Raw genomic sequence first — 71,744 nt, 5'->3', positions numbered from 1 at the left:
ACCTTGTAAGATATTCTAAATAGTATCATATAAAATCTTGTGTAGTACAGCAAAAATTGTACCAAACAGCCACTTAGTTAAAGAGGGCAAATATTTGAAAGAGAGGCAGATAAAATTTAATTTGAAATTAAAGCATCTTAGGATAGGTAATTGATTAGGTATTTTATTAGTCATTACTCTCAAGACCTGTATGTTTGGTACTAGTCAGAAACACTATTTGATTAATGAGAATGGCTTATCTGCCTTCTATAGTGTGTTTTATCAACATTTTACAGGATAAGTAGGAAAGCTAGGAAGAGAATGTTTTACATTTTATACTTATTTATTTAGCAGTCTGCCCCATTCTCATTTTTTCACTGTTTTGTAGGAAGAGGAAGAGTTTTAATAGTTTTTGCCCCTCAGATGTTAGGCATCATGCTAAATGCCTTAGAGGGATAACCTGTAATCCTCACAACAGCTGAAACTACTGTTGAGGAAGTAAGAGCCTCAGAATTTAAGAAACTAGCCAAGGTCACCCAGCTGGCATGGGGCAAAGTTTAAACTTGGACTTGGTTCTGGCTGAATTGGGACCTTTCCCCCTATATTGTACTATCTTTTTGATTTGAGACATTAGCATTGTAGTATTTCAGTATGAAAACCTTACTTTCTTATTCGTTTCCATTTAATTGATACCAGAATAGGAGATAATGACTTTTGCCTCTCCCTTCATTAATTATTTTCATAAGTAATTTGAAAAAAAAAAGTCATTGTAGTGAAAATTTAACAAAGAATTTCTATGCCTAATTATTCTGAAACATAAACCATTTAATTTCCAACTCTCTGTATGTTGGCAGATACCATATCATTTATCTGTTTACTTTTGGAGGGGGCTGGCAGAGGCTCTTCCAATAGTCATTATTATCAACAGCTGGTGGATGCGCCTGCATCCCCTTCTAGCTCCACTTGAAAAAAATCCTTTCCTTTTTCTAGTAGGAAAGGAAATAGGAAAAGACTAAGGTGTCTGGTATTTTATTTCATTGGTATCTAGATATTAGCTTGAGAGTATGTGCTAATGCATTGTTGTTATTACAAAATATATTGCATATACATATGAGAAGAGAGGTTTAATCCTTTTTGGTATGTTTTTGCCTTAATGACATAACTTGACATTTGAATGTCTTCCTATTTTAATCCTAAACCCTTTGATTAGAATTTATAGGGTGATCCTGCTTATACCATTAATGAATCCATGAAGCAGTTCTTTTTCTTAAAAGATTTATGGTGTTTATTGATTCTAAAGAGCTCATATAGTTAATTTAAAAGTATGTAGTTAAGTTGATGAAGAGCATAGCTCTTATATGTCACGTTTTATTTTTTAAGCAATTAATTTGTAAAACATTTAACTCTACTTGTCATCTAAAAAGGAGTTATGTTTATAAGTCCCCTTTAAAGCCAATCAGCTATGCTAAAATTACCCTATTCTTCAGAAAGTGCTTATTTTCCATTACTCTTTGTCCTAGAAGTTGTGGTAACAGTTTAACTACAGTAAGGATGAAATTGTGAAGTAGGTGATCCTGACTCAGAACCTTCACCCTCCCCCCATTCCCATTAAATCTGATCTGCCTTATGCCTTATTCCCTCCAGGTCCTGTTCTCTGTCAGATAGACTGATAAATTCATGTTCATGTTACTTTTCCAAAGAGATGCTTGCCTTCCACTTATGAAAGCTGCCATTTACTGGCTGCATGACCTTGGGCAAGTTATCTAACCTCTCTGCCTCAGTTGCCCCCTGGAAAAGGAGAGAATGTTATCTAGTAGGGTTAATATGTAGATTAAAGGAGCTAATACATGTAAAATACTCAGAAAAGTGCCTGGCACATGATAATAGCTAACATTTACTAACAGTTTACTATTGATGTTACTCAAATATCACAGCAGTTCTTTTGGGTCTGGCAGGTCCTTTAGCACTCCCAAACCATATTGTATCGATGGTCACTTAGTTTCTGTCTGGGTTGTGGGTTCTGACCTGGTAGAATCTTTCCGTATTACTTGATTGATTTAACAGACATTGGGTACCTACAGTGTTTCATTATTCAAAGTACTAGGGCTATAAGGACCAAGACAGATAAATTCCAACCCTCATGCAATTTATATTTTGATGGGAGGGGATGGACAATAAGGTAAATATTAAATGTGAGAAATGGTGGTAAGTGCTATGGAGAAAAATTGGCTGAGGGAGAAAAAGAGTGCCCAGCTTAGGGGTTGTTTTATATAGGGCAAATCAGGCCTCTCTGCTAAGGAGACATTAATCAGACCTGCAGGAAGGGTGAAAGCCCTGTGAGAATCTGGAAGAAGAGTGTTCAGGGAAGCGGGAGCAGCTGATTCAAAGGCCCCGAAGTGTGAGTGTGCTTGAGGATTTCAGGGTACAGGTATGAGGCCAGTGTGGCTGGAGAAGAGGCACTGAACAGGGGAGTAGTACATTGGAGCATGAGTCAAGGGCTTGGACATCAATGTGGAATTAGAAAATAATTATCTCATCAAAGCGATGAAAGTAAAAAGATAACCATTGCCAAAGAGTTTTTGAATGATTGCTGGTACTCATGAGGATATGGTAAGATGGGGACTCTAACATTATCAACTACTAGTAGAAGTATCTTTTTGGAAAGCAATTGGCAATATACTGTTTATCAAGCCTTCAAAATGTACTTGTACTTTGACTTTGTCATTCCATAGCCAGGCATGCATTTTAAAGATGTCCAGCGTAGCATTTTATTAACAAAATACTATGAAAAACCTAAATTTTCTCGTCAATAATGAGGAAATGTATAAATTATGATATCTATGTAATGTAGTATCTGGATAATTATTAAAAATGATGCTTCCACAGACTATTTAATTACATGGGAAGATTCATAATAAAAGTTGAAAAGATAAGTAAATTAGGTTGTAACTACAGCATGACTTTCGTTTTTTGAGATATGGAAAGGTACAGAAAGAATGTTGGAAGGATATACATGGCAATGGAAGTAATCTGTCTCTGGTTCCTTTTTCTCCTATGTATGTACTCTCCTGTATTTTCACTGAATCTACATTAGAATTGCTTGAAAGTCTTAAAAAAAAAAAAAAAAAAAAGCAGGCTCCACTCACCAGAGGTTGTGAATCGAATAGGTGGAATAGAAGTGTAGGGACTTTCTGAAGAACTGCCTGGATCTTCTTGATATTCCGGTTTAGATTCATAGCATACATGAAGGAAAAGCATATTTTATATATGATTTTGAATTGTTTCTTTGGTTGTATTTAAATGCTTACCTACATGGTAAAGTGCTGTTATTTCCCAACTTAACACTTCGCGTTTTTACTTGTTTGTTTTAAGAACTGCTTTCTGAAGCCAGTTTCCAAGAAGCTCTTCAGGAAAGCATCCCTGACATCCAGGCGCAGGAGTGGGTGCCATTGTGGCTACTGCGGTACTCTGTCATTGTTAAAAGCAGAGGAATTATCAAATCCAAAGGCTACATTTTACAAGCTAAAAGAAGGGGTTCTTAACTAAGACTTAGGATCGTAACCTACTGACTTATATTTCCTTGAATATAAGATAAAATTGAGATGTATAAAAATCAGTTACTGCTTGTAAATGGTGTCATGGAGGCTGATATTCTTCAGTTATATTTGACAATGTGTTATCTGTCAAGTTTTGAATACTTTTCTTGCCTCCATATCAGTTTACTCATGTGTTTTCATTAAACTATCATTTTCTAATTGAAATTGCCTATAAAGAAAATACTTGCAATATATTTTTCCTTTATTTTTATGACTAATAGAAATCAAGAAAAATTGTTGTTAGATATATTTTGGGCTTAGGTATCAGAGTAATGTATATACATATTTTTTATTTCCAAAAATTAATTAATGGCTTCTTATTCTATAGAGTAAGCAATTTAATTACAATTATAAAAACTTAAATACTGGAAGATATTTTTTCTGTTATTGATAAGATGATTATATCCCAGAGTAGCTGGAGTGGCTTGGTTCTACTAGTAGGGTAGGTAAAATTCATTTCTTCAATACATGAATGAAAACTTAAACTTAACTGTCCTATCTGTAGTTTACCTATAATGATTTAACTTCTATTGTTGTGCCATATTTTCCTTGCTGTTATTTCCAAGACAAACCAAAGTAAATCTGAAAAAGACTAGAAGCTTTTAAATTATTATTTGGGGGTTTTATAAAAGCAACTGTCATCATCTCCAGATTCTTTTTAATACTTGATCCCTCCTTAATGTTTTGCTGTTCATTCAAGAATACTCAGTAAGTATTGAGTGTTTATCTAATGTGCTGGGCACTGTGGGCTCTGGGGAGAAGGGGGGTCACAGAGAGTCAGAATCAGTTGAGTAAAATATGTAACATTTGCTCCTCACTAATAACTGACTCGGAGGGACCAACAGCCAGAAAGGAGTGAAAAAAATCTTTAACTCAAGGGCAACATTGTCTATTGAGACAACTTTTTTTGAGACATGGTCTTAACTATATTAAAAAGCAAAATGATATAATCAAAACTTTTAAACTAGGAGTGTTATAGATTGTTTATTATAATTCTGCATTAGTTTAAGAACCAGAAAATAGCAAATAAATAAGGTGTGGCCTTTGATATAGACTACAGGTCTCCCTAGTTCTGTAAATTTGTATCTGTAACCCAAATAGTTAGAAAAGTTCTTCAAAAACTTCTTGTATGTCAATCAGTACTTTTAAACCGGGTGTCTTAATACATGGTTTATTTTAAAAAAAAAAAAAAAAAAAAGTACCATAGGGCGCCTGGTGGCTCAGTCAGTTTAGCATCTTCCTTTTGCTCAGGCCATGATCCCGGGGTCCTGAGAGTGAACCCTTCATCAGGCTCCCTACTCAGCAGTGAGTCTGCTTCTCTCTCTGCCCCTACCTCCTGCTTATGCTCTCTCTCACTCTCTCTCATGAATAAATAATAAAATCTTTAAAAAATAAACTAATATATAAAACTAATTTTTCCCAAGTTTTTTCAACTTAAAAGGAAAGTGTTCCATATTCAAAATAAATACACTAGGGGCACCTGGATGGTGCAGTTGGTTAAGTGCTGGAGTCTTAGTTTGGCTCAGGTCACGATCTCAGGGTCATGAGATCAAGCCCCACATAGGGCTCTGACTCTCAGTGCCAGAATCTGCTTGGGATTCTCCCTTTCCCTCTCCCTTTGCCCCAGTGCATGTGGGTGTGCGTGTGGCAGGTGGGGGGCTCTCTCTCCCTCTCTCAAATAAATAGATCTTTTTAAAAAAAAAAAAAAAAAAAAAAGTGAATACACCAGACTTTTCCTATCCTAAATAAGGTTTTGTAGTTTACTGTTTGGATAATTTGATCATTAAAATTATAACATGAATTCAGCTGACTTACTTGCTATAGAATTCATTTATATATAGCCTTATATAGCCTTTATATTAATTGTATGTAATGTTATTGAATGTATATAGTTAACTTTTTTATTTGGAAATGTGCAACATTTTTTCATACAACCTAAGTGTTTAAACAAATGCTCATTTTAACTTAAGCCTAAACAGTGAATTGGTCAAGATACTTTAAGAGGGAACTTTATGTCACATTTATTCCTTTTTAAAACCCTAGACTTATAAAAATGGGCTGTTCAAAGGGTTATTTTGAAAATGAAAAAAAAACAACTTATGTTACTAATTGGTCCATATCTCTCTTCTCTTGACAAAGGAACAAGATTATAGATTCATTTTGTGAAGGAGATCATGTGTGTATGGAATTTTAAAATGAGTTTTTTGTATGTTTTGTTTCTGTACCTTTAATTTCTGTTATTGAATAACCATTTTTTAAAAAATGATTTTTCAAGACTTGACAAATTTCCAAGCTGGTGTTCACATCTTTTTTTTTTTTTTTTTTTTGTAAACTATCAGAATATAGTGAATGCCTTTCAAATATTTGAGGACTTAATGTTTAAAAAGCCATAAAATAAAGAACAGTAATACTACCAAATAATCGCTTAAAGCTGAAAGCTAAGTTATCAATAGTGTATATATAACAGATATGTCTTCTGGGGAGAGGTGTATCCAGTGACTCAAGGTAGAAAGAATTTATATAATTGGGTTTTTTTCCAGTAAACATGAAAAGAAGCTACAGTCTATTACATTTCCAAAATACACTGGAGCCTTACATTAACACAATGTACTGTAACTTAGAATTTGTTCTGTAATGAGTCTATCTTATATTCTCATTCAAGAAACTGTAGTCACCAGAAGGACCAAGATGTCTTATAAGATATGTTCACATGGTGTAAATTTTGTAGACTATGTTGTGCCAGTATGCTAGAAGAGTATCCATTTAGAGATAGCCAGTGCTAGGTTGGATCACAAATAGCTAATAATTTTTCTGTTCTCAAAGAAGATCTTTTAAACAGCTATGTGTGGAATGGGAAATAAAGTTACTCTATTTTGAATGAATGATCAAACTTCTCCTTACCAGAGTCAACTAGTAACTCAGTTTTCAGTAATAGAAGGTCTAAGGTTCATTTAATTACATCTCATTTTTGAACAAATTTTCTTCCAACTTTTCCACCCAGCATTTTCGGTATTGGGGAAGTGAAATGATCAACAGCTCATCTCTCTGCTAATTGTACATTTAGGGAAATTTAATGAGAATTTCAACCATTTGTTTTCATAATCAAATATACCAACTTATGATTCTGAACATATTTTTATAAAAGTAACTTCCTAATATACCGGAACTTGTACCTATCATTTCCCCATAAATATGTTGTTGATGGGATATGTCCTATTTTTGAAAACTGTGTAACATAACTTTTGTTAATATTTTTTATAGTTTTCAGAATTAGAAGTACACTTAGGACAGGAAAATGTTTTCATTAGATAATTCTACTTTTATGTGTCTATAATGGTGTATTATAAATTACAGGCAAAATATACAGCATTAATAAATATTTATAATAGTCTTTAATTTCACCTATATTTTGAGTATTATGAATTACTTAATTAAAATAAAGTGTATATTGTTTGAGTTGTTTGAATAGTTGAAAGCATCCTGGAGTATTATATTGATTTTGACCTATTTGAATTCAAATTGAGTATGATTTGAAAATAAATTATGAATAATTTTTAAATATCCAAGCCATAAAGCTCTTCATGCATTCATTCAAAGATTTATCAAAAGCTTACTATATGCCAGCAACTGTAAGATATTGGCAGACAGACACAAATAATAAAGAACCTCTGTCTTCAAGGAGCATATGGTATATGTGGTAGAGGGAGAGAGATCTGTACATGAACAGGAGCAGTAGAAGCCATCTGTTAATGATCAAAGTGGGGAAAAGGGATTGGGGGCATATAGAAGGAAGTGGGGCTAGGGAATGTCTACTGCTAGGAGGCTCCCCTTGGAAAAAAATTAGCCTTAGAGTAGGATGAGACAATGAGTGGATATTCTGACAGAGACCTTTGTTTGCCTTGTTTGTAAATAGGCTTTTACTGAATATGGACAATTTATATGTAAACTTTAGAAATTCAGTGAAAACACTTTCTTAAAGAGCTTGCCCTATGGATAGAAAAGTACCACTTCTGTTGAGACAAGAGTGAGTAAGGTTGGAAACGTAATATTTTACCTTAAACAAAAAAAAAGAGAGGCTAAAACCGATCCAAATCCCCCAAATAGACTATGGCTGTTATAGTCTCACTACCAGAAAAGCCAAACAAAACTTTAATATGTGTCTCTCAACAGTAAATAAATGTATAAAATGTCATACAAGATTTTTATGTGTGTTGGTCCATTATTTTAAGAGGTTCATGTTTTACAATATCCATTACTTTGACTCAGCTCTGTTTTTCTTGTTTCTCTCCTCACTGTTGATTGTTACATCCTACCTACTCCATTTAAGTTTTCTTTTTTCTTAAGTGTGTCATTAGTAATTCTTTCACTGAAGGTCTTTGGCACAGTAAGCTTTCTGGGTCCTGTTTGCCTGAAAATGTCTTCATTTTGTTCTCAATCTTAAATGATCATTTGACATTGTCGAATTCTAAGTTTCCAAATACTTTGCCTGAGCAATTTGAAGGTAATATTCTATTGATTTCCAGCATATATACTCCTCCTGATGAAACTCTCAATTTCCTTCCCTAGATGGAAATGTCTTTTTTCTTTTTAGTTGAAAATATCTTCTTTGATGTGTATGAGATTAGAACAAAGCAGGAAAATTAAAACTGGCTGCAAAGCTTTTATTTATTTTTTTTTTTAAGATTTTATTTATTTATTTGACACAGAGAGACAGCAAGAGAAGGAACACAAGCAGGGGGATTGGGAGAGGGAGAGGCAGGCTTTCCACCAAGCAGCAAACCGGATGCGGGCCTCAATCCCAGGACTCTGGGCTCATGACGTGAGCCGAAGGCAGACGCTTAACGACTGAACCACCCAGGCATCCCATGCAAAGCTTTTTGATAAAAAACCATAAAAAGAAAACACTGATAACTGGATTTAATAAAAATTTAAATCATCTGGCCCTCAAAAGACACTTAAGAAAGTGAAAATATGGGGCGCCTGGGTGGCTCAGTCAGTTGAGTGGCTGCCTTTGGCTTGGGTCATGATCCCAGGATCCTGAGATCGAGCCCTCCATGGGCTCCCTGCTCAGTGGGGAGCCTGTGCCTCCCTTTCCCTCTGCCTGCCACTCTGCCTCCCTGTGTTTTCTCTCTACCCATCTGTCAAATAAATAAAATCTTTAAAAAAAAAAAAAAGTCCTTCCTTTAAAAAAATAAAGTGAAAATATAAGCCACAGATTGGTAAAAAAATAATAATAATAATACATATTTCTGATGAAAATTAAGGCATAATCAATTTTTTAAATTGCACTTCAAAGGCACTGTCAAGAAAGTGAAGAGATACCCCTACAGAATAAGAGAAAATATTTGTAAATTGTGTCTATAATAGTCTTGTATTCAGATTGCATAAAGAACTCTTATAACTTCTTAATAGGACAACCCAATAAAAAAATAGGCAAAAGATTAGAACAGATTTTTCTCCAACGAAAACTTGAATAGCCAATGAAACATTAAAAGTGTTTAACACCATTATCAGGGAAATGCAATTTAAAACCACAAGGAAACCACTGGAATACAAAATAGCTACAATTTTAAAAGACTGACAGCAAGTGTTGACAAGTATGTGGAGCAAGCAGGACTCTCATATTGCTGGTGAGGATGTAAAATGGTATGACAACTATGGAAAATACCTTAGCATTTCTTACAAAATCCAATATTCACTTATATGACCAAGCAATTATTCTCCTAGGTATTTACTCAAGAGAAAAATACTTGTCCAAAAAGGACATATATAAATGTATACAGCACTTTATTCATAGTAGCTGAACACTGGAACCCATCCAAATGCTATTAACAGTGGAATGGATAAATTATAATCATACAATGGATAATAAGCAATAAAAATTATATACAGTAACAGATGAATCTCAGACACATGCTGAGTAAAAGAAGCTAGACATGAAGGAGCAGACAAAATTATTTGATAATGACATTTATTGCTGTTTCTGTGTACCTTATGGTGTCACAAAAGGTTGCAGTCAAAGTGTCTGCTGGGACTACAGTCTCACCTATAAGCTTGACTGAGGTTGGTTTACTTCCAAGCTCGCTCATATAGTTGTTGGCTGGACTGAATTCCTTTTTGGCTATAGGCCAAGAGGCCTCCCTCATTTCCTAGACACATGGCCCTCCATAGGATGGCTCATAATATGTGACTAGCTTCCCACAGAATGAGCAGATAAGAGGGTGCAAGATGGAAGCCAGCTTTTTTGGCAACCTAATCATGAAAGAGATACTCATCGCTTTTGACATTCTTTATCACCTGGTCAAGCCCCCACTCTAGGGTTTGAAACAGTGATGGGATCACTGGGGACCATCTTACATGCCAAATTTTAATGTTTTACATGTAATAATGCAGAATAACTAAAAGTTTTATTTTTAGAAGGTTCATGAACTAAAACTCTCACCTTTCGTTAATGCCTGAAATTTCAGGGAGAGTCAACCCTTCGGTTTAAGGGTTTAATTAGTAAAATACTGGGGCGCCTGGGTGGCTCAGTGGGTTAAGCCGCTGCCTTCGGCTCAGGTCATGATCTCAGGGTCCTGGGATCGAGTCCCGCATTGGGCTCTCTGCTTGGCAGGGAGCCTGCTTCTCTCTCTCTCTCTCTCTCTGCCTGCCTCTCTGCCTGCTTGTGGTCTTTCTCTGTCAAATAAATAAATAAATAAAATCATTAAAAAAAAATAATAATTAGTAAAATACTGACTATCAAGGGAGAGTTTCCCTTTGGGCCTGAGTGATAACTCCTGTATTTTCATACTATATTTACCTAAAATTGGGTATTTGTCCTAAATCCATAATGGGTAAGGAGGGTGGCAAAAAGATAGAAACGGAAACAGGGCAGACCTGGTAAACCCACATAAAACAAAAACAGAACACATTGCAGTTTTGCCTATTATCAGCCAACCTGTTGATACTAGACCAGTTCAGTCTTCTCAGATTATGAATATGTACTGACATTTTAATTTTCGTATTTTGTTTCTTAATCTTGTTAGATTGTAATGTTTGGGAGTTTTGTTTAAAGTGGCCATGCTTGGGAGTGAATATTACACATTGATTTTCTAAAATTCTCCAATTTTCTATACCCACTCCTGTGATCTTAATTTCATTTCCATGCATTTGCTGATATGGAAGTTGCTATATAGTTAATGAGTTAATGCATATAACTCCAGTAGTTTCACTTTCCTTCCTCTACAGCAGTTCTACCTTCTTGTGAAATCTAGCCTGTTTTATGTTCTTCTTACATAGTCTCATTGCTACGTGGCCATACTAAAATTTCTTCGTTGAGGTGCCTGGGTGGCTCAATCAGTTAAGTATCTGCCTTTGGCTCAGATCATGATCTCAGAGTCCTGGGACTGAGTCCCACGTTAAGCAGGGAGCCTTTCTCCCTCCCCTCTGCCTCTCCTTGCTACTCATGCTCTCTCTCTCTCTTGCTCTCTCTCAAATATATAATCTTTAAAAAAAAAAAAAATTTCCTTCTTTTTGTTCCTTACCACATTCCCCACAAGGGTCAATCTAAACCTTTTCCATTCCTCTAAGCAGATGAAACTTCTATCTATGGAGAAGATTGAGGTTATCCATCCAAAAGCCCTTCTTTTCTTCCCCCCACTTTACTTTCCTTGCATTCACATTCTCTCCTTCATATATTAACTCTTCCCTCCTGACACAAAGGAGCATTCTTCTCTGGCTAACTCCATCTCTATTTTTTTATTCCATTCTTCAGTTAGATTTGGCTCAGCTGCAATAACAGAAAATCCCCCAAATAACAGGGACTTTAAAAACATGGGTGTGGGGGCGCCTGGGTGGCTCAGTGGGTTAAGCCACTGCCTTCGGCTCAGGTCATGATCTCGGGGTCCTGAGATGGAGTCCCGCATCGGGCTCCCTGCCGAGCAGGGAGCCTGCTTCCCTCTCTCTCTCTCTCTGCCTGCCTCTCCATCTACTTGTGATTTCTGTCAAATAAATAAAATCTTTTAAAAAATAAAAAATAAAAACATGGGTGTGATTTTTAATCACTAAATTCTACACCTGAAATTAATATTATACTGTATGTTAGCTAACTGGAATTTAAATAAAAACTTGAAGGGGGGTAAACAGGTGTTTAAGGTGAAACAGATCCAGAAGTGGGCTGTTGAGAATAGGGCAGCTCCATCAGTTGTCAGGGACTCATGTTTTCTTTCTCACTGCTCTGCCATCCTTAAAGTGTGGCCCCTCTCTTCATTGCACAAACTTGCTGCTTGTAACCTGAGAATACAGCTTTCCAGGGGAAAAAAATGAAGTTAAAGAAAGTAGGGAGGGGCGCCTGGGTGGCTCAGTGGGTTAAGCCTCTGCCTTTGGCTCAGGTCAGATCTCAGGGTACTGGGATGGAGTCCTGCATCTGGCTCTCTGCTCAGCAGGGAGCCTGCTTCCTCCTCTCTCTCTCTGCCTGCCTCTCTGCCTACTTCTGATCTCTGTCAAATAAGTAAATCTTAAAAAAAGCAAGCAAGCAAGCAGGGAGGACCTCCTCTTTCCCTATGTCCCTAAAGAGCTACACAACAATTTATACTAACTGGCCAAAATTTAGTCAGCCCCATTTGGCTGCAAGGGAAACTATGAAAGGACCTATTTAGTTGGATGGCCATGTGTCCAATGAAAAATCTGTTTTGTGACGATAAGAAAAAAAAAAATTGGTTTTCTGTTATATAGATTTGGTGAAGGAAGAACTCATCCTTTCTCACCTCTAAGAATATCCCTTTCCGCTCCCCTAAAGTATATTCTAATTCGCCATACTTCATCCTAAAAGAATACCAAACATCTCTTGATTCTGGTCATTCTCTTCACTGCAAGAATAACAACAAAATTTTATCGCTCTCCTTTAAAATTTAACATTTCTTGGGACGCCTGGATGGCTCAGTTGGTTAAGCAGCTGCCTTCAAAGGCACAGGTCATGATTCCAGGGATCCAGTCCCACATCGGGCTCCTTGCTTGGCAGGGAGCCTGCTTCTCCCTCTGCCTCTGCCTGCCACTCTGTCTGCCTGCGCTCACTCTCGCTCCTCTCTCTCTCTGACAAATAAATAAATAAATAAAATCTTTTTTTAAAAATAAAAATTAACATTTCTTTTCCGCTTATTTCTGATCCGTAACCATCACCTTTAGATAGCTTCCTTGTCTCTGAGTTTCTGTAACGTTTAACAAATACATCTTTACCCAAACCGAGTCTTTCGAGTTTATTAACAAAATAATAATATTTAATTTCACGAATAAGACAAGAGTACATCGTTACCCAAAAAAAAAAAAAAAAAAAAGTGTTATAAATAATGGAAACGCCTCCTTCAGTCACACCCATGACTACATTAAGACCAAATACATGAGAGAATGGTTAAAGTTGGAAAGAAGATGCTATTTTCCTATTGGTTTGTGTGAAACTGGGACGAGGGCCCTCCATCACTGCGGGCCCGCCGCCCTCACGACTCTCCCTCCCTGCCAGAGCCGGTGCATCTGACTTTCCAGGGCACTGGAGGGAAGACTAGAAACCGTGGCCTTGGGAATCCCAAAGGCCGGAGGCCGCAACGAGATTCTCGTTAGTTCCGGGATCCTCGCTGAAACTGCGAGCGAGACGCTTATTTGACGCATTTCCGGGGCGCCGGAACAGAGGCAGGCCGGGGTGGCCGCGAGCAGGGAGCATGGTGGTGACCAGGTCCGGGAGGCCTCAGGCCACGGTCCAAGCGTTGGCTGAAAACTCCCAGCGGAAGGTAGGAGATCGCAGGGCGGCCTCATTTCTGCCGCTGCTTCTTCACAGAGCGGCGCTTATTTAGGGTGGTAGGGCGGCGGGAAGGGCCCGAACTTGTTGCGCGCGCTGCGGTGTCGCACCCAGTGCTAACCCCGTAGCTTCCTCTTCGGTCCTCGCTACGGTTGTTTAAGACAGTCCTTAGCCTGAGGGCGCCTGGGGGACTCAGTGGGTTAAAGCCTCTGCCTTCGGCTCGGGTCATGATCCCGGGGTCCTGAGATCGAGACCCTCATTGGGCTCTCTGCTCGGCGGGGAGCCTGCTTTCCCTCTCACCTCCTCTCACCCCCCGCCTCTCTGCCTACTTGTCAAATAAATAAATAAAATCTTCAAAAAAAAACACAAAAACAAAAAAACAGCCCTTAACTTGGAACAGAGAGGTCAAGTAACTTGCTCTGGGTAGTTCTTTGTAATGGCAGATGCACAGCTGAGGCCTTCTAACCTGTTAAAACCGTACGAAGGAGGTTTAATTTCGGCTACCAAGTGTGAGTCTTAATTATAATTAGCAGGATTAGAGAGAAGGTTACCGTTGTCAGGTGGGGAGCTGGTAGTGGCCCCACAGCACTTTATTCTGGAGTGAGGAAGGCTGCAGTGATGCCTCCTGGTGACTATCAGTAGCTATAGACGTCTGTTGGCTCTGATTCTGCGACAGAGGGAATAAAACGTGAATTCATTTATGTATGTAAAGGTAAGGGCAGCGATTGATTCCGTTGGTGTGTTCCTAAACACATCTGTGCCTAGAGTTAATACTTCCTTTCTTATCTCTTCCCCTGACTGCGTCTCAGTATGTAGGTCCACCTAGCGTATTTGGTATGTGATACTTCCGGGCAGAAATTTTCTTTTCAGTTAGTTGTTTTGCTCCCTAAAATTATATCTATGTCTTGGGCGTGGCTAGTGGGGCAGGTCCTGCAAATGCACAGTCAGATCCAGTATCTTTTTTGTTTTTATTGTTAAAAATCATGAGTAATGGGTGGTTGTGAGGCAGGGCCTTGCAAATCTAGTGTTAGATCCAGTATTTAGTGTTCAAGTTTTGTTTTTTTCCTTTTAAATGGGTGCTGGTGAGTTGTTTAGTACCCTCTTAAAATGTGTTCATGAGAGGAGTGCCTTAATTTCAGTCCTGCCTAAATCACAGTGTGTTTATTCTGCTTACAGAATTCTGCTAAAAGAATTCATGCACATCCAAAAAGCAGAAAGGAATGTCTACCTGTTGACCCAACTACTACTGAATCACAAACCACTAGGAAACAAAGTCCAGTCTCTAGAACTCCTAAAACCAGAGAGAGAAAGAGTGGAACTACAGTCTCATTATCTGAAATGAACAAACCATCTGTTGATGGAGAGACCTCTGAAGCAGAGTCCAATTGTTCTTCTGTGTATGAGTGCCAGGATTCCATTTTAAGAGTAACTAGGAGGCGACAGATCTTAGTTCCATGTACCCCAGTGTCCAGTGTTCGAAAAAGGCTTAAAATAACTCCAGTAAATGAGTCTCATATTGAAGAAGACGATGGTGACTCTGAAGCTGAATCACATGTTTCAGGTATTTCTAGAATTGTGCCACCTGCAATAACTACAAATACCAGACGAAGTAAGGCTAAATCTGTAAGAGACCCAAGCCAAGAATTATATGAAGAAGCTATTTCTGATGCTGAGGCATCGTACTCAGACATTTCTTCATTGTCTGGAGTTGCAACTATGAGAACGAGAAGTATGCAGAAGAAATTACACACACAAACTGAGGAGAAAGATACTGATATTGCACCAGAAAATGAAAAGCGAATCATAAATACAACTATGAATTCAGAGGATTCAGATACCAGACAAACACCTTGTTTACCAGTGAGATCTCTTTCTCAGATAAATAAGCCAAATTTCTGTAAAAATGAAATGTGTAAAGACTTCGATGATGATTCCTTCCGCAAAAATTCAGAAAAAAAACGAACAGTGCAAAAACGCCAATGTTTTAATATAAGAGAGAAGGAAAAGGCCAATGTTGCACCTCTCAAAGAAATTACAAAGCAGAATTGTAAGAATTTAGATGAAGAACCCAAGGGAATAGTAGATGAGGAAAAAGAAGTAAGTAAGAAAAATTCTCAGTTGGAGAGCCTTTCTGAACCTCAGGACACTGGCATTCAGCTGTCTGTTTCTCAAAGGCATTCAACCCCCCGAAATAATAAGACCACGTCAGAGTCCTCAAATCTGAACTGTGAGGCTGTAATAAAATCATTAGCTCAAACATTTGCAGTGGTAGAAGTGGACAGATGGAATGAAGAGAGAAAGAGCACCATAAAAACAAGTGACTTGACAGAATTTGGTGATGGTGGTAGTGATGAAGAAGAGTGCACCGTTACAGGTATCAGCGAAGATAGGAATGAAGGAAGGGACGTAGATTCTGAGTGTGCAAACAGACTATTGAAGTCTGAGCTCCACACATCGCTGGACAAAGATGATTCTGTTCTGTTAGTTCTCAGCAGTGACGAAAGCCAGCAGTCTGAAGATAGTGAGAATGAAGAGGACACTGTGTGTTTTGTCGAAAATAATGGTCAAAAGGAGTCTTTACATGGAGAATCAGAAAATATGTCATGTGACCATGCATTGTTTGTAATTGACAAAACTCCTGGATTGAGTACTGATAAACATTTTTACTTGGATGGGGGAGACAAAGCAAGTGAAGTTGCCACTGAGGAAAAAAAAGAGGAGGAAGAGGATGAAAAAAGTGAAGAATCATCAGACCATGACACAAACAAAGATAGTGAGTTTAGTGATGAAGATGACTTCCTAAATAGCACAAAGTCTAAACTGTAAGTTTTGCCTTTATTTTTATTAAAAACTTTTAAGTTTAAAGTTTTAAAACTTTTATAGTTTTAAGTTTAAAGTTTTAAAACTTTTAAAGTTTTAAAAGTTTTTGACACATATTTCAAGTGGCTGATTATCGTAAAAATATAAAATATTAGAGAACATGGAAATTGGGGCGCCTGGGTGGCTCCGTGGGTTAAGCCTCTGCCTTCAGCTCAGGTCATGATCTCGGGGTCCTGGGATCAAGCCCCGTATAGGACTCTCTGCTCAGCAGGGAGCCTGCTTTCTCCTCTCTTTCTCCCTGCCCCTCTGCCTACTTGTGATCTCTCTCTGTCAAATAAATAAAATCTTAAAAAAAAGAAAACATGGAAATTGAGAAAACTACTGCCTCACGTTCTTTATGGAAGAACTCTTTTATCCAGCATATCCCTAATCTGTGGGTGCCTTTGTTAGTCATATTTCTCCCACCAGTGATCTATTCAAAATCATCTGTTAAGATTTTCCTGCATGATTGTTAAGGGCAACATAAAAGGGAAGGAAAGGAACTTTTATCTTTTCTCTATGCTAATTATAGAGTTGAAAAATAGGGAAAAGGTGGAGAAAAATAATCACCTATAATCCTGTCTAGCACCCATTAAAAAATACTGACTTTGGGACTGTTTTTTTAGTTTCTTTTTTTCTGTTTTCAATTTGTTTTTCTTAGGCACAGGGCTCTGGTGGCTCTGTACCTAGTGGAAATACGTCCTTGGCAAGAGTCTATACATTTAACAAATGAGCAGTTTTCACTCGAAGCCAGTGAAATAAATCTCTGAGGCCAGCCTCAAGCATACTTATTTTTTAAAAGGCACACTGTTTCCCAGGATAATTCTAATGTATCTTTTTAGGGTTGAGAATCACTGCTAAACCACTGCAGTAGAATGATTTCACTTTCCGGTAGAGACTGATCAAAACTTTAAACTGCTCAGTTTAAATAAATAATTAGGGAAGAAGGTAACTATATTTGCTTATAAAAAGGACCTTCCAGTAATATAAAAGTAGAAATTCTTACTATATAAATGTAACAGGAGCCCAGACCCAACTGGTTTGGTAGATGTGGGGTATGACTTCTGTATTTTTTAAAATCTCCAGTGAGAAATAGAGATGTTCACTGCTGTTTAAAACTCACTGATTTAGAAGCACTACCAAATACCCTTATTCATCCAGAAAACATTCTAAGCTTAGATAACTGGGAAGTTCAGAACCTGTCTTTCTCATTGGTTTTAGAGATAGAGGTTATGTATGTTTGTTGACTCAACACCTGTATATGAAGTTGAGCTGAATTGCCAGATGTATCTCCTCTTCTCTGCAGTTCTTTTCTTTATGAAGTCTGCTGACATATAGTCTTAATCCTCTTTAAGTTAATCTGAGGAATAAATTTTGATGTGTTCCCAAAAAACTTACTCATTATTTATCCTGGAATTTTCTTCTAAATGATTTTATTAGATTTAAAACATGTGTTTCAGGTTTTCAGAAACTCCATTGTAAAAATAAGATTTCCTTTTTTTTTTTTTTTGTCATTGGCAGTAAAAGGGTAGAAGAAAAAAGTGATTTTTAAAAAGAACAGTCTCACTTGCTTCCATTTTGATGTGATTACTTGATCTTTAAGTGATCATTCTCTTTCAGTCTGAAGTTGACAAGCAGCAGCATAGACCCTGGTATGAGTATCAAGCAGTTGGGTGGCTTGTATATTAATTTCAATGCGGACAAACTACAGTCGAAGAAGAGAACCCTGACGCAGATCAAGGAGAAAAAGAAAAATGAGGTAAGTTACATACAGTGTCATGTTGGGTTTTCATAGAACTAACCAATCACTTCTAGACATGATTAGTTCTTGGTAACGGACTAATTTTCCTGCAGTGAAACCATGTTAACCTGCTGTGCTCCTCTTTTCCTCTCAAAGTCCTAGCTATAAAAGATAAAATTGAAAAATAATTAATACAGGGTCAGCATTCCTCTTGCACCTACCAGTTATCCTAGGGGATGTGTTTTCTTCTTTTCTTGCTTCATTTTTAGTTCATAACAGTTCTGGATGCTGTTAAAAATCTGAAAACTGTGGGTGCTGCCCCCCCCCAACTAGGAAAAATACACATGTGCATATATGCATAAAATTGTACATACAATTTCAGAAGGGAATTACAGGGTAGGTAACCTCATCCAAACCCTCAGCTTAAGTCACGTGGCATGACTTCCCCAAATCTGTATTCTCTAGCCTTAACTGTGCCTCCAGGTCTTCAAATTCTCTTGTGCCTGTTGACTGTTTATTGAGATGTGCTCAGCCACTTGACCTCCCTAATTGCCCTCGTTCACTTCCCTGCCTGAACCAGCTACTTCTTTAGTATTCTCAGGGCTGGTTAATGATGCCAAACTCTTTTCCTTTTGCAGTCCATCACTGACCTACCTTTCCGTAGAGGCTGATCAAAGCGGAACCAAGCAGATACTGCTGCTTACATACTCTACTGAGTTCCCTCCTTTTCACCCCACTGTCACTGGCTAGTGCGGGGCTTTATTTCTCATCTAGAATTCTGCAGTAGCCTCCTTACTCTTTTCTTCAAGCCATCCTCTATACTTTTGATAGATTTCTATTTTAAAAAACAAAAAAGGTACCTGGCTGGCTCAGTTCGAAGAGCATGTGACTCTTGATCTCTAGGCTGTGAGTTAGAGCCCCAGGTTGGGGATAGATGCTACTTTAAAATGAAACGAAACTCAGACCTGACTATGATATTCTCCTGTTTTTAAGTCCCTCAGAACATTCAAGGTGCTTCTCTTCCTTCAGCTCTGTCCTCTCCACCACCTTCTCTGCACACTTGTGATTATTTCCCTAAGATTCCAAAATATATCACTTCAGGTTTGACAGGTACTGCTAAATTGCCTTGCATTCAGGTAATGTGAAGTCCTACCACAGTTAATCCTTGCTCTTTTTCTTTACATTGTGACCAGCACTGGGTATTATATTTTTGTTTGTTGTTACTGGTGCCTCGTGGCTGTTTTTATTTGCTGTTGATCATCTTTTTGTGTATTTATTAGCTACATGTAAGTGTTCTGTGGAAGATGCCTATACTTTTGGGGGTTCTTTTTCATTTTTAAGTGATGCATTTTTGGAATCTTACAGAAAATAATCACAAGTGTGCAGAGATAATGTTTACAGTTTTCAACAGATAAAGGTTTGGAGACTTAAAACCAAATGTTAGAAGAAGAATGTTAGTGCATAACAGCTATTAAAAAGAATGAAGTTGATCTGTGTATGAATTGATATTGAAAGAAAATCTAAGACTTGAATTGCAAAAAGCAGATTTATCTAGATAGATGTATAAGTTTAATCAAATCTATTTCATTGTACATATTAGTAATAGAGTCTTCTCAGATCAGAAGCTGTTTACCAACATCAAAAGAACTTATTAAAGACTAGTTAGGGTTGTTTGTTTGTTTTCAGAGATTTCAAGAGCCATTATGGTATTTGTTCCTGTTGATTTTATTTTCCAGTTGTTTGGCTGGTTGTAAGCCAATAAATACAGGTTAGACACATTAATGTAAATCTGATACATGCTGATTCAGTTTAGAAAAAGAAATGTAAGATGAAGTTTCCTAAAATAATCTTTTCAGTTTGCCTTCTAAAGCATTTTTATTATGATACAATTTACAAACTTAAGGACCAAAACAACTTTGCAGTGGTATGGTTGTGCATAAAGAGGGTTAATATATTTGGAGTAGTCTTCAGTGTGGGAGATATTTCTCTTTTAAGGCAAAAAATGTTGGAAAAAATTATGATATTCTGATATTATTTTAAAAACCACTTTAATATTTTTACAGCTTTTGCAGAAAACCATTATTACTCCTGATTTTGAAAAAAACTACTGTGTCCCACCATATAGTGAATCAAAGCATCAACTTCAGAAAAAACGCAGAGTAAGTATAGTGACACTCATTATTTAGATTATTGAGGTGCATTTGACTGTATATATTCAGCTTATACAACATAGTTGTATAACATAGTTGTAATTTAAAAATATGTATTTTCAGGGCACCTGATTAGCTCATTTGGTAAAGCATGTGACTTGTAATCTTAGGGTTTTGAGTTCTAGCCCCATGTTGAGTATAGAGATTACTTTAAAAAATAAAATATTTTTTAAATAGTAAAAATAAAGTCTTAAAAAAATACATATTTGTAAAGAAAATGAAGTTCCATAAACACTTTTTTTTTTAGATTTTATTTATTTATTTTAGAGACCGAGTGAGCAAGAGAGGGAACACAAACGGGGGGACTGGGAGAGGGAGAAGCAGGCTTTTTGCAGAGCAGGAAACCTGATGTGTCTCAGTCCCAGGACCCTGAGATCATTACCTGAGCCGAAGTTAGATGCTTAACCAAGTGAGCGACCCAGGTGCCTCCATAACATGTGTTACATAGATTTTCATAAAGTTCACCAAGTGGTGCACATAGAGGACAGCTCCCCACCTACCCTCCGCTGTCTTAAAAATTAGTGACAGCAAGCATATAAGGTCCTTGTCCACACTTGGCTTGTAGTACTTTTCACCAAGAGCTAAGAGCTCTGTTGCAGGCCTTTGTAGGGAGCTTAATGTAGCCACCTAAAAACCTGGGTGTCTGTAGTCTGCCCAGTGAGAGGATAGGAAACTTTTTTTATTTTTTTAAAGTTGGGGGTTGGTTCCGTCTGCCATTTCAAATAGTAATTGTAAAGAAATTATCAAGAGAGTTTGAGGGAAATTGGAAGGTAGTACCCCAGTAATGTATCATCACTAATATGGAGCATGCTGGCACATGATTGACACTCCATATGTTGTATGAATGATTTAAAAGTAAGTAAATAACTTGCTAGGAGTTTCCAAAAAAATAGAGCTTATTTTTAAATTTTATAAATAATACAGATTTCTGGACTTGTTGGAGTGACTTTGAGTCACACTGAATAAAATTATTAATATTCACATATAAACTCCAGAAGTGAAAATGTTTTTATACATTATCTCTTGTGTAGGCTATATTGCCCAATAAAAATTGAAGCTGTATATTGTTCTCCCAGGAAGTCAGCAGTTTTTTGTGGTTTTTTTTTTTTACGATTTTATTTATTTTACTTGAGAGGTATAGAGCACAAGCTGGGGGAGCTTAACTGGCACCTCTGCAAGTCACTACGTAACTTGCTCCTGCAGGTTACTAAGATTAAAAAAAAATTTTTAAGGAGCTCTCATTTATGAAACTGATAATACTATGCCTAATTTAACAAAGAAAACACTGTGATATAGTTTCTTTTATGAAAGTGAATCCGGGGGCACCTGGGTGGCTCAGTGGGTTAAAGCCTCTGCCTTCCGCTTGGGTCATGATCCCAGGGTCCTGGGATCGAGCCCCACATCGGGCTCTCTGCTCAGCGGGAGTCTGCTTCCCCTTCTCTCTGCCTGCCTCTCTGCCTACTTGTGATCTTTGTCTGTCAAATAAATAAATAAAATCTTTTTTTAAAAAAAGAACAGAAAAAGGTGAATCTGGGGACTAATACATTCTGTTAAGTAACCTCATTTGTTTTTAATTCATGAAGTTTTTTGTATATATTAATTTTGAAGGGAATGAGCTATAGTTTATACATTGCTTATTAACGTTAGAATTCTCTGTTTAATTATTTTTGAAATCTGAATTTCAGAAAGAACGACAGAAAACAGCAGGTGATGGCTGGTTTGGTATGAAAGCTCCAGAATTGACAGATGAGTTAAAAAATGATCTCAAAGCACTGAAGATGAGAGCTAGCATGGACCCAAAAAGATTTTATAAGAAAAATGATAGGGATGGCTTCCCCAAGTACTTCCAGGTATGAATAAACAATAATGGCAGTGATGTTCTGTAGATTTTAGTTTGGAAAGCACTGTAGTGTTCCTTCTGTTTACTCTTAACATAGGTGAATATTTATAGTGCACATCTGCTTGGGCTGTATAATAATGAGCAAAACCCAATTCAGACAATCTTTTGGCTACCAGCTTATAATGACATTCCATATAGAGGGAAGGTGCTGCAGATGGTAACTAAGTTTCCAGGTCATACCTCTAAAAGTTTTGGAACCTCTACGTTGGGTATACCATATATGAATAGTAATAGCCTAACAGCAAGAATCCTTACATGATGGAAGAGGAAATAGGGAATCATTTGCACCATACTCTTCTCCAGATACGGGGGCATCCCCAGGCAAATGCTGAAAGTAAGTTAAAAGTTGGTTTCCAAAGTATTTCCAGATGAAAAATTCAGTTGATTCCCCCTCTTGTGGCTGTCGGCTTCATTCTGTTCCTTCTTCTCACTTCTTACTTAATTACTCTAATAGTCATTCACCTCCAGGTCTCCTCCCCTTCTAGTCCATCCTCCACATTGTAGCCAGTTACCTGGCAGTCTGTTCATGATACACCTCTGCTCAGTGATATCATAGGTAACATTCAATGATACCTTCAGTGATTCTTTATGACCCATAGGGTAGAGTCTGTATGGTCTGCACTTAGACCAGCTCCCCAGCTCTTCTGTCACATTGCCCTCTTAAGCTCCAACACACTTGGAGGGAACCTTGACCTCCCTTAGGTAGAGTTGGTCACACTTTTTTTTTTTTTTTAGGGCATCTATAGTGTTTTGCTCAGCATAATAATTATTTTATGCTTTAATCTTTTACTTACTTGTCTGTGGATTTTTCTTAAGACTGTGGGCTCTTGGGACACCTGGGTGGCTCAGTTGGTTGGGCGGCTGCCTTTGGCTCGGGTCATGATCCCGGCGTCCTGGGATCGAGTCCCACATCGGGCTCCTTGCTCCACAGGGAGCCTGCTTCTCCCTCTGACTCTTCCTTCCACTCTGTCTGCCTGTGCTCGCTCTCATTCACTCTCTCTCTGACAAATAAATAAATAAAATCTAAAAAAAAAAAAAAAAAAAATATATATTAAAAAAAAAAGACTGTGGGCTCTTGTGCTTGCTTCGGCAGCACATAAACTAAAATAAGACTGTGGGCTCCTTGCTGGCAGGGACCAGATATTCTTTGTCTTTATTTCCCAAACACTTAGCACAGTACTTGGCACATGATGGACCTGGCACATGGTGGACACCGAATGTTTGAACAGATGCAGAGTGGTTCCTAAGAAAGTTCTGAGAAAGTTCTCACCTAGGAGATCAAATAGGTGTGGAGTAGAGTTTATGTATCAATTTTATTAAATTGGGAAACTAAAAAAAGAATTGATATTCTCTGTCCCACTTTTCTAGTTACACTATTCATCAAGAATTTACTGTCCTGCCTAGCACTAAATTATATAAGAGGATTTTTGGCTTTACTATAAATTCTAATGAAATGTCATTGTAGGAGCCAGTGCCAGTTGAAGAGGTGACTTATTTTTGTTTTAAAAAATGGCAAAACTAACTTTATGTTGGTATCATTTAAGTTGGATTTTTCATTCTTTGCTATAAATATACTTTGTTAGAGCTACCCTGAAATGTGAAAGCAACTTAGCATTCAAGTATTGCATGACTCATTTCTATCAATCGCTCATAGATTGGAACCATTGTTGACAATCCAGCTGACTTCTACCATTCACGAATTCCCAAAAAACAAAGGAAGAGAACTATTGTGGAAGAATTGCTGGCTGATTCTGAGTTCAGAAGGTAAAGGAATTTATGTCTTACTTTGTATTATGTATGTTTTCCTTTAGAATATACATAAACTTTAAATCTTCAGGTAATTTTTAAATGGCTTTAGCACAGTGTCTCAACAGCACTATTTACATTTTGGATGGGATAACTCTTTATTAGGAAGAACTGTCCTCTATGCACTTGAGTGGCTCAGTTAGTTAAGTGCCTGCCTTTGGCTCAGGTCATGATCTCAGGGTCCTGGGATTTAGCCGCGCATCAGGCTCTCTGCTCAGCAGAAAGTCTGCTTCTCTCTCTCCCTCTGCCTGCTGCTCTGCCTGCTTGTGCTCTGGCTCTCTGTCAAATAAATAAATTAAATCTTTTTTTTAAAAAATGACTGCTGACATTTCTAGATGTCCCCTGAGGGGCATAAGCATTCTCAGTTTAGAACCGCTGCTTTAGATGGAAGCTTGAAAACATTTGACTGACTAGAGGAGAATGAGCCTGCAAAGGAGACTAGGAAAGAGTGGCTAAGAGGCTATTAAGAAAACCAGGATGACTAATATCACAGAAGTCAAGGAAGGAGAATGTTTTGAGCAGATACAAACAAACTAGAGGGAGTAATTAAGAGGAATAAATGCTGCTGAGAGATCAAACTGGGTGATGGGCATTAAGGAGGGCAGGTGACGTAATGAGTACTGGGTATTACATACAACTGACGCATCACTAAGCTCTACCTCTGAAACTAGTTATACATACTATGTTAATTGATTGAATTTAAATAAAATTAAATTTTAAAAAAGAAAACTAAAACTTTGGATATACATGGAGGTCAAAACATTCTTGCCAGGAGCGATGAGGAGGAAACCAGACTAGAGAGGATTGGAGAGTTAGTTGAAAATTAAGAAATGGAGACAATTCTTTGAAGTTTGAGAAGAGGGGTGCCTGGGTGGCTCAGTGGGTTAAAGCCTCTGCCTTCGGCTCAGGTCATGATCCCAGGGTCCTGGGTTCGAGCTCTGCATCGGGCTCTCTGCTTGGTGGGGAGCCTGCTTCCCTTCTCTCTCTGCCTGCCTCTCTGCCTACTTGTGATCTCTGTGAAATGAACAAATAAAATCTTTAAAAAAAAAAAAAGAAAAAAGAAAAGAAATGAAGTTTGAGAAGAGGGAGAGGGGCAAGGCTAGTAGTAGTGGGTGTGGAGTTAGAGGATTTTTTTTTTTTTTAAGATGGGAGCATTTAGGAATATGTTTAAATGTCCTTGAAGCAGGTATGTATATATTACAGGAGATTTAAAAGCATGCTTCATATAGAAACCCTTGTGGAACTTTGAGATTAGTTTAATAGCAAAAATGAAAAGATTATAAAGGTTTTAAAAACTTTGTCAGCATGGAAAACAAATTTAACACAAATGTTATGTAAGCTATTTATAATTAGTATGGGCAATGGTAAAAATTTTAGAAATAAGCAATCTTCTTTCCTTACTTATTACTCTTTCCTTGGAAATCTCATCCCCTACAGGGCTTTAATTATAATCGATATACTCTTGGCTTCGAAATGCAGTCTGTCTAATCCAGATTGCTCCTCAGTCTAGACCCACATATCCAGCTGCTGCACCCTTCCAGTACAAGCTAGTCCTGTCCCAGTGCTCTGTATCTCATGACTAAATAGTATCACTAACCACCCATTACCAAGTACTTAACACCTCCTCCTCTAGTCCACATTCATTCTGTCAGTCTCTCCTATTTTCCTGTCTCAAGCCTGTTTTATTCTCCATCCCTACACAGGCATGGTGCAAGCTGAGTAAGTTTTTGTTTACTAAGTGTTAACCGTATGTTCTGGTTAAAAATGGACCTGTATTCTGTAATCTTGAGGATAGTAGTCTCAGAAATCACAGCAGTGCTGATAGTGCTTTCACTAAAAAATAATGATGTGAGGAAGTTGGGGGTGTAAACTATAAATTTCGTAGAATGAGACTCGTAAAATTGTGAATTAGAGGTAGTGTTCTTAGTTCATTGTTCCCATACTTCAGTCACTGAGTATCATTTTCACAGTGTTTGCATTATGTGTGTGCTGCCTGCTTTATTTTAAAAAGAAACTTTATATTGCCTACTGTAAATGGTTTGTTGGCTTACAATTTTTATAATGTGCATGAAGATAAATACATTGCTTAAAGTGAATATTGTCTGTCACCTAAATTTATGTATCAGACTGTGAAACACTCTACTAGCCCATCTCCTTGCAATGTTTTAATTCCTTCTACAACATTCTCTTTAAGAGGTTTCTGGCTTCTGAACAAACACTTTGGGATAAATTCAGTAAACATACTAATGTGTCCTGTGTTCATGAGTAGGAATGCCTTGGAACAGAAGAAGTAAGTGTAATATACAGGAGAAAACGCGATTTTCTGTGTTGTATGTGGTTTTTGGTTTTGTTTGTTGGGGTATAGTTGACTTACAGTGTTTCATTAGTTGCGGGTATGCAACGTGATTCGACAATTCTCTACATTATAAAATGCTCACTACTACAAGCGTAGTCACCATCTGTTACCATACAGTGTTGTTGTAATATTATTGACGGTGTTGTGTATCCTGTGTTTTTTGTCTCCATGACTTATTTTATATATCTGGAAGTTTGTACCTCTTTATTCCCTTCATCTGTTTCACCCAGCCCCCACCTCTGGCAACTACCAGTTTATTCTCGGTCTCTCCATACTGTTTTGGCACAACCATTGTGGTTCCCACCAACAAAAGAATAAGGGTTCCTTTTTCTCCACATCCTCACTAACACTTGTTACTACTTTTGATACTAGGCATTCTAACTATTTAAGAGTCTGTTTTTTGTTCATCTGCTTTTTAGATTCCATTTATAAGTGAAATCATATTGTCTTTCTCTGTGTGACTTACTTCACTTAATATCCTCTAGGTCCATCCATGTTGCCCTGAATAGCAAGATTATATGGCTCAGTAATATTCCAGTGTGTGTCTGTGTCTGTCTGTCTGTATATGTCTGTCTCACATCATCTTTATTCATTCATCTAATGATGGGACACTTGGCACTTGGGTTGTTTCTAAATCTTGGCTATTGTAAATAATGCTGGAGTGCATGTATCTTTTTGAGTTAGTGTTTTTGATTTATTGGGGTAAATACCAGGTAGTGGAATTACTAAGTCATAGTGTATTTTTGGGTATTTTTGTTATTGATTTTTTGAGGAACCTCCATACTGTTTTCAACAGTGGGTACACCAATTTACTTTCCTACAAAGAGTACATGAAAGTTCCCAACTTTTCTCCAAATCCTTGCCAACATTTGTTACTACTTGTATTTTTGATACCAGCCATTCTGACTGGTATGATGTGATGTAGCACTGTAATTTTGATTTGCATTTGCCTTGTGATTAGTGATGTGGAACATCTTTTCATGTGTGTGTTGCCCTTTTCTGTATGTCCCTGGGGAAATACTCAGGCCCACTATTTTTTAATCAAACTGTTTGGGGGGGTGGTTTGTTTTGTTTTGTTTTGTTTTGTTTGATGTGAGTTGTGTAAGTTACTTATATATTTTGGATAGTAACTCCTTATCAGATTATCATTTGCAAATAAATCTTCTCCCATTCAGTGGGTTGCCTTTTTGTTTTATTGGTTTCCTTTGCTCTGCAAAAACTCTTTTTTGCAAGTAGTGTAGTCCCACTTGTTTATTTTTACTTTTGTTTCCCTTTCTTGGAGAGACATACCTATCAATATTTTGCTAAGACTTACATCCCAAGAGATTGGTGCCTATGTTTTCTTTTAGGAGTTTTACTGTTTTAGGTCTCACATTTAGGTCTTTAATCCATTTTGATTTTTGCATATGGTGTAAGAAAGTGGTCCAGTTTCATTCCTTTGCATGTAGCTATCGTGTTTTTCCAACACCATTTATTAAAGACTATTTTTCTCCATTGTATATTCTTGCCTCCATTGTCATAGATTAATTGACCATATAAGCGTGTGTTTCTTTCTGGGCTCTCTTCTGTTCCACTTACCTGTTTTTATATCAGTACCTTACTGTTTTGATTACTATAGCTTTGTAGTATATCTTGAAATCTGGGATTGTGATACCTCCAGCTTTGTTATTCTTTCTTAAGATTGCTTTGGCTATTTGAGGTCTTTTATGGTTTTGTATAAATTTTAGGATTATTTGTTCTAGCTCTATAAAAAATGATATTGTGATATTTTGTTAGGAATTGCATAGAATCTCTATATTGCATTGGGTACTATGGACATTTTAAGAGTATTAATCCTTCCAATCCATGAGCTTGATATCTTTCCATTTGTATGTGTTGTCTTCAATTTTTTTTCATCACTGTCTTACAGCTATCAGTGTACAGGTCTTTCAGTCTCCTTAGTTAAATTTATTCCTAGGTATTTTATTTTTTTCTGATACAGTTGTAAATGGATTGTTTTCTTAACTTCTCTGCTACTTTGTATAGTGTATAGTGTATAAAAACACAGCATATCTGTATATGAGTTTTGTATCCTGCAGCTTAACTGAATTCATTTATTCTGATACAGTTTTTGGCAGGGTCTTCCGGGTTTTCTCTATGTAGTGTCATGTCATCTGTAAATAGTGACAGTTTTACTTCTTCCCAATTTGGATGTCATTTATTTTTATTTAATTGCTGCATCTAGGACTTCTGGTACTGTATTGAGTAAAAGCAGTGAGAATGGACATCCTCGTTTTGTTCTTAATCTTAGAGGGAAACCTATTGGTTTTTCACCATTATGACGTTAGTTGTTTATTTTTCCTATATGGCCTTTACTGTGTTGAGGTATGTTTCCTCTAAACCCACTTTGTTGAGAATTTTTAAATCATGAATGGATGTTGTACTTGGAGTTTTTCTTTAAAGGGGGTGGCGCAGAGGGAGAGAAAGAAAGAATCCTAAGCAGGCTTCATGCCCAGCAAGGAGCCCAACACAGGGCTTGGTCTCACTACCCTATGATCATGACCTGAGACAAAGAGTCCAACGCTTAACCAACTGAGCCACCCAGGCACCCCAACAAATGTTTTTTTGATTTGTGGTTGGGTTTTTTGTTTTGTTTTGTTTTGAGATGATCATAGGGTTTTATTCTTTTTCTTGTCAGTGTACATTGATTTGCAAATATTGTACTGCTCTTGCATGTGTAGATTAAATCCCACTTATCATGGTAAATTATGTTTTCAATGTATTGTTGGTTTGCTGATATTCTTTTTTTTTTTTTTAAGATTTTATTTATTTATTTGACAGATAGAGATCACAAGTAGATAGAATGGCCAGCCGAGAGAGAAGGAAGCAGGCTCCCTGATGAACAGAGAGCTTGATGTGGGGCTCCATCCCAGGACCCTGGGTGGGATCATGACCTGAGCGGAAGGCAGAGGCTTTAACCCACTGAGCCACCTAGGTGCCCCATGTTTGCTGATATTTTATTGAGGATTTTTGTGCCTGTGTTCATCAGGCATATGACCTGTAGTATTTTTGGTTTTGTTTTTTTGCAGTGTCTTTGGCTTCAGTATTAGAGAAATGCTGGCCTCATAAATGAATTTGGAAGTTTTCCTTCGTTTTCTATTGTTTTGGAGTAGTTTGAAAAGAATAGGTATTAACTCCTCTTTTAAATGTTTGATGGAATTCCGCTATGAATCCATCTGGTCTTGGGGCGCCTGGGTGGCTCAGTGGGTTAAGCCTTAAGCCGCTGCCTTCAGCTCGGGTCATGATCCCATGGTCCTGGGATCGGGCCCCACATCGGGCTCTCTGTTCAGCGGAGAGCCTGCTTCCCCCTCTCTCTCTGCCTGCCTCTCTGCCTACTTGTAATCTCTCTGTCAAATAAATAAATAAAATCTTTTAAAAAAATTAAAAAAATCCATCTGGTCTTGAATTTTGTTGGGAGTCTTTTGATTACTGATTCAGTTTTGTTAATAGTAATAGCTTTCAAATTTTCTATTTCTTCCTGATTTAGTTTTAGAAGATTGTCCATTTCTAGCAACCCATTTTTTTTCTAGGTTGTCCCAATTTGTTGGCATATACTTTTTCATAGTATTCTCTTGTAAATATTTGTATTCCTGTGGCATCTTTTAGTTCTTCATTTCTGATTTTGAGTTCTCTTTTTTCTTGATGAGTCTGGCCTTTTTTTTTTTTTTTTTTGAGTTTTTGTTGTTGATGTTTAAGATTTTATTTATTTATTTGTCAGAGAGAGAACACAAACAGGCAGCATGGCAGGCAGAGGCAGAAAGAGAGGCAGGCTCCCCATTAAGCAAGGAGCCTAATGTGGGACTCGATTCCAGGATCCTGGGATCATGACCTGGGCCGAAGACAGCAGCTTAACTGACTGAGCAACCCAGGCATTCCTGGCTTTTTTGTTTTTTAGTCTCTATTTTATTTCTGCCTTAATCTCACTTTTTCCATCTTTCTACCAACTTTGGGCTTTGTTCTTTTCTAGTTTCTTTAGGTGTAAGGCTAGATTGTTTGAAGTTTTTTTTGTTTATTGAGGTAGGCCTGTATCACTGTAAACTTCTCAGATCCATTTTTGCTACATCCAGAATTGACCGTTTTCATTTTCATTTGTCTTCATGTATTTTTTTTTTGCTTTCCTTTTTGATTTCTTCATTGACCCTTTGGTTGTTTAGTAGTATGTTGTTTAGCTTCCATTTATTTATGTTTTTTTCCTTATAATTTATTTTGTTTCATATCATTCTTTAGAAAAAATGCTTGGTATAATTTCAGTCTTCTTAAATTTATTGAGACTTGTTTTGTGGGCTAGCATGTGGTCTGTCCTGGAAAATGTTCCATGTGCACTTGAAAAAAATATGTATGTATTCTGTTGTTTTTTAATGGAACGTTCTCTTCGTATCTGTTAAGTCCGTCTCATCCAATGTGTCATCAAAAGCCATTGTTTCCTGGTTGATTTCTGTTTGGATGACCCATCTATTGATGTAAATGGGGTGTTAAAGTGCCCTACTGTTGTATTACTGTTTGCTTCTCCCTTCATGTCTGTTAATTTTTGCTTTTTTTAGGTGCTTCTGTGTTGAATGCATAGAAATTTACTGTTATATCCTCGTTTGAATTCTTTATTATATAATGCCATTCTGTGTTTCTTGCTATAGTCTTTGTTTAAAGTCTGCTTTGCCAGATGAAAGTAGTGCTAACTGGCTTTTTTCCCCACTGCATTTGCATGGAATATCTCCTTCACTTTCAGTTTATATGTGTCTTTAAGCTTGAAGCGAACCTCTTGTAGGCACCATATAGATGAGTCTTGTTTTTGATTCAGTCAGTCCCCTGTGTCTTTTGATTGGAGCATTTAGTCTCTTTACATTTAAAATACTTGATGTTAGGTCTGTAGTTACTGCCATTTTAATAGTTTTCTGGTTGTTTTTGTAGTTTTTCTCTGTCATTCTCTTGCTCTCGTCTTTTTGGGTTGATGGCTTTCTTTAGTATTATGTTTGGATTACTCTTTATTTTTTATGTATCTATTATGGTTTTTGATTTGTGGTCACCATTGGATTCATATGTAACATCCCATGTGACAGCAGTCTGTTACTTTGTTGTCACTTAAGTTAGAACACATTTGATTTGGTTTTGTTTCATTTTCAATGTAATCTTAGGTTTGTTAGAATGTGTAAATTATGCTGGGTTCTTGTAGGATTGAGTGAGCTGTTAAATTGTAAAAGGCTTATTAAATAGCTTGTTTTAAAGAGAGTGTCAGCTAATCCTGAGCTTTAGTAATAACAGATTTATATAACACAGTGAAAGTGGTCAGAACAGTTTTATGAAGTTAAAGAATTCTTAATTTTTCCAAATCAAACTACTCGTGAGCCCTTCTTTTGAACATGTGTGGACTACACTTATCAATATTTACCATAATGGCAGTTAAAATTAAGAAACTTTAAAAATATTTGTTGATTCCTTTTTTTTTTTTTATTTATTTTATTTACTTATTTGACAGAGAGAAATCACAAGTAGATGGAGAGGCAGGCTGAAAGAGAGAGAGGAAGAAGCAGGCTCCCTGCCCAGCAGAGAGCCTGATGTGGGACTCGATCCTGGGACCCTGGGATCATGACCTGAGCCGAAGGCAGCGGCTTAACTCACTGAGCCACCCAGGCGCCCCCTGTTGATTCCTTTTAAAATAAAATATCCTGTTACACATTGACATTTTCATGAACAAAACAAAAATGAGTTAGTGCAAATCTCTCTAATATCTAGCTTAAAGATAATTAGAGCCTCATACCTGCTTCTGCATCAGTCTGTTTTTACATTTTCATCCTACAAAAGTCTTTAAAGCATTTGATGTCATCTGGTAACTGGTTATGGTACATGGTCCTCTAGTGGTTGAAAGTCTTCAAAAGCCTCTCTTATAGTTGCCATTTTTTTTCCCTCACTAAACTTCAGGCTCTGTGAGAGTAGGGTTTATGGCTGTCTGGTTTACTACTTAGTCCCCTAACTCCAAATATGGCTCCACATGGTGGAATTTAGTACAAATATGCTAAGATAGTGAAAATGCAAATAATTTTTTGAGATTTAGATGTTACACCACTTCATCACCACCCCTATTAAATTAACTTCTGTTGTCATACTTTAGAACCTAAAAGTTTGGTTTTTCTTTTTAGATATAACCGAAGGAAGTACTCAGAGATCATGGCTGAAAAAGCAGCGAACGCAGCAGGAAAGAAGTTTCGAAAGAAGAAGAAATTTCGCAATTAAGATTCAGCAATCAAGCCACAGTATTTTATATCTCCCTTTATTTACTCAAGATGTTTTGAAAATTAACAAAATCACACAAATTAATATAGACCGGCCCTCTTTGAAAAAAAAGTTGACGTGAGGGAGAATCGACACATATCCCTTGGGGTAAAAGCAGGGGTGTCTACGAAAGACCCACCCATGCTTAGACCTTTTGAGGGAGAAAAAGGAAAACCTCGACCATTTTAAGATGAATACCATTTTTCTAAAGTTTCAGCACTTGGTTATTTAAAGAAAATTGAATTAAAAACATTTAGAAAGTATAGTTTGTTAACATATACAGAATGCTTTAGAATTACATGATCAAAACTAAATAATACTGTAGCACATGCATGCATTTTGTGTGAGTGTGGGTTTTTGTGTGTAGGGGGAGACGGTATTCCAGAAATGCTGTGTGTATGTTTGTGTGTCTGTGTGTGTGTAGATGTAGGTGTAGGTAGAAGGGAGACAGTATACCAGAAATGCCCTTTTCTAAGTTCAGGTCCAGAAAATTGGTGAATCTGGGATACAGAAACCTGCTTGCTGTAAGCATAAAAGTTGTAGTTGAAGCCAGAGTATTTTTGGAAGAAATGTGTGTTAGTATACGACACAAGAAATGAAGCTATATAAAAAGGACTTAAGTAAAGAAGACTTCCTAGAAAGTTTGGGTTAAGGATGGACAAAGCAAGAGAACAGTTATCTTTAGCAGTTGAAATAGGAAAGATTAATTTTATTCAGAGTCAGTGTTGTGCTCCAGGTGAATTAGGCATAAATAAGATAATTTTAACTTGGCCAGAAATAACTTTAAAGTGGCTCAGTTTATTTAATCTCCAATAACAGTGCACATCCTGACTGATCTGTTTGTGGTACCTAAGGAGTATTGGCAGTTTCTCATAACGCATCTTAGTGGGTTCTTCCTTTAATGTCATTGTATATGGAACTTCTATTTTCCCAGCAAACTGCTTGGGATTTCAGTAAATTTAAAATTCTGCATTTTGCATTTATTTTTTGGGATCATAACCAGCCTAATAATAGAACTGACTATGACATTCATAGGTGAAGTTGGGCAAGTATTTATACCTGTTCTCTTACAGAAAAACTTTTATTCCAAGAATATTAAGTTTTGCCTTCTACTGGGTAAAATAAGGACCAGCTATGAAAGAATTAAATACCAAAACAAGAAGTAACAGTTAGTTTACCCTTTACACATTTCTTCCAGAAGGAGTCATTGTTCTCAGAACACTGCTTCAACTCATGCTACTCTGCCATAAGAACGCTCAAAATTGTTCATCATTTGGTATGATCTCTGTACACAGAAAGTTTGAGGACTTTATCCAGTTTTTCTCAGGGTCAAGGTGTGGATCAACTTCTTACCTACCATATGATTTTGGGATGGTTTCTGACTCACTAATGCTACTGTAGGTTGAATTAGTTGGTACCTGAAAACTGCAGCCATGACATATTTCTGATGTTACAGTTCATATTACAAGCAAAACAACATTAGTGATTTATAGTCTTTGCCACACAAAAAGCAGCATTAGTGCTTTCTGGATTAGAAGGCAGTGCTAGGGCGCCTGGGTGGCTCAGTGGTTAAGCCGCTGCCTTCGGCTCAGGTCATGATCTCAGGGTCCTGGGATCGAGTCCCGCATCGGGCTCTCTGCTCAGCGGGGAGCCTGCTTCCTCCTCTCTCTCTCTCTGTCTGCCTCTCTGCCTACTTGTGATTTCTCTCTGTCAAATAAATAAATAAAATCTTTAAAAAAAAAAAAAAAAAAGAAGGCAGTGCTAAGGAAAGAGAACTGAGTCTAAGCACTAAGTCCATCTCTGTCCTTAAGCCACCTTAGGTGTATGTGTTTTGAGTATTTTCTTTTAGTTACATTTTAACACGCTCTCTTTTGTCTCCAAATTCATTTTTAATTTTATTTCATTATATTCATTTTTGTAAGCCACTTAAATAACTTGGAACAAGATAGAGTTTTTAACAATTACAAAGTACTTAGTGAAATAAGCTGAAATAATTTAACTAAAAATCATTTAAAGTCACCTCTACTAATGTTTATTTTAAGGAACTGAAACTGGTAATATAGCATCTTCATCTCAAATGTGATCTTCAGAAATTTTAAGTCTTCAAAACTAAAGGCTATCAAAGTATAATTACAGGTAAAGGTCAGAAGGAGGTCTTAGTGTTCCCAATCTTCTATAAATATCTGGATATTTGAATAACAGATGTATTTTCCTTGGTTTTTTAAGCAAAGCAATTCTGATGAGAAGCAGGTTTTGGTGACTTTTGGCTTGTGTCACTAAAGGTTACTCACTGGGACTCATCTAAGGCTTCCTGACTATGAGAAGGTACCCGGACTCCTCAACTGAGAAGCATTACAAAGCATACAGAGTGCTGACATGGTAGAGTGTGTGGACAGAAGAAGGGCCTTCAAAATACCCTAAGAGCGCGAAAGATTTCTGAAACACCCCATCTTGCTGCACAGTGCCTTTAAGACCACTAGAAATTCCTATAACACAACTAGTTTGTTAAGTGAGGAAATGAGGGAGAGGAAAAGGAGGGTGGAAGAAATCAGATGGTGCCAAGGTGAAATCAGTAAAATGATTCTGTGAAATTGAGTGTAACAGTTGGTAAAGGTGGGCTCTGAGCTTCCTAGTATCCAAGACAAAAATCAGTTCTGTGTTCACCATTGATAGAAGATAAAACCTAACTGCTTTAGAAAAAAACCATTATTCCTTATTATTAAGACCTGAGAGACTTCTCATGGATCCCCATAACAAGGATGTCTGTTGAGAGGCCTTACTTGGCTGCCCAGAGTTCAATACAGTCTTTTAAATAATTTTTTTTTAGATTTTATTTGACCGATCACAAGGAGGCAGAGAGGCAAGGCAGAGGGCAGGGGAAGCAGACTCCCCGCTGAGCAGAAAGCCTGATGTGGGTCTCTATCCCAGGACCTTGAGATCATAACCTAAGCCAAAGGCAGAGGCTTCACCCACTGAGCCACTGAGGTACCCCTGGAGTTCAATATAACCTTAAATAACTGGAATAAACTTAGGGGATCCCACTCTTAGTAAATTACAAGAAAACATCTAATGACAAAAATGTTCATAATCATTTCTGAGGTATGTGCAATTTCAGTTCAATCTCTCCGTTACAACTATTGTTCAGAGTGATTACCAGAACATTTTATTGAAAGTTTTCAGTGAAGTTTTCAGTAAGCTCTTTCGGAAAATCAGTAAGAGTTCAAACAAAAATGCTTTCTAATAAGCATCTGGCCAATTGAGATGTAAAATGCAGGTCTTTTTATGATTACACAGCTAAAAGTGAGGAAGAAGTGTTTCTAATTTTAAAAGTGAAGAAATAACACTTCCAATTATTAACAATTCCAAGAAGCAGTGTTAGTAGCATGACCTGTAATTAAATATAATAGCAGATCAGTGTTTTATCAAAGAAATGAAACCTCAGTATGAACTTAAATGTGAAGTTAGCTAACAGTGTCTCAAGAGGTCCTGAAGTGGAAAAAAGTTCTCAGTAAATCTTAACATGAATGGTGAGGAAGGCAAAATTATTTTAGATAGAGGTGATGGGTGGCCGACAGTAGATGTTTCAGTTATTAGTGCATAACAAGTTATCCCCAAAACTCTGACTCAAAAGCACCACCATGTTCTTACATATCCTGATTGGCGGGCCAGGGCTTGGCTGGGTGCCTTGTACTCTACAGGGTATCAAATGAGGTCACTCGGTGACTCCGCTAGTAGGGGAATTGATCTGGAAGGTTCAAGACACTTAACTAACATGCTTAGTACCTTGTAATGTTCTTTTAAAAATAGGAGGACATTGTGAAATTTTTCCTCAGAATAGCACAGAACTGCTATAAAAACAAAAGACCCACATACTTTGTGTGCCACTGAAGGCCACTGAAGGTTCAGTGGACCGAATGCATATTCATTTAGGAAATTCTACTTTTCACCCACCTCCTTCCTTGTCCTGAAGGAGGAGTTGCTAACAAGACTGAAGTAAGCCCAAGATACTGGGCTCTGTTTTTACAAATGAAGAGAGTTGGTGTATTAACAGGTCAGAAAACATGTGCTGTCACTTCGTGTTAGGGTGCAGGCCTGTCATCCTCTCTTCCAAAAAAGGTGGGAAGGTGGACTTGGGGCTTTCCTGAGCCACACTTTTTCTACTAAAGTTAAAGGATGATGAGGACATAAGTTGTTCATCACAACTTAGAAGTCATGCAGTCGGGGGTCTCTTCCAGCTATGAGCAGAGTGGTGCCTTCTTCCTCAGGACTCTTAATAGTTACAACCAGAACTGCAAAAGAGGGACTGGTAAGGCTCAGGCACCAAATCCTGACTTCAAACTCCATGCAACATACTGAAATTCTGAGGTCTGTTCCTTAGGTGTTTTCCAGATCTTTTTAAAAATGACAGTAAAGAAATATGTGCTTATAGTCATCTGTGTGAAAAGAAATGTATGCGGGTTTGTTTAGTCTCTCATTCCTTCCTACACCTACCCAAGCCCCATAACTCAGGGAAGTTCTGAAGAGTAACATATTAAAGTAAAAGTACAGACAAGACACATTGTAGTTAACTAGATTTTTTCTATATCTTAAAGTCTGTGTATTATCAGTAAGATTTATTTTTTCCATAAATGTATATGTGCGCATATGTACACATACATGCAAAAACAGCAGTAGGATGATGAGTATGTCATAGCTTACTTCTGGAATGTGAAGTTCATTAAAACCTTGGCTAATTTATCTACAATCTGCCCTTCCAGCCAAAGCTGCCACTTCTCCCCACTTCAACCTTCACAACAGGTCATCTCAGCTGCCTTAATGTAGAGGAGACCAGCTATCAAAGTGACATGAATGGGTACTAAACAACTGAGCCAGTGCCTTCCCCATGCTTTGGTGATTGCAACTGCTGCCCTTTTTACATATTTTACCTTTAGAGAGATTCTTGGTTTTCCCTATAGCGAAATCACTATCCTGATTCAATGAAAAACATGTCAATCAAGATGACGCTATAGTTCCTCAGTCTCAAATTCAATGTCATCAATTCCAGTTACCCTTATTTCCACTCCGCTTCAGCCAATTGCTATCATTGCCTTAGAATTGTTACTTGAAACTTCAAAGATCAAGATTCTGAACTCTCAGGGTATCCCAATCTGTTAGCCTTCCCTTTCATTTTTTTTTTAAAGGTTTGATTTATTCCACAGACATAAAGAGAATGAGTGGGAGGAGGAGCAAGGGAAGAAGCAGAACCCCTGCTGAGCAGGGGGCCTGGGTGGGGCAAGGGGTGGTATCTGGATCCCAGCACCCTGGGATCAAAACCTGAGCCAAAGGCAGATGCTTAACCAACTAAGCCACCCAGGTGCCCAGCCTTCTTCCTTCTAATCCAACCTTGGCTGCACTTTGGAATTACCTGAAGTGGCTTCAATAATATGGATGCCTGGAGGGGCGCCTGGGTGGTTCAGTGGGTTAAAGCCTCTGCCTTTGACTCAGATCATGATCCCAGGGTCCTGGGATCGAGCGCCACATCGGGCTCTCTGCTCAGCGGGGAGCCTGCTTCCTCCTCTCTGCCTGCCTCTCTGCCTACTTATAATCTCTGTCAAATAAAATCTTAAAAATAATAATAATAATATGGATGCCTGGGCCCCAGCCCCGGAGATTGTGAAGTCCTGATCTCAAGCATTGCACCTGCTCTTACTCTCCTAATCCTCCACCCATCAGGATACATTTTCCTCCTAACCAGTCTGGACCCAATCAGTCAGACATCTCAAAAAATTCTTTGTATCCCATGGTCTCTCTGTTCTCTACTTTTTTCTGTTACTGTCACCTGTCAGGCCCAGCCAGGGAAACACCCACTATTTCTTAAATGTCCAGATTACTGAGATTTGGGAAACTACCATAAGCTACAGACTCTTTGGCTGGGCTTTCACTGCTGCTCCACAGTTCTTTTATTCAATTCTGATTACTTTCCACCAAATTCATTCAGTCTGAAAGCCAGCCAGTCACCACAAAATTGAGTCTTGCAAACTAAGCATCAGGGTACACCAGTGAAGAAGACGTAGCCCCTAAACCCACATTCACTTACCAACTAGCTTCCCAGTAAGGCACTGACCCAAGACAGGATGGCAGGAGAGGGGACAAGTCAGGGTATTTCTGTCTGGCCTTAGATTGGGTTGGGGCTCTGCCATTTCCCAGTCTCCACCAGGCAGCCCTCTGCCACTGAATGGCCCAGGCTTCTGGGTTCTGGTAACACCATCTCCTCCCAAAGACTCTGTGGCACTAAGGGTGACAGGTTTCCTACTTTTCCAATCCCTGGGTTGCCACACTTTTAGCACTTCCATCACCATCAATAAAGAATCCCCTTTATTAAATTCTTCAGAGCAATGCATTTTTCTGCCTGGACCCAACTGATACATGTCAGTCAAACCAAACTAGTTGATAATGGAGTTTTAAGTCAGTGAGCATACACTGAGCTCTAGGCATACCAGCCACTCTGCCAAATACAGTGAGTTTTTTACCTTTTATATCTGTTCATATGGTTAACCCCACCTAAAATATCCCTTGCTTCTTTCCCACCTAACAAAACACATGACCTTTCAAACTTACAAGAAGCCAGCATTCTGAGCATCTACTCTGTGCAAGGCATGCTGCTGGGGGTATGTCTCAGGCATCACAGAATTGATAGTCAACATTTCTTCATAAAATGTTTTATCAGATTTTCTCTACTGATGTGTACACTCTTGAAATTCCCATTTGAGTGCTTTTTTAAAAAATTGTATTTAACAAACACCTATGTAGCACTTACTACTAGGCACTGTTCTAAGAACTTACAAATATAGTGGGTATTTTTTATATAGCAGGTTTTTATGTAACTTTATGCATGTATGTATCTATGAGACATACATATATAACAATTCAGGTAACCTTAGGTAAACCTATGAAGTAGGTGCTACTATTACCTTCATTTTATAAGTGAAGAACAAGAGGCCCAGAGAGTAACCTGCCTAAGGTCACAGAGCTAGTAAGAGTAACTAACACTTTTATTTTAACCTTGCATTATGGCTATCTGCATACCTGTTTCCACATCAACAGCAAAAACTGCTGAACTTTTCCCCTTTGCCAGTTACAGATGTGATTTTCCCCCCCAGGTACTTGGGGGAGGGGGAAAAAAAAAAAAAAGCTATGATTCTCACCTTTCCATGGGATGTAAATGAAAGCGGTATGTCCAACTTCTGGGAAGTGTCCCTCAGAGAAGGGTGACCTTGAAGTGGGGCTCTGTCCCTTTCTCCTCTTCCCACTAACTAGTATGTTGACCTGATGGCAGGGGAGGAGTAGTCTTCTGGTACATCAGGTAAAAAAGCTTCATTTTAAGGTGAAAGAATAAAAAGGAGCCTAGATCTCCTCTCTCATGATCAAGTAGTTGCCAAAGCCTGAACTTTCACATGAGGAAGAAATCTCCATCTGGCCGAATCCATTGTTATTTTGAATTCCCTGCTACTCACACCAAAGCCAATCCTAATTAGTGGGATAATCAGTTCATGGCTCCCTGCCCCATACACTAGGGTGAACTCTTGAAAATGCACTCTGTCCCTCTCACCTTTGTATTTCTTTCCAATGTGGTTCTTTGAACAAAGCTAATACTCAAAAAAGCATATATCCAGTTGAGGACGAATGAGATTATAAAATATTTTGAAAATACTGATGAATGTAGAAAGCCCCGGGTCAGGTGGAATCACTCCTGGCCTTTGGTCCTTTGAGTCTGTTTGGACCACAGGCAGCAATATGGGAGTGTCTCTCTGCCTTGGGGCAACTCCCTCTTTGTCAATACCTTCCTGAATCCTGCGAATGTGAGGCTGAGCTGTAAAAGAGCCCAAACAGATCTTCACAACTAACACCTTTAATTGTCCCTTCATCTTCATGCTTTTATCCCTGCCCTCTTCCTACCTGCCTTCCAAAGAGCAGATGTTTTCCCATCATTCCTTGGCTAATCTTTTCACCTTACTCCCATAACATCTTTGCATCTTAATTTTCTTATCTCTAAAATGGGGATAATTATTATTTAGTAGGACTTGGGGAATAATTAAATGGCAAGGGCTAACTAAACTTGTTGGTATCTAGAAAAATGTTACAGGTTTTGCTTTTCCTCTTAACCCTATTTCTCTAGAGGCAACTTGCTTGGTCAAGTAGAATACTTTCTTCTTGTTCTCTTCCTACCTCTCCTGCTGCCTTTTCCTAGACTCTGAAAAACTCGTTCTTTGCCTATCCCTCAAATGTCTGTGCTCTGGGTTTCTCCAGACCCCCTCCCTATTTCCAGCCTCCACCATTTTCTTACCTGGACAACTCCACCTGCCCTGAATTGATCTCCCAGCTTCCAGTCCTGTTCTCCTCCCACCAGGCATCCACACTATAGCCTGAGAGGGGCTGGAAGGCACACATCTAAGCTCACTGCTGCCTCCCCAAAAGCAATTCACAGTCCTTAATATGTACAAGAACTTCAGGACATGTTACTTGCCAAAACCACTATAAAGAGAGATTTTGTTTACATTTCTCCACTTTTAATGAGGGGAGCTCCTAAAATGTATACTTAGGGCTGAGATCCAGCATACAGTGAAATGTAAGGAGTCAATAAATGTTGAATGCAATTCAGAAAAACTTCAGTGGGTAAGCAGTATCAGAGCTGCCCATGTGAAAGGAACAATTTTTTCCCCCTTCATCATTAGTATTGGGTTTTGTTTTCGTGTTTTTTTTTTTTTAACTTGACTTTTTTTATTACAAGGATAAGATTGGCTTATTATGAAAAAATTCAAACATTAAAATGAGATATAAAGTAAAACAAGTCTTCCCTCCCTTATTATCATTGCTCCTCCTGGTCCAGCACTGTTAACTGGATATGCTTCCAGAAAGTTCTTATGCACACACAATCATAGTAAGGCACATGTTATTACTATTATTATTTGCATTATTTAACACAAGTACACTTGTGTTAAATTTAAACATGCTTATTTTCATATCAGCTTTTTTCATATAATCTGGGATATTTTTCCATAGTGGTATATATACATCCTCCTCGATTTTAAAAGGTCTGCATTGTATTCAATTATACCACTCTACTGTACTTTTGTCAGACAGTTCATTATTTTAAAAATTTTTTAACTGAAGTGTAGTTGGCATTTATTAGTTTCAAGTGTACAACACAGTGATCGACAATTCTGTATGTTGCACAATGCTCACCATAAGTGTAGTCCTCATCTGTCACCATACATATTACAATATTGATTATATGCTCCTATTCTGTACTTTTCATCCTCATGACTTATTTTAAGATTTTTATTTATTTGTCAGAGAGAGAATACAAGTAGGAGGAACAGCAGGCAGAGAGAAAGAAGCAGGCCGACTGAACAAGGAGCCTGATATGGGACTCGATTACAGGACCCTGGAATCATGACCTGAGCTGAAGGCAGCCGTTTAACCGACTGAGCCACACAGGTGTCCCCTGCGACTTATTTTAAAACCAAAGTTTGTGCCTCTTAATCTCCTTTACCTATTTCTCCCATCGTTCTACTCCCAGCAACCACCAAGTTTGTTCTCTGTATTTATGAGTCTGTTTGTTTACAAACAGTTCAGTATTGATAGACATCTAGGTTATTTCTAGTTTGGGCCATTCTAAATATTAGAAATTAATATTTCTAATATTAAATATATTATATATTGCATAGTATAAATATACTATATATTGCATAGTAATAACAGATCAAAGGAAAAAACCTCCATAGATTACTGACAACTAGGGATGGTTTCTTAATGTGATAAAGTGTGTGTGTGTGTGTGTGTGTGTGTGTGTGTGTATGCGTGTGTGTGTATGCATGTGTGTGTGTGCAGGAACACCCCAAAAGCTAGCATCATGCTTAGTGGAGAAGCATTCCTATAATGGTCAGATACAGGACAGCTCAGTCTACTATCACCATCATCACACAAATTAACATTTTTTGGAGATAATACCAGATGCTATTATAATAGAAATAATAATGTGGCATAAGAATTAGAAAAAAAAATTATAATCAATTGTGAGTCATATATTTCCAGAAAACACAACAGTCAACTGGAAAAACTACTTTTCCTTTTAAAAAATTGAAATATAATTCAAATACCATAAAATTCAGTCCTTTAAAAATATGCAGTACACTGGGTTTTTGTATATGCAGAGTTATACAATTATCACTGCTTATTCCAGAACATTTCTGTCACTCCCCAAAAATCCCATTAAATATACAGTCACTTCACATTCCCCTTAGCTCTAGCGCTTGGCAATAATTAACTTCTGTCTCAATAGATTTGCCTCTTTAGGATATTTTATACAAATGGAATCACATAATATGTGGTCTTTTACGACTGGATTCTTTTACGTGGCATAGTTTTCAAGGTTTATCCATGTTGCAACATGAATCAGTATTTCATTCCTTTTTTAATACTGAATAATAATAAATTCCATTGTATGGATGTACCACATTTTGTTTATCCACTCATCAGCTGATGGACGTTTGGGTTGTTTTTACTTTTTGTTTATTAAGAATAATGCCACTATGAACAATCATGTACAGATTTTTGTGTTAACATATGTTTTTACTTCTCTTGGGTATATACCTAGGCATGAAACTGCTGGGTTATATAGTAACTCTGTATAAACTTTTGACTAATTGCCAACTATATTCCAAAGAGAATGTACCATTTTACATCCTTACCGGCAATGTATGAGGGTTCTAACTTCTCCACATCCATGCCAACACTTGTTATTGTCTTTTTTTTTTTTTTTTTTTAAGATTTTATTTGAGAGAGAGAGAGAGGCAGTGCACACACAAGCATTGGGGCAGAGGAGAAACAGACTCCCTGGATGATCGGGGAGCCCAATGTGGGGGTCAATCCCAGGACCCTGAGGTCATGACCAGCCACTTAACTGACTAAGCCACCCACACCCCTGTCTTTCTAATTACAGCCATCCTGGTGGATGTGAAGTAGTATCCCATGGTTTAGAACTGAAAAATCATTTTATTTAGTTATTTATTTATTTTAAAGATTTTATTTATTTATTTGACAGAGATCACAAGTAGGCAGAGAGGCAGGCAGAGAGAGAAGAAGGGAAGCAGGCTCCCCCTTGAGCAGAGAGCCTAATGCGGGGCTTGATCCTAAGACCTTGAGATCATGACCTGAGCCGAAGGCAGAAGCTTAACCCACCAAGCCACCGAGGTGCCCCTGAAAAATCATTTTAAATAGTAAAATAGTTCAGTTAAGATTACTGGATATAAATTTATTTTTTAAAATATCAAAAGCCTTCTTATATACAAGCAATAATCACTTAGAACATATAATGGGAGGGGCGCTTAGATGGCTCAGTCAATTAAGCCTCTGCCTGCAGCTCAGATCATGATCCCAGGGTTCTGGGATTGAGCACTGCATTGGGCTCCTTGCTCAGCAGGGAGCCTGCTTCTTCCCCTACCTGCCACTCCCCCTGCTTGTGCTTGTTCTCTCTCTCTCTCTCTCTCTCTCTCCCTCTCTGTCAAATAAATAAATAAAATCTTTATTAAAAAAAAATATATATATATACATAATGGAAGAAAAGATCTCAACAAAAAAGAAACTATCTAGAAATAAAGTTAACAAATAAACCAAGATATATATATAGACAGAAAACTTTAACATACTTCTGAAGAGCACAGGACTGAGCAAATGGAAAAGTGTATGTGTTCTTCCCCCCACCCCTGCTTCTCTTAAATAGGAAGATTCAACAGAGTTAGTTCAATTCTCCATATATTAATCTACAAAATAACATGACTCCAACAAAGTATCTCCTAAGATTAGAACCAGATTAGCTTTAACTAAGGCTCGTGTGAAAAGACAATACAGAATTATGGTTTTACCCAAAGACCCAGGCATTTTGGCAAGCTACTTATTAGTTGTGTATTCCTGAACAAGTTACTTAACCTGCCTCAAATGCCCCTTCCATGAAAGGGGATAATACCAACCTGGTAGGGTTGTCAGGAGGATTAAATGCTTTAAAATGCATAAAGCACTTGAATAGTACCTGGTATATAACAAATGCTAAATAAATGTTAAGTTATTAACATTATGTGGGGGAAAATCAAGAATACATGAGGAAAAAAATCTTTAAAAAAAGTTATGAGAAAAGATTGGCCCCATTAGATATAAAAACAGCACAGTTTTAGTGAATCAGAATTAAGACAGATCAATGGAATAGAGAATCCAGAAACCTATATGCAAACGGAAATTTAGAAAATGATAAAAGTGGCATTTCAAATAAAGGAGAAGGGAAGGGTGTTCATTACCAGTGATTTGGGGACCAAATTCCCACCTCACCCTTTATACAATAAAGTATATTCTGGAGGAAATAAAGATTTAAGTACAAAAATAAGATAATATAAAATACTAAATTAAAACATGATGAAATTATTTAATAATCTGAGTGTAGTATGACCCCAAACCTGGAAGCCATAAAGGAAAACACTGATAATTCCAAATAGGTGAATTTCTGTAAGACAATAAAATAAAATACCATATATGAAATCAAAAGATAAATACATTGAGAAAGAATAATTTTAACACATATCATAAATGACGGGTTTCCATATTATGTAAAGAACTCCTACAAACCAATAAGATAAGGATCAATCATGCAATAGAAAAATGCACAAAACTGAAGAACAGATAAATAACAACAACAAAAAAAGAAATACAAATTAGCCTACATAAGAAAAATGCTCAGCTTTCCCTCTTAATACGAGACAGGAATTAACACTACAACTGGAAACCATTTTTCACCTATTTGATAACACATGGACTGTGAGGAAATAGGCACTCTGACACATTGCTAGTGAGAGTAAATCAGGTATAATCTCTAAGAAAGCAGTGTGGCCATATCAATAAAAGAATGCACAAACCTTTGACCTAGCAATCCACCTTCCTAGGAACCTATCCTATAGATATACTTGCACTCGTGTACAGTAATGTAAGGACAAGCATATTCACTGAAGCATTGTAACAGTAAAATACACCTAAATGTCCAACTATTGGAGGCTGTGAAATCATTACAGTACGCATATGCACACTAGAACAAGGCAGCTCACCTACATTAATAAGTGAAAGAGTTAAGTATAGCATACTACCAATTGTGTATCACTGATGTCAACATCAAACATAGAGACAATATATGTAAAAATGACATGTGCACAAGATAAATCTGAAAAATATTTCCCAGAAACCATTTTCGCTAATAGCTTAGAGAGAGAATTGCAAGCCTGTGATTTAGGAACAACGATGCTTACTTTTCTCTGTACTTTTGTTGACAATTTCGTATTTTGTATTTTTTGCAGCAGAGTTTGTTACAATGAATTTTGAAAATCCCATTCATTCATCCATTGATTCGCATTGCGTAAGAAGGAACCCAACTCTCATACAAACCCATGGGTTGTCAGGGGAGGAGAGACAAGATAGCGATCCCTGCCTGGAGGATCTGACCGGCGGAATGGACCTCAGAGCTCTTCGCACTCGAATCATGGGGGAGAACAGCGGGTATTCTTATCAGAAATGCAGATTCCTGGGCCCGGTCCCCGGTCAGCAGAACTGAGCTCCGCGGTGAGGCCCGGAAATCTGCATCTCTGACAGGATCCCTCTGGGGATTCCGGTACGTGACAATTTTGAAGCCTTCTGGGCTGGAAAGGCAACCAGCCAGCACCGTGCAGGTCACGGTGTAGGCGTGTTTTCTCATCCTTTCCTCGCCCTCCTTCCCTAGCAGTCGCGGTCTCGGTAGCGATCAGGCCAAAGGGGTGTCAGCCCTGGAGCGTGTGGGCAGCTCCTCGGAACACCCGAGACCGGACCACCTTTGGGCCGAAACCGCGAGATCTGGCTTGGCCGCCGCCCGGAGCGGCTCCTCGCAGTTCCTGGATCAGCTGAGGAAGCCGGGCGAGGGGCCGGCGTACCCGCGCGAGCGGCTAATGGTGGAACGGCCGCAGAAGCCGCTCGCAAGAGGAGAAAGGGCAGAGAAGGAGAGGCAAGTTCAACCGCCTGGGAAAAAAAAGAGGGAAGAGAGAAATGACGGGGTCAGAAAATAAATAGGCGGAAGGAAAAACTGCGACTCCGCCGGGACTCGAACCCGGAACCTTTGAATGTCCTCAGCCTCTAGAAGTCCAATGCGCTATCCATTGCGCCACGGAGCCACCTGTTGGAGTCTTCGCGCATCTGCTCTGTTAAGCCAGAGGCGACGGCCCCGCGCCCTTCCCACCACCGCCTCAGCTGCCCCCCCGGCCTCCTGTCTGTGTCGCCGAGGCCAGGGCATGGCAAGCCTGGGCAGCAGCCACCGAACGTGAGCCGCAGGCGCCCGCGCTTCGCCAGCAGCTGACTCTCACAAGGTCGACCAGACCCGCAAGTCTACCGGGCCCGGGTCGGTCGGTCGGTCTGAGGGCTGCCGCAGCCCCGTCTCTGGCCTGCCCAGGACACGGCCGCGCAGGACGACTCAACCCCGCGCTGTTCCCCCACCCGGTCCCTTCCTGCCCCGAGCGCCCCCGCCTACCGGCTCTCTCCGGCGGCCGGTCACGCCCCGCCCGGGCCCCGGCCCCGGCGACGCGGAACCAGGCCGGCCGTTGCGCGGTTAAGCCGGTCCAGTAGCGTCCGGCACTTACGTCGCACCTTTTAGCGGCCGATCTCGAACGGCGGCCCCTCCCAGGTGCCGGACTCTTCCCCGGCGGGCCGCGGCGGCGTCTGTGTGCGTGCTTGTGCGAGTTTTATTTGCGCAGGGTTCAGTAAAATGGGGTTTGGGTTGCATTTCGCTCCCCACAGACCCAGAGCCGAATTTCTGAGGCATCCGGGCTCTGGTGGACTGAGGGGGGCGACGCGCCCCGCGCCGCAGCATCCTCTGAGAGCTCATCCAAGTGCCGGGAGCCGCCTCCACGGGTGCCGCGCAGCCGCCCCCAGCCCGCGCGCCGAGAGCACGCGGCTGCGTGGGCGGCAGCTGCGAGGGTGGCTGCGCGCGTGGGAGCGCCGGGAGCATGCGTGTGCGGGTGCGTGTGGCTGGAGGGCGCGCGCCCGAGCGCGGCCGCGGGCTTGCTCTAGCGGGGAGGGCGGCGGCCGAGACCGACGCTCTTTGGAATGGCGCAGTCGCCAGCAATCAGGTGGGTGATGGGGTAGGGGGGTGGGGTGTTCAGTGCCCCCCACCCCCTCAGTCGTCCTCTTCGGCCCCGAAGCCACTTGAAATAAACAATCTAAGTAAATACTGCGTGGTTGCTATGCAACCACTGCAGACAATATCCCTGGCTTCCCGCTCCAATCAGTTGCGGCTTTCCGAGCCCCGCCCACGTGGAAATTGCTGTGGCGCCGCTGCGCGCGCTCTCGAGGTCGCTCCACAGCCCACTTCTGCACCAAACCACGTTCAGCCACAACCCACCGTGGTCCACGCTGCCCGTCCCTGCCTAGCATCATCAGGCATCAAAGCAAAGCAATCCCTGTCAGTGTTCTGAAGAGAAGAGTTCCCAGGAAGATTCTAGTGTGGTAAGGATCTTTCCATTCTTACTTAACCCCACAACAGTGCTGTGAGGCAGGTACTCTTGTCCCCTTTATAAAGAAGGGACACTGCAGCTAAGAGGTTAAATTAATTGTGTACTGACACCCAGAAAGTAAGTATCAAGAACTGTGAAGCATCTGAGATTTTACCCTCCTTTCAGGTTAACATGTCTGCTTGTCATTGTCATGGATCCTGACCGAGCACACGAGAGAATACTGGGTCAGAAATGAAAGACTGGTAGAGCAAAAGCAGTAGCCATAGTATCAACATGTTTGTGTTGGTTTTCTGAACCCCAGTTCTCCCAGGAATGAAGCAGATGGGTCTAGATGGATGCTTGCTCACCACATGGGTTGTGTTACAGGAGAGGAATGGTAAACTTGGGGAACGCGCTGTTATGGAGCAAGCAGTAAGCAGGCCTTCTCTTTGTCCCATGGGGAGACACCCTCATCCTTCAAGTTTGCTCACTGCAAGCACAACCCTGAGACATGGCCCACATGAACAGGGTCTTGCATTCTTAGCATATGTGGCAAGATTGTGCAAGGGTGCTAAGGGCCCATGGTAGATTGCGTCTCCAAACAGTAAATGGCCGAACTCTGCCAGGCCTGTTTCATTCCGCTGTAATACAAGTAACACTCCTTGACAACAAACATTTTATGTATAGCATTGTTATACCCCCTTTAAGATTAATGAAGGAAAACACATCTTTGCATTATCAAGGAATTCCCACATATACAAAATTAGCCCATAAAATAGAATATGACTTTACATCATATTTATGTAAACAGATCTTTGTTGAACTCTGCAATGTACCAGCCACTGGCGGCATCTCAGTCTTCACGGATCCTTGGAGTTGAACATGAAGAAACAGGGGAAGATAGGCCTCAGTGCTCCTGTGGGAACATCACACAGAGGAACTCTGCCTGGGGGCGTTGGAGCCGGCTCTCAAGTGATCAGTCATTGACGTGACTAAGTAACACTTTAGACTCATATATAAAGGTTCTAGGAAGGGGAGCCTGGATGGCTCAGTGGGTTAGGCATCAGCCTTTGGCTCACATCATGATCCTGGAATCCGGGATCAAGTCTCATATTGGGCTCCTTGTTCAGTGGGGAGCCTGCTTCTCCCTTTTGCCTAGACTGCCACTCCCCTGCTTGTGTGCTCTCTCTCTCTGTCAAATAGATAAAATTTAAAAAAAAAAAAAAAAAGGTTCTGGAAAGAAAAAAAAACGTTCTGGAAAGGAGGCATTGGGAAAGATACAACATGTTGCTAGGGAAAGATGTGTGTGTCCCTAATTCCACTTGATGAAAGACTTTTAGATATTTGATTCCTCTCCCTAGTTAAGAACCCCTTATCCTGTCACAGAAAACATTACCAAGATACAGGGTTAGCAGTCAGGGAGGGAGAACAAGTCTTATGTGACAAAGCCTGCTAGCGATCAAAGTTGTACTTTTTACCCCCAGACAGAAGACTGGGAAAGCCACAGTGGAACAAGCTATGGGTGTTCTATGTCAATTAGTAAGCAGGTTATAGTGAATCCAGCTTCATAGGCAGCAATGTTAGCATGTAAAAGGAATGAAAATGTATGTTTAGTTGCCACCAGAGGAGAAAGATTCAGTAAGTTTTCTGAAACTTTTTCTGACCCTGAGGTGAGTTTCCTCAGGCAGTACATGCAATAGACATCAGACATTACAGAATTTCTTCAAATTTAAAAAAAAAAAAAGAAAGAAAGAAAGAAAAGAAAAGATTTACTTCTTCATTTTTGCCGGCAGAGGGAGCAAAAGACACACTATAATCACCTCCAAGGCGACAAATTGCCCAGGGGCATTTTGAGCTTCCTGAAGAGCAAAACTCTAAATTAAATACAAGTTCAATTTGGTGTTTTAAAGTTCAAATGCATTATACACCTCTGGGAGACTGCAGTAACACTTTTCATGTTTGTACAATAGAATTATTTTTAAGTTGCTATGTTGTTCTATTTGCAGGGCTTGGTAACAGCTCCAGCCTGCCCCAGAAGGTCTAGAAATCTATGCTGTTATATATTTTCGCTGGCTTGGCTTTGCTTCAGCGGGAGAAGGTCATTAGAGTATCGGTTTAATTCAGTTCAGTGAGTATTTAGGGAGACTTGGGCCCGCTGTAGGGACAGAGTGGAAGTTTAAGACACAATCCAAAGAGACTTCAAATTCCTGGAGAGAAATATGACCAATGAAAATGAGGCAAAAGCAAATAATGCAATACAACACATGAAAACCAGTGGTGAAGTGTGGTGGACACTCATGCCAGTAAAAGGTTTTTGAGTTTGCACTCCCAAGTAATAAGCATGTATGACAATATTCCTTAGGAAGCATACCCCAAAAAAGAAGTTTTAAAAGGATGAGATTTTTAAAAAAACAAAGATGTGCTCTGTGGGGCATAGACTGTGGACTCAGACTCTTGGTGTGCACATCTTGGCTATGATTCTTTCTTGCAAGACATGCTTCCCAACTTCTCAGAGATTTCTTTTCCTCAACCCAAATTTGTTGTGAGGATTACAGGACTTAATCCTTGCAAGGCTTTATCTCAGGCCTGGCACATAGTAAGTATGTAACAACTGTTTGCTGTTATTATTAGCAAGCAACTCCCCATAAAGAAATCCCACACTCTGCAGGAACAAACCAAAGTTCAGATACAGTATCAGCTAAATTTGTTGCAACTCAAGACACCTTATCCATCTCCCTACCCAGTTTCTACTGGACTATAGACATTGTTCTGTTACCAAACAGAACACCCAGCTTCTCAGACTGAAAACTGCAAACATTTACCTTCAGCTTCATGATCTCCTCAGGATTCTGTCCCAGGAAGCTTGAATGGGTTCTCATTTTCACATGTGCAACCGATGATTTTCCAAAACGAGGATTTTTTTTTGTGTGCCAGACAGAATCTCCCAGCATTTCCATGATGGCCCTTCTTATTCTAAAAAATCTTAGCACTGAGTTCTTAGCCAGACCAATAACCAAACCACACAGGTGGCAAGATGGGAATGAGGAAGGGAAAATAAAATTTCCCAGGATGAAGATCTACTCTAGACATTAAGATAGAAAAGAGGGACAAATTGGCCCTTAAAGAAGTACTGCTGGGGGTGAGGACTTGAAAGCGTCGGGAGATGAGGTGGGACAAGTAGGGACTGAAGCCACATGTGGCAAAGTGGCTGGGGGAAGGCTTGGTTCAGGATAAGGAATGTGGATTTAATGCTACAGGCAATGGGGAGCCACTAGTTTCTTTGGTGTGTGCTATAGAATGACGGTGCTTTCAAATGATTGACGGGGGGGTGGGTGGGCAGGTTGAGTTGGGGGGAACAGGCCAAGCGTCAGGGAGACCATTCAATTTCACTTAGTTTATGCTTGGTGTTTTCTTGGGCTTCTTCATCTCTTCAGCAAGCGGTGATGGAGGGCCTCCTTGAGATACAGAGAAAGATGTGTGCCTGGTTACAGCCTACTAGAAATGACCACAGGTAAACAAACAACTGTGATGCAAGGTCAGGAGGTCTCCAAGTGAGGTGCAGGTTCAGGGACTACAGAGGAGAGAGGGCTTACATCCAGAGAGGAAGAATGAAGGAAGAGGCTACATTTGAAAAAACTCTCTAACCTGGGGACAACTGTGTGAGGCTACCGGCTGGGGTGAGCATAGGGCCTGGGGAATGTGAGGAGGAAGATAGGACAGGCTGGGGAAAATGGGAGAGGCCGAGCAGTCCAGGGGCACGGTGTGAAAAAGGGTCTAGCTAACTTGGCCTTGATTGCAGTAGGTACGAGAGGAGAAGGTGCTACCGGAGAAGGCTGAGGTCAGTTCTGTGGTTCTGCACCATCAGCCCATTCTTAAGAGGACAGAAATCGCAGCTGAGGGTAAATGCAAGGAGATCCAGTCCCCAAAGGGAAGGGCTTGGGAAGAGCTGGTTCAGAGTCTCAGACTCAGGCTGGTGTTCAGACTCAGGTTTGACTAGACGGGGGTCTAGTCAAAAGGGAAACTGGGGTAGAAGCCGGTGTGTGGTGTCTGTGGCAGGCCCCGCCTGTCAGAACTCGAGGCTGGGTTGACTGGGGGGCTGAGCATGCTTCTAAGCAGAGCTCCGGAAGGGGGCAGTCACCACCTGCTGGCGAGCCGGCTGCACGAAGGCCATGCCTGGCCTGAGTCTCTGAATTTGGTCAAGCTTTGAGCCTGCACACTGCACGTTTATTCATACGAGCCTTCAGCCGGGCTTTGCACTGGTCTCTGTGGACATGGGTGAAGAGGACACATGGTGTACTGCTCCCACGTACCTTGCAATCTTGAGCAAAGTCGGACAGGAGAGCGTGGATAGGCACAGGAAATGGACTTGACCCGGCAAGACAGACTCCTGGGACAGTCAGTGGGGCCAAGATCCGGAAGGGCTTCAAATGCAAGGCTGTTGCAGCCTACCTCTCTTCCTTCAGGAACATTCCCATCCACTCTTCTTTCTGGGGTGGCAGGAGGCTGGGTGTGTGGGGGGGGGTGAAATTACTCCTTTTTGGATTCCCAAAACACCTTGGAAGCTGTACACTTTTCTATTTGCTTTTCTGTCTCCTTTCCCAGACTATAGGAACCTTGTGGGGAAGGAACCAGGCTTTCTGTAGGCTCGCTGGTGGCAGGCTTCTGTAGGCACCCAGTAAATGGCAGTAAGGAGGCTCCGCAAGTGCGTGCCTAGCCTGTCTTCTGTAGTAGACTAGGAGCTCTGGAATGTGAGACACCCTGGCTTTCTACCTCAGTTCTCCCTGCGGTTTCACCCAATGCCCTGTCCATGGCGGGCACTCCTTAAATACTGCCTGAACAGCCATGTGGAAGGACGAGTTGACCTGCTGTGTCCTAATTCTGCTTTCAGGGACCCCAATCGGGGGAGCAGGTCTTGAACCTCTCCCCATCTCTTTCTTCCAAATTTTCAACAAACAGAGGCATTTCCCCACTCCTGGGTCCAACAACGGAAAACCATTTACTAAAGTTAAACTAATTTTAATCCCCTAGCAGTTGGGAGTAATGATGAAGTAATAAATCATGCAGGCCCCATTCTGAGTTCTCGATGTGTATGCAGATGGGCCCCATGCTTACAATGACCCTCCAAGAGGCATTGGTCCTGTCCCAATGGGAAGGCAGACACAGGGAAAGCAGCAAGACTGGGCCAGGCCCCTTGCCCCCAAATTCACAGTTACTCTGTACTGTGGCAGCTGCTGTGTGGAAGGAAATCAGGAGGGAACTAGCAACTGGAGACAGACCTGTTAGACCAGGAGGCCTCAGACTTGGCCACGTGATAGAATCTGATGCCCAGGATGCTCCCAAATCCAAGGAAAATAGAGTCTCTGGTGGTGGGGCCCTGGCATCTGCCTTTTTAGAAAACTGCCCAGTTGATTCTCCTATGTGGCCAGGTTTAAGAACAAATGCTTTCTGCCCATTCTTCCTCAGTGGTGACCATGGCCCAGGAGCTTCCGCAGAACCTATGAACTAGAGAGAAATGTAGGCTCTCAGACCTGCTCCAGACCAGACCTGCTGAATTCAGAATCTGTATTTTTCTTTTTTTTTTTCTTTTCTTTTCTCTCTTCTCTTCTCTTGTCTTCTTTTCTTTTTTCCTTCTGGGAGGTTGGGGTGAGGGTCCAGGGAGGCAAATTGGGCTCTTGGGGTATAGTATGTGGCTTGGGTATGTGGGATGGGGTTGGGGAGGAGGCGGGAGGATGAGCTGGACTAAACCAGAATCTGCATTTTAATAAGATCTGCCAGGTGATTCATTTGCATTAAAATTTGAGAAACGGGGCACCTGGGTGGCTCAGTGGGTTAAGCCTCTGCCTTCAGCTGGGGTCATGATCTCAGGGTCCTCTGATCAAGCCCCGTGTCTGTCCATCAGGCTCTCTGCTCAGCGGGGAGCCTGCTTCCCCCTCTCTCTGCCTGCCTCTCTGCCTACTTGTGATCTCTCCCTCTGTCAAATAAATAAATAAAATATTTAAAAAATTTTTTGAGAAGCACTTGTTCTCAAACTCTCATTAGTTCAATTCCAGCTTCTGTTATCACCACCGATTTAAATCCTTGAGCAGATCTCGAAACTACATCAAAAAGCTCAGAATCAGGGTCACCTGGCTGGCTTGGTCAGTGGAGCAGTGGATCGTGATTCTTGAACTTGGGGTTGTGAGTTTGAGCCCCATGTTGGGTATAGAGGTTACGTAAAAATAAAATCTTAATGACAACAACAATAAGAAAAGCTCAGCATCGATCTGATTTATTGGCCCAAAACATTAGCTCAGAGGAAATTATGCCCTTTTAGTTCCCACTGTGTGGGGAATCAGGGAAGAAAAGTTGTATTGCTAGTGACGTCCAGCAGAATCCAGGTTGGGTCCATTCTAGAATAGGCAGAACCATCCCTCCAGGCTGCCTTTCTCCTGAGTCAGACTGGGGGACAGGATTTAGGACCTCAGTTCCCTCAGGGCAGCACCTGGGCCCTCAAGCTGAGTTGAGAAGGAAATCCCTTTGGCCAGAGGTCTCCAATTTTTCAGGGCCTCAGCTGTTCCCCCACAGTGTGTCTGTCATAGACCCACAAATGATACCAACAGCCCTTTTTCTCAATGGTGGTCTTGTTATTTGTCCGTCAGATTTCTGACTCTAATTAGAAACATTGTCTAGGGGCACCTGGGTGGCTTAGTGGGGTAAAGCCTCTGCCTTTTGCTCAAGTCATGGTCTCAGGGTCCTGGAATTGAGCCCCGTATGGGGCTCTCTGCTCAGCGGGGAGCCTGCTTCATCTGCCTCTCTCTCTGCCTACTTGTGATCTCTCTCTGTTAAATAAATAAAAATCTTTATTAAAAAAAAAACAACTCTTAGAAACATTGTCAGTTTTTTAGTTATTTTGTTTATTGGTCATTACTTTAGAGATTTATTTATTTATTTGAGAGAAAGAGAGAGAGCGTGCACATGCCTAGTGAGGAGGGCCAGTCTGGGGGGCAGAGAGGGAGAGAGAATCTCAAGCAGAGGGAGAGAGAGAATCTCCTTGCTGAGAGTGGAGCCCAGTGTGGGGCTTGATCTCATGACCCTAAGATCATGACCTGAGCAGAAACCAAAAGTCAGATGCTTAACTGCTTGAACTACTCAGGCATTCAATTTACCATTGCTTTAGAATGCCATTTACTTCACCTTGTCTCCCCTGAGTTCTCAAAACTGCTTCATGGGTATGTAACAATAAAATTTTTGTAGGCAGTGGTAGTTTTCAATTCCTCATCCACCCCCACCCTATGATGGTATAATCTTGTCATTAGGTAGGACAGCCTGGCTCATCTCTGGAGCTCAGTGGGAGGAAGAGGGAGAAAGCCTGAGAAGGTGTGACTGAGTGAGGCAGCACGGTTTAGTGGGCTTTGAAGCAGCTTATGACCCTGGGAAACTACCTCTCTGAATTTTCACACCTCAAAAATGGGGAAAATAATCTCCATTTCATAATATTGTCATGGGAATTAACTTCTAATGTACACTGATGTGACGATAAGGGATATAATAGATGTCTGTTGCTGTATGAACATATCACCCTGGACCTTAGCTACTTAAATTAATAAGAATTTATTACCTCACAGTTTCTGTGGGTCAGGAGGCATGTGCTGAGTGGTTCACACTCAGGGTCTCTTGTGAGGTGGTTTGGGATTGTAATTATCTGGGGCGCCTGGGTGGCTCAGTGGGTTAAGCCACTGCCTTCGGCTCAGGTCATGATCTCAGGGTCCTGGGATCGAGTTCCGCATTGGGCTCCCTGCTGAGCAGAGAGCCTGCTTCCTCTTCTCTCTCTCAGCCTGCCTCTCTGCCTACTTGTGATCTCTCTCTGTCAAATAAATAAATAAAATCTTAAAAAAAAAAAAAGGGATTGTAATTATCTGAAGGTTTGACTGGGGCTGGAGGATCTGTTTCCAAGATGAGCCACACCCATGGCTGGTGGCAGGAGGCCTCAGATCCTTGACCTCTCCACAGGCTACATCCCCCAGAGAGAGTCATCCAAGATAGAAAGCGAGCAAGCAAAGCAGAAACCATATGTCCTTTATGACCTGGTCTTAGGTCATTCCTGACCATCATTTCTATTATAGTCTATTGGTCACACAGAACACCTCTAATACAGTGTAGGAGGAGACTACATAGTGGTGTGAGTATCAGGAGTAGGAATATTGGGGTCGATCTTGGAAGTTGGCTTCCACAGCCTCTATATTTTAACATTCATTCCTGCCCCCTTTTTAATATGACAGCTGTGTTTTTGCACCTCTACTTCAATCAATAAAGACTTTAGAAAGGAAGACTGTTGAAATGATTCACCTTTGTTCTTCTCACATTAAATTACTTTGAGCTGGAAACTTCCACCCTCACATCAGATTTGCCATATGACTCAGAAATTTGGGACTAGATTCCTAATTTCTCCCAGTTCATCTGAAGGACATGGAGGCCCACTGGGATGTTCCTTGTTTTACTCTTCTTTGGGCCTTGCCCACTTTCCCCTTCGAATGATTCATCCTATGCATTTTCTTATATTCTTGAATTGTCTAAAATAGATAGTCTCAAGCAGTAGCAAATATTCTGGCTGAGTGCCTCATCCTTGTTCTAGAATATTTGCTCTTGAATACACATGATTTACTCTTGGATCCCTGATGTTGTGCTTATAAAACCGTGAATTCATTTGTATAGTGGTAGGTCACCATGACTTTTTTCTCAGCTCTCCAGCAGTAGACATGAAATTCCCAGAAAGGAAAGGGCTAATAAATATCAAGTTCTTCACTAGCAAAGAGGAGGCACAACGAAACATAAAGAGAAGGGTAGCTCTTGTCCTCTCTTTTTTTGGGTAATCCTACTTGGTTGCTAAGGTTTTGTCACTTTTAAGCCTGTGTAAACAATAAAATAGACCTCCAGGGTATTGTCATAGCAGATTCCATGCCAGAGTCTTGAACATGACTCATGCAGGTTTGGAACAAATGGAAGCATGGATGGATGGATGCATTCTTCAGGTACAACATGACCAGGGCTGATAGCTGGCTGGTAATGCCTGTGTGGAGTAAGGGCCAGGGTTCATTCCCGTTGGTCAAGTCTCCATTTAGCTAGGTTGGTGCCCATATTACCCTGGTCACTAGAACTAGCTCTATGTTGCAAACTGGGTTACAAAGAAATGTCTAGAACCCAAATGATATGGCCAACTCATAGAACTGATTAGAGCTCAGTTGGCTGGGGATCTGGAAGGAGCAGAACCTGATAGTCTCGGAGCTGAGATAAGATGGCTCTTGGAGCAAGTGTCAGAATTCAAAGTAGAAGAAACTGAGAATGAAGGAAGAGAGCTGTCATGTAAATCTGGGGGCAAAACCTGGGAGTAACTGAGGAGTACAAAGAGAGGAGAGACGAGGAACAAGGGCTAGGTGAGCAGAGGCTCTTCGTAGTTGACACGAATGGAAAAAAGAGCGAGAGAAAAGTATATTAACTGAGTTCAGCTGTAAGTGACAGAAAACCAAAGCAGCAGAGACTTAAATGAACTAGAACTTTATTCAGTTGTGGGTGACGAGGTCTGGAAGAGAGCTGTCCCTAGCTGGGGTGGCAGTTTGGGGATCATTAAGCATCCAGATAACTTCTCTCATTGCGTCACCATCGTCAACATGTGACTTCTACCTCATGGTCAAAGATGGCAGTTCAGACTCCGGCCTTCACATCTATAGTCCTGTCAGGACTATGGGGGAAGGAATGAGATGAGCATGCCCTCTCCCTTTGAGCTAGGATTTCTCAGTCGTGGTACTACTGGCATTTGGAGTCAGATCATTCATTATTATAGAGGATGTCCTGTGCATTGTTGGGTGTTCAGCGGTATCCTTGGTCTCTACCCATGAGATGCCAGTGTTAACTTCCTCCTTCTCGGGTGTGATAAGCACACATGTCACCAGACATTGCTAAATGTCTTCTGGGGGCCCGATCTCTCCAGCTGGAGAACCACTGCTTTCAGGTGACTTTCCTGGGCTGCATCTGATCCCTCTGCTTCCATGCCTTTGATTTGAATTTAGTCACAGAGGTACCTCAATGGCAAGGAGCTGGGCAATGTAGTCTTTATTCTAGGCACTCATGTGCCAGATAAAACTCAGGAATTCTCCTACTAGAACAGACAAGACAGAGACATGAGAGGAAATACAAGTGTGAGGACTCAGACACATTGGCTATTTTGTCCCTGTCCCAGCTCCTACCTCTTGGCTAAGGATGGAACAGCCTTAAGTAGGAGGATGTGTGGTCCCACCTGCCCCCAAGGGCATCCTGGATCTATGAGGTAGACACTCTCCTCCCAGAGCTGAGCCTTCAGGGGAGAGACGAACAGTGAGTTCTCTTTTACTGCCTTTCAACAGATCACTTCACTTGGGGTAGGAGCGTGTTAAAAAACAGTGCTTCCTAGTCCCTCTGGCTCACCCTTCTGCCCCGTCTCCTACTGTCCTCTCTCCCTTTCTTCCCTTTCGATGTGCTTAGACTAGGTCCCTATACGGAACCAGGAGGCTCAGAGTCAGCCTGGAGGGTAAACTCTCTGACTCTAGTGTCCTTGTGTATAAATCGAGGGACTGACCAAGACCCCCAGGGTCCTCCCTGGCTCTGAAATGCTTTGATTCTCCAAAGTCCACAAGACCACAGGGAGTAGAAGAGGAAGCCCCTCTCTGATGAGTAGCATCAAGACAGCCTCTGGCTGGGTCCCTGTCTGCCAGACTTCCCTGCCGCGTCACGTCCCAGCCTGGCAGATGTCACTGAGTCCCCCCCGCTGACTCCAGAGAACCCTGCTTTGCATACCTGGCACATTTATCTCGCAAAATCTGACCAAATCAAATCATGCCATATGCGCTTGTTACAAATCTGTCTTTGCGCCAGTCACACAGATGTGCTGCTTCCTGGGCTCCCAGCGAAGGGTCAGAATGGCACTGCCATCCTTGAACGCTGGTTTTATTTCAGTTGTCCCATCTCCATGTCCTGTTTAAATTATTTCTCTAGTTAAAAGGTTTTCATTTCTTTCTTTATTCAATAAACACTTCTTGAGCACCTGTCACTCTGTGGGGCCCCAGGAATATAAAAAACAAATGAGAACCTCCCTTCCTGGAGCTAGCATTGAATGTGGCCTTTCCGGGTGTCCCCTGACCTCCTGAATGTGTGTTCTGCCAGGTTCCTCCTGCATGGCACACGGTCACTTTCCTTGGAGAGGTTTTCCTCATACGCATGCTCAGTGTGAACTGGGACCCCACCCCCCTCACACACACATACACACACGTGTGTGCATGTACACACCCCTCTCACTCTGGACTTCTTTCTCTACATTTCAGCTTAAATGTTGTGTCTTTAGGGAGACCGTCCCTGACTGTCCCACCCCAAGCCCGGACTAAACACATTCTCCTCTTATGGACTCCCACAGCACCCTGACCCTTCTTTTGTCTTTTTAAAAGATTTTATTTATTTGAGATAGAGAGCAAGAGCATGCATGTGTGGTGGGGAGGGGCAAAGGGAGAAGTATGCTTCCCACAGACCGTGGAGCCGGGGGACAGGACTCAGTTTGGGGCTCGATCTCAGGACACCGAGATCATGACCTGAGCAGATGCTTATCTGACTGAGCCACCCAGATGCCCCAACCCTCCTTTTCAAAACGGTTGCCATCTCAAAAGTACTCCTTAAATCTGCTCCTCCACCACTGTCCTGGGAAGCCCGGTTTGGCTCTGTCACTGGGCCAATTCCAGGATGAAAGAGGCATCAATATGTTCATGGATGAGCAAAGCTGTGAAGCAGAGAAATGTGGAGACAAATATATTCAGTCAAGCGCTAGTCCAAGAGTGTGGGCAAGGCTGATGGCCCGCCCAGTAGGAGGAGCCCAGCTGCTGGGACTGGGGAGGAAGGGTGGGAAGGTCTCACAGGACATTTGTAGCTGGTCCTGAAGGAGTGGGAAGTGTATTTAAGAGGAGAGGAAGGACAGCCCAGTAGAAAAACAGGAGTGAAGACAAGAGGTGTGGCCCTGGTGTCCCCAGGATGGGTGCAGAGGGGCTGAGGGGCAGGCACTGAGCAGCCAGCCCTTGGCGGCCTTCTTGCCCAAACATGGTTGGCGTGTCCCTTCTGCTTGGCTTCTCCCCCTGCCTCCACCCATCCCAGACATCTGGCTTAAGAGTTTTCAGAGTCTGTGGTTCAGGGGTCCTTTGGCTGGCAAGGTACTCCAGACAGCAGACTTCTGACTCCCTCTTCTCCCTCCCTCCAAATTCACCTTATGTTTACTGAGCTCCTTCCTTGTGTTCAGAGTTAGAGAATTTTCTTTCTTTTTGAAAGCTTTGAAAAATGAATCCAGCCAATACCCAGCAATGATCCCACTGGGCTGGGACTGTGGTCAGGGACGCTGAGAAAGGTTGGCAGGTGGGCAGACAAGGGCAGAAATGGCTTCTGACTGGATCCCAAAGTAGGCACAGACTTAGAGAGACCAGGTTAGCTGAGTCGCCTGGAACAGAAATGGGGCAAAGATAGCCAAACAAGCCCCCTCATGTTGCGTGCCCCCTCGATGACCCTCCTCTGTTCCATGTGGATGTTCCAGCCGGCCCTGGGGAAGGAGGGAAGCTGAGCTCAAGAGAGAGAAGGGGGCCGTCCTGAATCTCCACTGGAAGGGGCGGGCAGGAAATGCTGAAAGGCAGGGAGCATGGCCTTGTTTGTTTGCCACGGGAGGAATATTACTCTCTCCTGCTGGATGACCTTTGGCTCTCTCTCCGAAGAGAACTTGACCTTGAAAAGACCTGTTTGCTTTTCTCTACTGCGGAGGAGCATAAACCTGCAAACTGCCTTACCTCTGTGTGGAGGAAGGAGAATCTGCCCTTGGAGGTTGCTTCTTAGCTCCTGAAAGCAGAGCAGAGTGGGTGGGGCAGGAGGAAGTCTAGAGCCTCCCCCCCCCCACTGCCTTTGGTGAGTGTGTGTGTGTGTGTCTGAGAGAAAGAGAGAGAGAGAGAGTGTGCGTGTGAGAGAGAGAGAGTGTGTGTGTGGGGGGGGGGAGAGTGAGTGTGTGAGTGTGAGAGAGTGTGCGTGCACGCATGTGAGAGTGTTTGGGTGTATATGTATGAGAGAGTATGTGGGTGTGTGAGTGTGCACGTGTGTGAGAGCATGTGTGAGTGGTGTGTGGGTGTGAAAGTGTGAGTGTGTGGGCGCGCACATGCGTGTGTGTGTGAGAGAGAGAGTGTGTGTGCATCCGCATGCTGAGGGAGTGAGCTGCCAGCTAGAGTGAAGGCCTGGCAGCAATGGCCCTGGACAAGAGACTGTAGGCCTGAGGTCAGCTTGGAAAGTACATCAAGCCCTCAAGTGTTTTATCTTGTACGACTGAGTGGGGTGTTGTGTGTACCGGCTCCTAACAACCTGAGTGTTGAAATAATGACATCCACGAACACGTCACCCAGGGAATTCATCCCAGAGCTGACTAAAGGCCACTGCGGGGTCTCAGTCAGGAGTTGTAAGTGGGGATGGGCTGCAGGAGAGGTGAGGGAGGGCATGGCCCAGAGCAAGGTCAGGTGTGTGGCGCACTGCCAAGCTGTGCCTGACGTCTCTCACAGAGTCTGCCTCAGGATGGCAGAGCTGTCCTGTCGGAAGGAGTGCCCTTTAGGCCACCTGGGCACATGGAGCCACCTGCCCCAGTGGAAATTTTAAATCTGGATTAGGTGCCTTTTTTGATGAGACAGAAGCAAGGAGGAAGAAGAAAGGCCCTGCGGGCAGCTTTGGGCTTACAGAAGGCGCGCGCGCGCGCACACACACACACACACACTCACTCACACACACAGTCCTTTGAGGAACCGGGAGGGGAGGCGAGACAAAGACTGTGTGTGGGGAAGAGAAAAAGTGTGCCAGGAAGGCGGGGAGGAATAAAACTAGGAGGCAGAGTAGGAGGGAAAGAGGGCCACCAAGAGAAGACACTTGCCAGGAGGAGGCAGAAGAACAAGAGTGAAGGACGGAGCACGGAAGCACACGGGTGAGAGCAGGGGAGGCCGCTGTGGGAAAGGAGCAGCTGGATCCCAACATGGAGGCCTGGGAGTGCAACCCCCCCCCCCTTAGCCTCCCTGGAGGGGTCCAGCCCCTCCCAGCCCTCTCAGACAGAATGCCTTGCACAGAAGAAAGGCCAGGGCCCCGTGGCTGAAGGCGTCAGCTTCCACCTGCCAGCCGGCTGTGGATGACCTGCTGCTCCTGGCCCCAGCCCTAAGCATGACCGCCAAGCATCCCTTCACAGAGACAGGTGCAGCAGCACCATGAATTTGGAGGGAAGATATGGAGGGAAATTGTTTCTGTCCAGACTATTTTATTCTTTGGGAGTCCTGAACAGACTGGTGGGGACGGTTCAGAGAGCCGGTGCAGGGGCACTGTGGACAGAGAGTACGCAGGAGGGCAGGGGTGCAGTTGGCCAGGCCATGTGGGCGGGGCCTAAGGTGACAGCTCTGGGGTCATTTGTTCATTCAACAAACATCTGTTGAATGTCTACTGAGAACAGAGCAAACAAGACAAAGTCTCTCTTGGATTCTAGTTTACATTCTAGATTACATTCTAGTCAGAGGTGCGGGACCAGTGAACAGTAAGATGACTCTGTAGGTACGTGAAGCAAACCCTTCAGTTCTTTGGGTTGTTGTCACTCACTTCCCTTTTCTTCACTTCCCTTCACTTCATGTCTTCACTGGAACCAGGTCTTCTCCACTCTGGTGGCAATAATACGGAGCAAAAACCTGGGTCACTACTTTTTTGGATCACTACTAACTTAAATTGTAAACACTTTTTTGCATATTTTTCTTTTTACTACTTTCAAGATACTCTCACCTTTCAGGGGTGAAAGAGAAAGAGAAAGCCCACCTGAGGGTGGACACCTCCAGGAGAAAGAGCTGCCCCCCAACTGGTGTTCCTTCTGTCAGGGTCTTCCCCTTGCTCACTTTCCTGTACTCCTCGAGGAAGCCTTATAACAGGCTAATGTTGTGTGGCTCCTACGAAATAGAAAGCCCTGACTCAGCTGGTATAGCCAGAAGATGCCAATCATCTCACCCAAAAAGGAAGTTGGGGAAGGTGGCCCCAGGAGACGAATTCAGTGGTTCCAGGCCTGGGAGCCTCAGCGCTTCCCTTCCTTCTGCTCTGCCATTCCTAGGCTGGCCCCCTTTGGGGTGCACAAGGGCTGCTGTGAGCAGATGCCCCAACACCCAGTGGTAGGAGGCTGTGTATCTGTGTATCTGTGACAAGGAGGAAAGCCCTCCCAGGGCCCCCTGAGGACTTGCCCTCAGGACTTGTGGGTCTCCTCCTAAACCACTGGCAGGGGACTGGCATTTCCATGGTTATCTCTGAGAAGCACAGGACCATGTGGGGAGTTGGTATTCTGACCGAAGAAAGGGGTTCTGTTAGTCAAGGAGAAGAGTGTGAGTGGAGACTGGTTGACAGGGAAGGTAACCACAGGTGTCTGTTAGAGATGACTTCCTCTCACTTTCAGGACAAAACTCAAACTCGGTAGTAGGATATCAAATGTGCTTCATGAGCTACTCCCTGCTTGCTCCTTTGGCCTTATCTTTGTCAAAGCCCAGCTGCCTTTCTGGAGTGATATCAAAGTGTTGTGATGCTCCAATCCTGCTTTGTTCTCTGGTGACTCAGGGCCTTTCCCAGACTGTCCCTGGACCTTCCCTGCCTTGTTCTCCCAGCCAACCCTTCCCCCATTACCACCCTGGTCAAGCACAGATGTTCCCCAAAGCCTTCCTTGGCTCCTGCCTCCAGGTTGAGTTAGAAGCTGCTCCTTTGCAAGTGGCTTAGTTACAGCAGATGGCTATGGGCTGGCTGGGAGGCATCCAACACGGACATGAACCAAAAATCTAACATACACTGATAATACCTAATATCTAACAACTATGTAGCACTTACTATGTACCACGTGCTGTTTTAAGGGCTTAAATTCATTGGATCATTTCATCTTCACAGCATGTTATGGATCTGTGTTCCAGGGTCATCTTAACCATGTTGTTTAAAAACCACAGTTCTGGGACACCTGGGTGGCTCAGTCAGTTAAGTGTCCAACTCTTGATTTCAGCTCAGGTCATGATCTCAGGGATTTGAGATCAAGCCCTGTGAGTGGCTCTATGCTGGGTGTGGAGTCTGCTTGAAATCCTCTCTCTCCCTCTGCCCCCTCCCCACCCCATACCTCCCTGCTAGTACACATGCACGTGTTCTCTCTCAAAATCAACCAACCAGCAGTTCCTCACCCACCTGTTTTGTTCCCATCCATAGCACTTACCACTTCATTTTACTTCGTTGCTTGTCTGCGTCCCTCTGCTAGAATGTAAACCTCCTGATGGTCAGCGTGTTTTATGCCCAGCATCTAGGACAATGCCTGGCACATAACAGGTCCTCAATAAATAGTTGTTGAATGATTGAGAGTACTCTCATCCCTCTTTTACAGGTGAGGAAACAGGGGCCCAGGTAAGCACCTTGATCAGATCACAGCTAGGAAGTGGCAGAACTGGGATTCAAACCCAGGCAGTTTGGCTCTGGAACCACGTAACTCTAACTGCAGACTGCGAGCCCAGGTCCACAGCCTCATGCCTCAAGACCTCCTGAGTTACCACGACGTCCCAGCAGGGATTCCTTGATCAGCATGGTGTTGGTTTGACAGGATACGAAGGGACCAGGAAACAGATGTGGTACAATCTGGGAGGTATTGCTTTCTCAGGCTCAGGACAAAGTACTTTTTTAAAAAAATTAATTATTTTTGTTAACATATAATGTATGATTTGCCCCAGTGGTACAGGTCTGTGAATCATCAGGCTTACACACTTTGCAGCACTCACCATATCACATACCCTCCCCAATGTCCATAAAGGACAAACTCGTTTTATTATTCTAACTTCTTTTCGGTTTCTTAATGTACTGTTTGCTCACCTGCCCCTCGAGGCGGTTTCAGGACTTCAGCAAAATACAAGTTACCACCTGTGTGTATAATTACAGCTAAGATAGTTGCGGGGGGATTATTTTGTTCTGTCTTCTTTTCTTTGGCCTTCCTATTTTGGCCCTAGCTGTGCTGGAGGTTTTGGCATTGTCCATCAAGGACTCAGCTGGCAACAGCTTGAATGCTGTCAGTATTACCATCAATCGCTTGTTTAAACAGTTTGAGTTTCTAAAGGATTTTATGAATTACCAATTAAAACAAAGCTGGAAATTGCAGCATCATTTCAAAGTATTGCTTGGGGCATAGGGTTGTGAGAAAACATGAACTCTAGCCTCCCATTAATTCCTGAGAAGAAGTTACACTACGATGATAGAATAAAGTAGGTCAGGGTGGGCCTTCCACTGCAGCAATTTTTTTTTTTTATGTGCTTAATATTGTCCAGGTGTGGTCCTATTCTCTGGGTGTAAAGTGATGAATAAGACAGCATCGTCCTTACCCTCATGGAATTTTCTAGTGTACTTTCCCAAATAGCAGCCAGTCCTTTGCAGAGCAGGATGACCCAATTATTCACCCACTCGTTCTTTGAGAAATAACGATGCATTTGTGAGTGCTCCGTTCACATTCTTCCTCAGCATCCTTCACGGATGGAGCCTACACCCAGGAATGAGGAGGCAGGGCAGGTGTGAACCGACCAGTGTAAACCCGACACAGGCCATGACCATGGGTGCTTGATCTGCACTCTGTCCTAACCCGCCCCGTCCGATGGCAGACAAGCATGTTTGCTCCCTAGGCAACCACGGCAAAGTTACACTGTGAAGTGACACCTTTTTCATGTTTCTGGCCCAAACATGTTCCCCATGCATCTGTCTGCTTATAGGGCATCTTCATACCAATGGTACATGGTATGTACCATTGATTTTGTTTTTGCTTGATTTTTTTTTTCCTCAGAAGCAACCTGTGAGGCAGATGGGTCTGCCAATGGTACCTCCCCCGTGCCTGAGAGGGGATTTTCCATCCGATGAGAGGGAGATGGGCAGGCTAAGCTTCACTCCTGCTGGGGCTGCCTCCCAGCCCACCAGTGCCTTCTGGCCTGACCTCCCACAGCGCAACCTGGGTACCAGCATTACCAAATGAAGTTCACCCATAAGTCAGCCTACACGGAGCACCCGTCTGTGTGACACTCATTCCCTGGGCAGGCTCAGAACTCCACTCACTGACTTACTGGTTCTGAAGAATCCTAAGAACCGCCCCCCACAAACATGAAGAGCCCACAGATGCTCCAGAGAATAGCTCAAGTTTATTACTGCAGATGCCTCTGCTCCAAAGAGTAAAGTTAAGTAAGGAAAAGAATTGACTAATTGATTCCATGCTGAGAAATATTTCTCTCCTCTCTTTCTGTCTTGAGCTACTCATCTCTCATAGTTCTCCTTCTCGGAGCTTCTCCTCATGGCCTACAAAAGGATTCTCTCTGGTGGCCTGGGGGAAGACTCAATAAAAATAAAGTCCTAAGGAGGAGGCTCTGGGCCACGTGGGAGGTACTGAATGTGACTCTGCTTCACGCAGGATGTGACAAGTCTGCCTTAGAAGGCACAAGGATCTCATTGGTGATGTCACCGCTGCTCCGCTTGTCTCCATCACCCCCTAGTCTGTCAGCTCTGTGGGGCTGGTGTTCATCTTCCCTCTACGTAGTCCCAGTACAAAGCCTGGCATATAGTTGGTGCTCAATAAATACTTACTGAAAGTAGGAAAGAAGGCAGGCAGGCAGGCAGGAAGAAATGTGTGTGGGGTTACCAGAGCTTCTCAGAAGGACCCAAAGAAAATGTGGAGAGAGACCTGAGGTCCGGGTAAGAATAGGTCTTGTACAATTCCCCAGGGTGAGCGCAGGTGAAAGCCTGGAGTCTGGCATGCCAAGAGCACACAGGTTTGCTGGGTTTGATGGCAGTAGGAGGACGCCTGCTCCAGTCCATGGAAGGGGAGTGCTCACAGGTCCCCGAGGCTGGGAGCAGCCATGTGGCAGCAGCCGCTGGATGTGGGTGTAAGGGCTGGTGTTCAGACCCAGACGGGCCCGCGGCACCAAAACACTGAAGCCCAGGCCTCCCCGAGTTCCTTCACAACACGATTCATGGGAAGCTGCTGTTCATGGAAGCCTCAGGTAAGGAGGCGTCTCTGCCTTGACAGCCAGACGAGAGCCTTTGGGGGGCTTGCAGGTAGTGGATGTGAGTCTGGAAGAGCAACTTTGGCCCTCAAGGACCTCCTTGCCACTCCTGCAGAGGAGTCCTAGCATCTGGTGTAGACATTAGCACAAGACCCAACCCCTTTGTTTTTTGTTTTGTTTGTTTTTTTAAGATTTTATTCATTTATTTGACACACACACACAGATCACAAGTAGGCAGAGAGGCAAGCAGAGAGAGAGAGGGGAAGAAGGCTCCCTGCTGAGCAGAGCCCAATGTGGGGCTCGATCCTAGGACCCTGAGATCATGACCTGAGCCGAAGGCAGAGGCTTAACCCACTGAGCCACCCAGGCGCCCCGTAAGTGAACCTCTTTGTAAGTGAAGCAGGGCAGGGACTGTCAAGCTCTTTCTACAGATGAGGAAAACAAGGTTCAATGGCGCTGAATAACTTTCCCAAGCTCTCACAACCCAGAAAATGTCAGCATCTGTATTTCAGGGCTTCAGGCCCACCAGGGATCTTCAGAGCGGAAGCACAGCAGCTGCACTGCTGGAAGTGGCCAGCAGAGGGAAGCCTTCACAAAGAAGCTGTGTATTTGCCTTGCCAGAGCTCAAAGCTAGCTTCCGGGTAAAGGCCGGGAAGGGAGAACATCATCTCCTGTGATTTTCCTGCAAAAAAAGAGCTTACCTAAATCTAATACTGAAATACCAGATAAAAATCTAAATTCAGGAACAGTCTTAACTAAATAACTGGCTAGGGCCTTCAAAAATGTCCAGGTCAAGGGGTACCCGGTTGGCCCAGTTGATTAGTCTGACTCTGTCCTAACTCAGGTATTGATCTCAGGGTTGTGAGTTCGAGCCCTGTGTTGGGCCATGCAAGGTTACTTAAAAAGAAAGAAAGAGAGAGAGAAATGAAATAAAATATCAAGGTCAAAAAACTCAGAGAATGGCAGAGGAACTGTTCCAAATTAAAAAAGACTAAATGGGCATGACAACCACATGTAATGCATGATTGATCTTTGATGGGGAAAAAAAAGCAATGGATGTAAAAGGACATTTTTGGGGACAACTGATGAAGTTTGAATTTGGACTGTGTATTCTAGCAATGTTCAATTTCCTAAAGTTGATAATGGTACTGTTTATATGAGAGAATATTCTTATTCTAGGAAATATTTAGGGGTGAAGGTGCCTAACTTCTTTTTTTTTTTTAAATATTTTGTTTATTTATTTGACAGACAGAGATCACAAGTAGGCAGAGAGAGAGAGAGGGAGGGAAGCAGGCTCCCTGCTGAGCAGAGAGCCCCATGCAGGGTTTAATCCCAGAACCCTGAGATCATGACCTGAGCCGAAGGCAAAGGCTCAACCCACTGAGCCACCCAGGTGCCCCTAACTTTTAAAATTAAGAAAAAACAGAAAGGGGGCACCCGGGTGGCTCAGTGGGTTAAAGCCTCTGCCTTTGGCTCAGGTCATGATCCCGGGGTCCTGGGATCAAGCTGCGTGTGTGCATCGGGGCTCTCTGCTCAGCAGGGAGCCTGCTCCTCTCTCTCTCTCTGCCTGCCCCTCTGCCTACTTGTGTTCTCTGTCAAATAAATCAATAAAATCTTAAAAAAAAAAAAAAAACAGAAAGTGGGGTGCCTGGGTTGCTCACTTGGTAGGACATCAGACATTTAGTTCTACCTCAGATCATGATCCCAAGGTCTTGATCTCAGGGTCGTGAGATTGAGCATCTTGTTGGGCTCACTGCTGGGCATGGAATCTGCCTGTACCTCTCCCTCCCTTTCTCCCGCTCTCCCCCTTCCTCCCCAAACTTCTGATGTTCTGACTCTCAAATAAATAAAATCTTAAAAAAAGAAAAGGAAAAACAGTAATACAGCGAAAGAGTAAAATGTAAGTGATGGGTGAATCTGGGTAACAAGTGCATGGTATTTCCTTATACTGTATTTGTAATTTTTCTATAACTTTGAAAATATATCCAAATAAAAAGTTGCCACAGAAGGGGAAAGGGGCAGTCCTAGTTCTCTATAGGTTGAGTCACGTGGTAACCATGCCTGATTCCAGGCAGAGAGAGGTCTTTCCTCTTTGGAGCCAGTGTCTTTTGCCCTGGGCTGACCACAGTGGCTGCACAAAGCTGACCGGATAACATGTACCTGGTAACAGGTACCATTTGCCTGAGGTAAAAGACGGCTGTTGCTGCAAATGTCCTGAGGAAAGTGATAGTGATTCATGCCTATATGTGGAGGAGGAACAGAGCACCTTGCTGAATGCAGAAGCTCAGGGCTCCACATGTCAGTAGGGGCTGGGGACACAGGGAGCATTCCTGGGCCTTTGAAATACAGAAGAGGCCTGTGACTAGGGGCAGGTGAAACCACCACCTTCGGCCTTGTTGGGCAATCCTTTTAGAAGGGGAGACTTCTAGAATCTGAATGAGCAAGGAAAACATTACCATACTATAAAGAGGAGCCATGTAAAAGGATGTTAAGTAGAACAAAACCCCTGGGAAGGGTCTAGACCAATGTGTGTTAGAATCACCTGGAGGGGTCCCTCTCTCATCCACCCCAGAATTCTGGTTCACATAGACCTGGGATGGGGATGGAAAATTTACATTTCTAATAGAGCGCCAGGTGCAGCCAGTGTGAACCCCACGCTGAGTTGCAAGGCTGTAGCCCATGATTTGTCCAGACACCTTAGAGCAGACACCTATGAGGGAACCTGGCGAGCCTCAACTCAAATACTCTCACAGGTCCAAGGGCAACAGGGTCACCTCTGGCTGAACAGTGGGGATGAATGACAGACAACATCATGGATGAGATGACCCTTAAACTGGGTTTCGGAGAAGAATGGGGTGAAGGACGGCCTTCTAGAGAGAGGGGATACACATGAGCCAAGACCAGCCCAGTCCATGTTCATGATTTGCCCTCCCTGGAAAATAATGGACCCGAAGATTGGTGAGGGATGTGAGCCTCAGGTCAAGAGTTTGAGCTATTGGGAGCCAGTTGGAGCCTCTGACCGGACGCATGATAGAGACAGAGCTTCCAGAAGATCAACCAGGTAGAGGTACCAAGGGTGGAGGGAGGGACACCAGATAGGGGTCCCAGCAGCAGGCTCCACTGGAGATAAGGACCTGAGGTAGAGACACAGCAGTAAGTGAGGAAAACAAGGACATTTAAGTGTTATAGCTAAAGGGGTGGTGGGAGGGTGGGGATGCTGAGCAAGACAAAGAATCCGTTTGTTCTCATAGGCATTTGGTCTGGAGTCACGGCCGAAACTGATACGAAGCATTCATGTTTGCAAAGATAGTTTTAAAAACCCATTAGAGGATGTTTGGAACTGAAAATTAAGTGTGAGTTTTCACATGAACATCTTCAGTAGTCTTGCAGGCAGGAAGTGGGCAGATGGAGACCATCATGTGCTAGTAAATATTTGGTAACTGACAGGGGGTGCGGGAGAACCCTGATTGGTAGCATTTGTCAGTTTCCAGGCTGTAAAATTGTTCCACAATGGCAAATTTCAAGCAACCAACATGATGTCAGCTAGCTTGTGAAATTCCAGAAACTAGAGCAACTGGCTCTTGGGAGCCAGGAGGAGCTTGCCCTGGCACATTCCTGAATGGAGACCAAATGCCAGGAAATGGATGGAGCCACTAAAGGCAGCAAGAGGGTAAAGTCCCTTCTTCCCACTGTTGTTCCGAGGACCCAGAAAAGCCCACTGGTAGCTTTGAGTGGCAAACACCGAGCATCATATAACTGCAGGTCTTCCCAAAGAATGGCAAATAGACATGGAATCTCTTCCCAGGCTCCCAATGCCAACGGGATCATCTCACATGAGAGAGGAGGAGCAGGAAGGAAAGTGTCTTATACTAAGAGGCAGGAGACTCATAGTCGTGCTCCATAATAGTCATGTGCTTATCTGCTCTGAATCTCGGTACCTTGCCTTTAAAATGAGGCCAGTACCTGTACTAATAGGCCCCAGTGGGATGTGTGGATCAGTAGCATGCAACATTTGTTAGAGCATTAGCCTGCAACAAAGATACTCCACGTATCCCCGCTTCCCACCTCAAGTTGATGCTGGTCCAAACCCCATGTCTGTCTAGCATGATCCATCCTCGCATCTGAGGTGTATCCGTGCAGGGCTGGGCCCTGGGAGCCATGTTTGTCCATCAGCCAGTGAGGGAGAATGGCCGCGGGAGAGAAGCTACACACAGGCACTTTCTACCTTGCTCTGATCCCTCCCAAGCTGCACTTCATGCCCTTGGATTCTAGTATTTTTCTGTTAATTTTTTTTTCTTTTGGCTTAAAATGGAGATTCTGTTACTTGTAGCTCAAAGAACCTGAGACATCTTAATTATCTTCCCTTTGAAATTCTTCTATAGACAAAAGTCTGGGAATCTTGACCTTGGGCAAGCGACTGAGCCTCCGGGGGTCTTGATTTCTTGTTTATAAAATGGACAGATGAATGAGATGCAGGGAAGTGAATTCCAGCTCTGCTGTACAGCTCCATGCCATGTATCTCTATCCTAATACGGAGGATGTTACAGCAAAAAGTCCACCCTGTTTCATTAGCCACAAATGAGTTTGTTTTGAAGATCAGAGACCTTCATATTTGGACAGAGCTT

The 71,744-nt window shown here is 41.8% G+C and overlaps 2 protein-coding genes and 1 non-coding gene across 3 annotated transcripts in view; 2 read left to right on the top strand and 1 right to left on the bottom strand.

Moving 5' to 3' along the window:
• GCLM (glutamate-cysteine ligase modifier subunit) overlaps positions 1–7,774 on the top strand; it is a 21,586-nt gene extending 13,812 nt beyond the window's left edge. The window contains exon 7 of the mRNA XM_059135710.1: positions 3,352–7,774. Coding sequence (XP_058991693.1) covers positions 3,352–3,521 — 170 coding nt within the window. The 3' untranslated portion in view covers positions 3,522–7,774. The remainder of the gene's footprint in view (positions 1–3,351) is intronic.
• Positions 7,775–13,186: 5,412 nt separating this feature from the next.
• DNTTIP2 (deoxynucleotidyltransferase terminal interacting protein 2) lies at positions 13,187–33,488 on the top strand. Its single transcript, XM_059135700.1, has 7 exons — positions 13,187–13,333; positions 14,518–16,163; positions 17,821–17,959; positions 20,005–20,100; positions 21,837–22,001; positions 23,706–23,815; positions 32,384–33,488. Exons 1-7 carry the CDS (start codon positions 13,265–13,267, stop codon positions 32,475–32,477), a joined length of 2,319 nt encoding a protein of 772 aa, XP_058991683.1. The 5' UTR covers positions 13,187–13,264; the 3' UTR covers positions 32,478–33,488.
• A 13,159-nt stretch (positions 33,489–46,647) lies between these two features.
• TRNAR-UCU (transfer RNA arginine (anticodon UCU)) lies at positions 46,648–46,732 on the bottom strand. The gene is given in 2 exon segments: positions 46,648–46,683; positions 46,696–46,732. It is a non-coding gene; the product is annotated as a tRNA-Arg (tRNA).
• Between the last annotated feature and the right edge of the window lie 25,012 nt (positions 46,733–71,744).

The sequence above is a fragment of the Mustela lutreola genome, chromosome 10 (assembly GCF_030435805.1).
Source record: "Mustela lutreola isolate mMusLut2 chromosome 10, mMusLut2.pri, whole genome shotgun sequence".
Taxonomy (NCBI): Eukaryota; Metazoa; Chordata; class Mammalia; order Carnivora; family Mustelidae; genus Mustela; species Mustela lutreola.
The sequence above is the reverse complement of the archived record's forward strand: the minus strand, read 5'-3'. Positions and strand labels throughout refer to the sequence as shown.

Bases quoted from the DNA above. Each gene is read 5' to 3' on its own strand.
- DNTTIP2 (XM_059135700.1), top strand. From the start codon at position 13,265: ATGGTGGTGACCAGGTCCGGGAGGCCTCAGGCCACGGTCCAAGCGTTG. The intron at 16,164-17,820 runs GTAAGTTTTGCC...ATTCTCTTTCAG, and splicing joins AATAGCACAAAGTCTAAACT to TCTGAAGTTGACAAGCAGCA. The intron at 17,960-20,004 runs GTAAGTTACATA...ATATTTTTACAG, and splicing joins AGGAGAAAAAGAAAAATGAG to CTTTTGCAGAAAACCATTAT.